The sequence below is a fragment of the Corylus avellana genome, chromosome 3 (genome assembly GCF_965113065.1).
Source record: "Corylus avellana chromosome 3, dhCorAvel1.hap1.2, whole genome shotgun sequence".
Taxonomy (NCBI): domain Eukaryota; kingdom Viridiplantae; phylum Streptophyta; class Magnoliopsida; order Fagales; family Betulaceae; genus Corylus; species Corylus avellana.
Window position 1 is genome coordinate 12737141 of NC_142492.1, and position 71794 is coordinate 12808934.

The 71794-nt window shown below is 35.5% G+C and overlaps 4 protein-coding genes, 1 non-coding gene and 1 pseudogene across 8 annotated transcripts; 2 read left to right on the plus strand and 4 right to left on the minus strand.

The window, feature by feature from the left end:
• The first annotated feature begins 7427 nt into the window (after nucleotides 1-7427).
• On the plus strand, nucleotides 7428-9966 carry LOC132175408 (reticulon-like protein B2). The gene is made up of 5 exons (XM_059587359.2): nucleotides 7428-7818; nucleotides 8531-8711; nucleotides 8800-8941; nucleotides 9377-9446; nucleotides 9541-9966. Exons 1-5 carry the CDS (start codon nucleotides 7596-7598, stop codon nucleotides 9705-9707), a joined length of 783 nt encoding a protein of 260 aa, XP_059443342.2. The 5' UTR covers nucleotides 7428-7595; the 3' UTR covers nucleotides 9708-9966.
• A 1684-nt stretch (nucleotides 9967-11650) lies between these two features.
• On the minus strand, nucleotides 11651-20925 carry DAA1 (P-loop containing nucleoside triphosphate hydrolases superfamily protein). 2 transcript variants are annotated; one of them, XM_059585604.2, is made up of 16 exons: nucleotides 20103-20925; nucleotides 18092-18213; nucleotides 17907-17995; nucleotides 17797-17832; nucleotides 17512-17605; nucleotides 15955-15997; nucleotides 15764-15864; nucleotides 15490-15554; nucleotides 14835-15331; nucleotides 14677-14764; nucleotides 14430-14570; nucleotides 13544-14106; nucleotides 13023-13161; nucleotides 12878-12946; nucleotides 12645-12788; nucleotides 11651-12388 (listed from the first exon to the last, which is right to left on the minus strand). In XM_059585604.2, exons 1-16 carry the CDS (start codon nucleotides 20318-20320, stop codon nucleotides 12275-12277), a joined length of 2523 nt encoding a protein of 840 aa, XP_059441587.2. In that variant the 5' UTR covers nucleotides 20321-20925; the 3' UTR covers nucleotides 11651-12274. The 2 variants fall into 2 exon arrangements, with proteins under 2 accessions (XP_059441587.2, XP_059441586.2); XM_059585603.2 differs by having other exon boundaries at nucleotides 15764-15870.
• An 8897-nt stretch (nucleotides 20926-29822) lies between these two features.
• On the plus strand, nucleotides 29823-29906 carry TRNAL-CAA (transfer RNA leucine (anticodon CAA)). Its single transcript has one exon. It is a non-coding gene; the product is annotated as a tRNA-Leu (tRNA).
• Nucleotides 29907-30317: 411 nt separating this feature from the next.
• LOC132176635 (CAAX amino terminal protease family protein) lies at nucleotides 30318-33532 on the minus strand. Of its 2 annotated transcripts, none has more exons than XM_059588899.2 (3): nucleotides 33205-33532; nucleotides 32243-32395; nucleotides 30318-31459 (listed from the first exon to the last, which is right to left on the minus strand). In XM_059588899.2, exons 1-3 carry the CDS (start codon nucleotides 33355-33357, stop codon nucleotides 30719-30721), a joined length of 1047 nt encoding a protein of 348 aa, XP_059444882.2. In that variant the 5' UTR covers nucleotides 33358-33532; the 3' UTR covers nucleotides 30318-30718. The 2 variants fall into 2 exon arrangements, with proteins under 2 accessions (XP_059444882.2, XP_059444881.2); XM_059588898.2 differs by having other exon boundaries at nucleotides 32243-32407.
• A 1855-nt stretch (nucleotides 33533-35387) lies between these two features.
• On the minus strand, nucleotides 35388-47492 carry TRH1 (Potassium transporter family protein). 2 transcript variants are annotated; one of them, XM_059585218.2, is made up of 9 exons: nucleotides 47299-47492; nucleotides 46539-46782; nucleotides 46202-46450; nucleotides 46016-46066; nucleotides 45270-45530; nucleotides 45138-45190; nucleotides 43098-43212; nucleotides 37562-37816; nucleotides 35388-36802 (listed from the first exon to the last, which is right to left on the minus strand). In XM_059585218.2, the coding sequence occupies exons 1-9, from the start codon at nucleotides 47299-47301 to the stop codon at nucleotides 35694-35696; spliced, it is 2340 nt and encodes a 779-aa protein (XP_059441201.1). In that variant the 5' UTR covers nucleotides 47302-47492; the 3' UTR covers nucleotides 35388-35693. The 2 variants fall into 2 exon arrangements, with proteins under 2 accessions (XP_059441201.1, XP_059441203.1); XM_059585220.2 differs by lacking the exon at nucleotides 47299-47492 and having other exon boundaries at nucleotides 46202-46460; nucleotides 46539-46628.
• Nucleotides 47493-50813: 3321 nt separating this feature from the next.
• LOC148586812 (zinc finger BED domain-containing protein RICESLEEPER 2-like) lies at nucleotides 50814-52541 on the minus strand (annotated as a pseudogene).
• Between the last annotated feature and the right edge of the window lie 19253 nt (nucleotides 52542-71794).

The window sequence follows — 71794 nt, forward strand, 5'->3', positions numbered from 1 at the left end:
CTGGTATAAAATACGTTATTTGTGCCTTCGAATAACAACTTGTCACATCATATTAAGGGTTGGTTTGGATTTGCAATTTCAAAAAGTGCAATTTTAAAATGTGAAAATGTTATTTTTAAAACACAGTAGAACGTTTAAAATTACAATTTAGCCTTTAAAATCCTGCGTTTTTTTTTTTTTAAAAAAAACACCACATTGCTTGAGATTTGAAAATATAGATTTTTATGTTTTCAAATCGCAATTTTTAAAAAATGTAACCCTAAACGAACAAGTTTTTTGCAATTTGATTTAAAATTGCACTTTTTGTCCATGAATGCCCCCTAAAACACCAAAACACTTTCAACTGAAAACGCCCCATCATATCAAACTCATCAACCAAAAACTTGAACCTACGGTGTTCACTGTTGGATCTGGATCCCTTATAATTGAGTTCTCATAAAAACCATGTTAAAGTGCATGCAGGTACACCCTGGACCACCTTCAATATGGATGTGTCCTAATTACATGCCATTGGTGCATACAATTATCAAAGTAATTCTCCTTCATAAATGAGACTTTATCTTTAGGGATCTAGAAAAATTGGGAATAGGATCCTCTCCGGTCCAAAATGGATTGGAGAATATCTAGTTTATAGCTAGAATTTTTAGAAATTCAAGATCCACAAATAAGACACCTGTTCTACTAACAAAAAATAATAATAAAATATTATTTTATATTAAAAAAATATAAAATAAAATAATAAAATAATAAGGGGTGGTTGGCTACCCTATTGGGAGTGGCCAGCCTCCAACCAATTTGTCACATTTAAGATTTCTAAAAAAAAATTCTAACCATAAATTGAATATTCTCTAATCCAAAATAGACTGGAGAAGATCCTGTTCCGAAAAATTGAGGTACAACTTTTAAATCTTCAATGGGGACGGTTCAACACCCATCACCAACCAATTTGTCATATCCAATTAAAGGGAGGTGGTGGGCTCAAATCTTTGACAAATATAGTGGGCTCAACTGTAAAAGCCCATTTGCTTACTTATTAGCCGAATGTCTCTTTAGAAGCAAGCACTACAACGCATGCAGTCTCGGATCCAGGCCTTTTCCATGTAGTCCGGGTTGACCCAGGCCTATCAGAAATTTAATGCATACAAAATAATTAGAAAAAAAAATTGCTTTAAAAATCTTTTAGGAAAGTTTTATAAATTTTTTTTTTTTAAAAAAAAATCCCAAGAACTACCATCCTCTAAATTGGTTAAAGAGAGTGGCCGAATCACTCACAAATTCAGTTGAGGAATTGTTGAACTACTCTCAAAAGGAAGGTGGTTTGGTCAATGGGCGGCTAAAATGACTTGGTGGTTTTATTATTATTTTATATATATATATATATATATATATATATATAATGATTTATTTTTAGGGTTTAATCCTTGTTTCACTTTAGTTTAACTTCTTTATTTTTTATTTTTTAAAGTTTACTTTTTATCACAGGAAGTACGTACTCTTGATTTGCCTAAAGACGAATGATACATCAGTCTAAATTTCATTCAAAATTTGACGCTATATCAGCACCAATAACAAATTAACACGTGCCCACAAGGAGAATAAAGTATTTAACCATTCTTTTTATTAAAAATAATACATGCCGTGGCCTTACCTTATGACTGTGTATGATGTGGCAACATTGTTAATAATTTAATGAAAAGGGAATGAAATGATTTATTTTAAAAAAGTGTATAGCTGATTTATTTATTTATTTTTAAAAGATAAATTGTAACCATATCTGAATGGACAAGTTTTTTTTCTACATTAGGTTGGAGGATTTTTTTTTTTTAATTTAGTTTATAAAAATGACATGTGTCCATTTTTTTTAATAACAAGTAAGGTGTACATGAATTTTTTATAAAATTTATTCTAACTTTGTCCATACTATATAAAAAAATATGTTCATCTCACGTATTTAAATGACATATGTTACTTTTATTCGGAAATTTCTCCACGCATATTCTGTGGCATTGGTACGGGGTACCCATCGCATATTCGCGGAAATGTTCTCAAACCAAACCATAGGCAATGGCCGCCTTAAGGTGAATGACTGAAATGGACGCGTTAATCGGAAACAGAAGCCTCAAAGTTGAGGTGATACAACAGGGTTATAGTGGTCAATACAGCAACGTAAGGAACTTTCATCATCGTCCTCGAGTCGTTTTTTTGTCGTTGAAGCAAATGCAAAGGTCTTAAACTAGAAGAGGTTCTCTATGGCCTATGCTTCGCATGATGACCATTTCTGCTTCTCTTTGAGCTCCAATAAGGTAATCCTAGTGCTATTCCACCACCTTAATCTCTTTCTCTCACGATCTTTACTGCACTTTGTTTTCTTGTTTTTTTTCCCCTTTAGTTTGTTCTTTCTCTCTGATTCATAGTTGATGATTTTACGTACGTTTTGTTTTAATTATGGAAAAAGAAGAAACCCAAAAGAAACTGTGTGATAATTTTTATTTATTTTTAAATATATTGACATATGTACTGGTAATTCTTATGTGTGAGGGGCAAATTTTGTGGCCATAAAATGGCTATCATATCAATGTTTGTGCAAGAAATGTTTGGATTATTGGATATGCACCAGAAAACAACAATTTACAATGTTTTCTGGCAAAAGGGCTACGCCCATTGAGGAAGAGGGATATGTTTAATGCAGAAATCTTATAACTACATAGTAATTGCAACAAGGAAGCAGCTGCACACTGGTATATGTCTTATCAAATGTAGTGCTCTTGTCTGGTGTAGTTTTTACAACCACTTTGTACGTTTCTTGGTAATGTCTTTATTGTAGTTCTATCTTCAACATCCATATATAAGAACCTTATGACATAAAATGCTGTACATGGTAGGAATTTAGACAAATTACATATATCCAGTTGACGATTTGGAAAAATGAGTACATGAACTGATGTGGGAATGGGACACAATATGACTTTATAAGTAGATATATAAAACATGTTTGGTCAGTTATGATCTTAAAAGTTAAGAGTTTAATCAAATCAATCTCAGGGCTTTCGATAAATGGCCCTAACAGTTGGTATTAGAACATGTACCATATCACGGGTTTGAGTCACAAGGGGCTGGACTAAATGTCTTGGTTTGAATCACATAGCATCGTGTTAAGTTATTGAATATTGGTAGGTGAGTGAAGTCGTAAAAAAAAAAAGGGAAAAGGCCACTGTTACCATTAGTATCAATAGAGTAGGCTGCCATTGACATTGGATTCTGAAGCGTGATGGAATGTTATGATCCTCTTAGGGCTTTTGGATTAATGGTTAGGCCCTTAACACAAATCTAAGCATTGAGTAAAGATAAGAGGCATATTTACCACTCATCCATCTGTTGCAGTGACATTTGAGGCTATTAGTTTTTCAATTTTTCTCTCATGATGCAGTTTTTTACTTCCTCTGCTTTCCGAGGATGAATGGTTTGCAATTCGTAATTTAAGGTGGAAGGGCAGAAACTATAGTATAAAAATGGTAGTTGGCATTTACCGGTTATGGTAGATTAAATCTTCCTTAGCTATTGCATATTAGGCATCTTATCCGTTCATTTTTTTCATATTCCAATGTTTAGTACTGTCTAAATCCTTTGAACCACTTGATCCTAGATCAATAAGGATGGTCTATAGTTGCCACTTGCTTATCCTATATTACACCATCCAGATTCCAGTGTTGTGCACCTTAAGCTGCTTTTAAAACAAAACAGAAAGCGATTTTATCAATTGTGAAGTCCTAAGGAAAATTCTAATACTCTAGTTTTCTTGTGCTTCACTTCTAAGGAACCACTGGCCAATGCCATAAGTCAAGCCTTCTGGCTTGGCATTGTCATGGTGGTTGAGTAGCAAAAACTGACATTCCAGCTAAATTTGGTCAAAAGTTATCCATACCCATTTCATTTGATAGAGAAAATGAGCTATTTAACCTTAACCTTCATCTTTTAATTTTTCCCATCATTCCTCTTCTTCTCCTAACTTCTCTCCCCCACCTTCTCTTTTCCTTGCCTACCTTCTTCTAGTTGAGGCAAATACTGTGGTAAGGTGAAAGGTGAAAGGTGAAAAGGTTACAAGGTGACTTGATCTCATGATTTGCTGCATAGGAGCAAAGTGTGGATACAAAGGGCAAATGAATTCCCCAAGTGTATGATATTGTTACTGTACATAAATTCTACCCCTCCCTTCTCCTCTAGGCTTATACTTTGCTTCCTCCCAATTTTATAATTGATTTCCCATCCTTTTGGTTCTGAGAACATAAAGTTGGTAATTTCTTCCTTCGCTTTCTGTGTGTTCAGGGTTACTTTCTGCATATTCTTTAATCCAATTAGCTGGCACCTATTTAGAGAGTAATTAAGCATTAGTCAATTCTTTCAACTGCATTTACTATATACTTATATCTGCCTTTTATGTTAAGTATGCACAGATCTCAAAATTTAAGGGGTTATAAAGTAGGTGTTTTGTACTTTTTGTTGCTCACTTTTATCTGGCAATGGGCTAATGTGAAAATCCTGTGGGGTTGTTTCCATACGCATGTGTATGCTTTTTGACTAGTGCTTTTCTCTCACAGAAACAGGATGTAGGTCCATCTAGATCATGCCCAAGTTTATGAATCTGCTTTTGAATTTAGGTCTGTTTTGTTGGTTAATGTTTAGAACTTTCAGAAATTTGTTCTCTTTGCTGGGCCATGAGAAGAACCCTCCTCTGGATCTTTGCATTCACAAAATGGATACTTTTTGGTGTTTGCATGTGCATGATTAGCAAATCTACAGTGATAGATGGGGCTATCCACACAGGCTTTTAGGCTGTTACAGTTGGGTGATTGGCACAGGCTGTTAAAGTGTGGTGCCTCTGTCTTTGAATTAGGCAGCATTCTACCTAATCACTATCAATTAGTCAAAAAAACCAGTACTTATTGGGCTCGGCAATGCTTTCTACGAACAAAATAATTAACAAATAATTTCAAACACAAAATATTGGTAAACTACTTTAAAAGAATACACTCATCTCCGCCATTTAACATCTTTCCCGGTCATGTTTAGAGTATTTTCAACGGTGTTTCTAAATTAGTTTTTTAGTTAAATTTAGTTATTTTGTTAACTTTTCTTGCTCAAACAGATACTGTAAAATAAAAGATTTTCCTACTATTGCTACAATGAACTTTCATATTTACAAGTTATTGTAGCAACTTGTAAGTAATATTTTATTATATTTTATCTTTTTTTCTATTTTTTTAATCTTTTCTCCCTCCTTCTCTCTCTCTCTTTTTATGGAGAAGACAAGAAAATGATAAAAAACTAATAAAATAATATTGAAAAAATAATATTTAATTAGAATAGATAGTTAAAATAGATATTTTGTTGGGAGTGTGTAGTGAAAAATTAATAGCTAAAATAAAAAAAAAAAAATTGTTTTTTTGAGTAGACTTCCTCAAAAGATCCTACTCATATATATATATATATATATATATATATAAACTTCTTTTTCTTTTTAATTTTTTTCCTTTGATTGTGGGGGGTTTGGGATCAATGCCTTCAAGTTAGTCAAGCGGGACCCAGTTCACACCGTGGAAGCAGCTGATATGAGGGTCCAGATTCTATTGATGAAGCGATAGTTGGGGTGGGTGGGATAAAAAGTTTAGGTGTGGGGCAAAATTAATATATTTTTTTTAAGATAAAAAATTAATTTTAAAAGATCTATTTTGTAAAAAAAAGAAAAAAGAAAGATTTTAGAGATATTTTTAAAATTTTTGTAACGACCAAACACTTGGGGGGATGGTTCTATCCCTAATCCCATAGATGCATGCCTTTCACATCATCTAGGTATTTCTATGCCTATCACACCATGTAGGTAGTATAGGTATGATATTTTTTTATACCCAGAGTGTTTGAATTTGAGAGAGTGTTTGAATTTGAGAGACTGTTTGGAATTGTGTTAGACAGTTTAAAAAGTATTTTTAAGACGTAAGAAGATGTACCAAACAAGAAGTTGACATTTTTAGTGAAAAATTTTAAAAATATTTATTTGATTTTTTTACTCTAAAAATTGCCAAAAAAATTATTTTTAACTTAAAAACTTTACTTTTTAAACACAATCCCAAACATATTCTAAGTGAAATTTGAGCGGTAGAAATGAGAGGGGTTACAGGATCCAATTATCCGAGATAGGTACGTCCTACTTCTTAAACCGTAGGAAACAAGTAAGGTTATTTATATATAACCTTCTCTTTGTAGGGTATTGAATTTTATTAATTTCAACGCCCTAATTATAAGGATCATAAATCCTAGTCTAATGGTGCCTAGTCGGTTTTACAAGGTTTTATAATTAGTCGGGATGAGGCTGACGTTTGACAATGACATTCTCTTGGATTATTATTAAAATGTAATTTAAATGTTATATGAGATTTAGAAGTTTCTCTATAGTTCTTAAGATATTTTTATATAAATATTTTAAATTTTTTTTAAAAAATTAAGATTAAGATTTTACCATATTAAAAATTATTTTTATTTTTAAAACACAATACAATATAATAAGTATTGAATTCATAATGCTGATAAAATGTTGATATAGTATAATTTTAAAATAAAATTTTACATAATAATACCCTAAAAGTCCCTTTTGCCCTTTTACACATAAATCTTTAGACTAGATAAACAGTAGTATTCAATTTGAGAAAACCATAGGCTAAATAATTGGTAGTATTAAGTTCAACAGAAAAAATTAAAAATTAAAAGTGGTATTATTGAATTCGATCACTGAAAAATCTTCTAGCCCTTGCTTCCTTTTGTAATGTTCTCATTATATTTTAATTACAAAATATTTTAATTTTTTTAATGTTCCACCAATTCATCATTGAGATTATTTTTTTTGCGATAAAAAAAAAAATTCCTTCATAAGATTAAAGATTAAAAAAAAAAAGTAAATTTTATTTTATGAAGGGTATTTTTGTCATTTGTGCATTGCGAAAGGAGAACATTGCTACTTTAATGATAGATTAAGAAAAATATTATATTGTAAAAATTAAAACATTGAAGAGAATATTAGAAAACCAATTTTAATTAGAGTAGTAAATGTATTTAAGACTTTCTTAATAGTTAAGGTAATTAAATGTAGTTAACTAAAAAATAAGTTATTTTCTTTTTTTTTTTTAAAAAAAGGTTTTATTTTCTTAACTACTAAGGCTCTGTCGGCCCAAGGTGTCCACGTGTCGGAAGATCAACGCGTCTTATTATGTCATTTCCCACTTGCCTTCACTATCACACAATGGGACTTTCCTCTTATCCGCTCTGCGGTTTCAAACGCACCGCTATCCTCCTCTCGACACGTGTACCGCTGGCGGATCTGTCAAATCTAACGGCCGTTAACCTCGGTCCTATAAAGATAGCTAACCTGCTCTCCGTTAATTTGGATCCACTGTTCGACTGTCCAGATTTAATCAATCACAAGCTCTCGGCCACTATATAGAGCCCCGCACAGAGGGAGTGAGAGTTTCTTGCAGTTTCGAGACGTTTCGAAACGACAGCGTTAGGGATTTTGGATCGTCGGTTAGGGTTTCGGTGAGAGAAAAGCTATGGCGGAGGAGCAGCATCTGCACGAGGAGCCAAAGGCTGAGTCGTTGATGGAGAAGATATCGGAGAAGATCCACGGCCACGGCGATGCGTCGTCGTCGTCTTCGTCGGATTCGGAGGACGAGAAGAAGAAGAGCCACTCTTCTCCGTCGCCGACGCAGCCCAAGGCTTACAAGCTCTTTGGGAGAGAAAAGCCAGTGCACAATGTTCTCGGTGGTGGCAAACGTAGGTTAAATTAATTTTTTATTTTATTTGTTGGAAATGGAATGGGAATTGTGCTTGAATACAAAATTTTTTTGTTTGTTTAATTTAATTTGTGGTGATGAAATTTGGTTGAATTTGCTTCAAATGTTTTTTTTTTGATTTGTTTAGATGCTGAGAAAGTGTTGCAGTAGTAGTAATATGCGATCTGAATCTGTCTTTATTAGCAATTTTTGGCTAATATTAGTGTGTTCGTCTAAGCAAACGTTACGTTTTAGAGTTAAAACTAAGCCTATTTTTTAATTTTTTGGAAAATTTTGCGCTGATTTATGCTTTTTTGGTGGCGATTGCCATTATTCTGCATCTATTGTTGTTGGTAGTTGCTGAGATTTCCTTTTGAGATTTTGATGCGATCATTCTGGATCTAGATCTGGTTTTATTTCGGAGTGGAGCTTGTGGTATCGATCAATCTATGCTGCTAAAAGTTAGAAAGGTTGTGAGGATTAGTTTGATTGGCTTTCAAATGTTGTTGATGTGATTGCTTCTCTCAGAGGGTTTCCTATTTTTAGCTTTGCAAACCCTTTTTGATGTTCATAAACTTTTTCAATAGTATTTTATGAATAATAATGATTGAAGGTTTTGTTTAAACTATGATTACCATGACTAGCTCTTATTGGAAATATGAAAATACCAATTTGAAGCTCGACGTTGATTTAATCAATCTTTTATGCGACAGCCGCTGATGTTTTCTTGTGGAGGAACAAGAAGATATCAGCAGGAGTGCTTGGTGGCGCAACTGCTTTATGGATTCTGTTTGAATTGCTTGAATACCACTTGCTGACTCTAGTTTGCCACATCTTCATTCTGGTTCTTGCGGTTCTTTTCTTGTGGTCCAATGCATCCACCTTCATCAATAAGTAAGGCTGCTGTGGTTGCAGTTGTTTGATTGTTTCAATTTTTTCTCCTTTTGTTCAGTTTGTTCTTACTTCCGTTTTGATCAATTAGGAGTCCACCACGTATTCCGGAATTTCATATCCCGGAGGACCCAGTTCTACAGATTGCTGCTGCAGTGAGGATAGAGATCAATCGTGCTTTCGGAGTTTTGCGTGATATTGCATCGGGAAGAGACTTGAAGAAGTTCCTATCAGTATGTTCATATCTGTATTTGTGATTGTACTTTGTTGATGATATTTGGCATTGTAGATCATTTCTGGGAGAACTTGAGAGTGACCAAATAGTTCCATGTATAATTGCATGATAATTGTTGTATGAGTAATGTTATTTAGTAAACTGTTATATGATTATCATACAACTAAGATGATGTGGTAGTAAAAATTAGTCTTTGAATCAACAAAGGGCTTGTAAAATGAAAAATTAAGGATTAATTTTTACTGTCACGTCTTTTCAGTCGTAGTATGACAGTTGTATCACAGTCTACTGAATAACATTTCTTTCGTTTTATTCAAGTATATGACTCTTGAGTTCCATAAACTGCAATCTTTGTTTGTATTGTAGTTTTGAGCTATGTTTCTTATACATGGTTAATGCTGACCCGCTATTTGGGAATGATGTGACGAATTAGGTGATTGCTGGCTTGTGGATTTTGTCTGTTGTGGGGAACTGGTGCAACTTCTTGACCTTGTTCTACATAGGTAATCTAATGGGGTTGATATATATATATGCATTAATTAGTTAAAACAAGAACAGATTAGCTCTTAACACAGTAGTTTCTTGATTTTATTGCAGCATTTGTTTTGCTACACACGGTGCCCGTGCTCTATGAGAAGTATGAGGGCCATGTGGACTCATTTGCTGAGAAGGCACATGGTGAGATCAAGAAGCAGTACGTAGTTTTTGATGCAAAGGTTCTGAGCAAGATTCCTAGGGGGCCATTGAATAGGAAGAAGGATTAGAGTGTCAAAGACTTCATGGCCATTTCATATAGCTCTGACAATGTTTTGTGAATGTGGTGCGAGTTTTTATCCATGATTGTCTAGAACCCTGTTATCTTTTTTATTGTTCTATGGTCTTCGGGTTCACAACGTGGATTGATATGGGTTTTTTTTAGTACTTGGTTTTGCAACATACATATGGCTCATTTTTAAATGGGTCTATTTGGTGACCTGGTGATATGTTACTTTTATATATTTGCATATTAATTAGTGCCATGTACATTCATTGTGTTCATTCTATTTCAAATTTATGTTGGATTTGGTGTTTTTCTGCATTAGGTTTGCCTAGCATTGGCCCTTTGGGTGCAGTGATCTTAACCGTAGATATAATTAGTCTGTCAATCTTTTCCTTTCCACCTATCAAAAAAAATCTTTTCCTTTCCAATTCTTCCTGCTGGACCGTGGATTTTTTTAGGTGAAGTAATTGGACTGTAGTACCCTGTTAAATTCCTAGGCTTTATTTGTTGTTGGGGGGATTTCAGTAGAAGTTTATTTCGTATTGTGTTTAGCATTATGAATTGATCCAAAAAGAGAACATTATGCTCGCATAATCTGGTCGTTTGACGTTCCGTCAAATTGTTGAATTATTTATTTTTTATTAAGAAAAACAAAGCATTTGCTTCATAGGGTATTTTCTTATACACTTGGTAGGGATTAAGATTTCCTTGAAAAATTCTGTAAAGGTGATGTGTAAAAAATTTTTGAGATAGAAGTCTGTCTTTTGATAGGTGGAAAAGAAGCATTTTAAGGTGATTTTTTTTCTCGTCTCGATGAACAGTTCACCTAATTTAGAATTTAGATCACCATCTCACTTGGGAGACCAACTTGTGCTTCACATCAAGGATTGGAACATGCGTGTGTAATTTTTTTTTTGTATAAAGGAAAATGTTTGGGTATTAAATAATAAAATTTGATAAATAAATATGATCGTTTAATGACCGACTTGGGTAGGTAATAGGTATCATACGATTATTATATGTTTTTTCTCTTGTAGTAAAATATATAGGTTTTTTTTTTTTTTTTCTGAAACTGTAGTAAAATATAGTTGGAACTTGGAAGTGTGTACGTTTAGCTCTGATCTAAATAACATATTTTCCGCTCATATATGGAGCTTCTTAAAATATGATATCTTGTAGATTACGGGTCAGACTGAAAAGAATCATACCGTTACTTCCACGGGTGAATATAAAAATTTCAAGATAATTTTTCTGGGCGTAGTCGGTATTCTTCCGAACGTGGAAAATCTTTCTTACAAATTGTTGTGTGGCAATTTTGAAAAGGTTCACGTGTCCTTTACGTTGGATTCCCATAGTTTTTTTTTTTTAAAAATTCAATGGATGGCAATCGTTCTCTTTGTTAAATCGGCCACTTTCTGTCCCATACTGAAAGAATAAGAAAAAAGAATAGAGCAAAGACTCGTTTGAATGAAACAAGCGGAAGGCCGTAAGAGACGGTTTCCTATATTCATATCAAGAAAAGAGACGGGTCTAAAAAGAATAAAAAAGCATTTACTAGAACAAATTTGAATTAATTCTTCTTGTTGACACGTATCAACCCGAGACTCAAGGCTACTAGAATTTTCTTTTAGCTGTTGAGTATCTAGAAGGGGTAAAATGGTCTTTCTATTTTTCTTTTTTGACCATTTTACCACTCCTAAATACCCTAGTTGTTCTCCATGATCCGTTTCCTCCTATCAGATACTGCCACTCGGTGTTGTAAAAAGGTTACTACTCAATTTATAAACCTCCGAGCAAAACCTTTAAAAATTAGAGATCTTTCGTTCATCTCTTTTTCAAATTTACCATGTAAATTCAATGATAGATTTGAAACAATATGGATGATGAAGATGGAAAAATAGCATCTCTCTTAAAACTATCAATTATTTTTACCTTTCAAGCAAATCATTCTAAAAGAAAAGTGCGGAAAGAGCGCCGCCAACCAGCCATATATAATTCTATTCACATGTTACACAATTTGAAAACAAAATTGACTCATTTGATTATCATAAACAAATAATCTAATACCACAAATACATTATTGGGAATCGATGTTACTTTGGATACTCGAATCCCATCTAAGTTCACAACATAGCACTATGTCCAAGCATGCCTAAGAGGCCCAAGGATCTCCTAATTGCTTTCACTATAATTCTCTCAACCTCTGAGGACTAAGAAATCTATTTCCTAACAACACTTCTTAACACAGCCGTGTGTCGGTTTTGTTGTCCGGGGGTGTGTGCTGTTCTTATTCTCAGAATCAAGCAGCGAAAAACGTAAAAAAGATCCATCTGAAGCATATTATACAAGCATAACCCTAGCAGAACTATAGTAACATTTTCCATATTTGTAATTACCTGCAGTAATTAGGGCTTGGTGGACTGGACAAGCATCTGCATTTTGTTTGTTGATTGCTTCAACTCCCTCTTACCAATGAGAGGAGCTTTCTGGTCCAAGGAAAAAAAAAGGGTTTGGCCAAAAAAGTGAACGGTGCTCGCTGTAGTAAAGATCGTTCTTCCGGCACTCGTATGATCATAAGAAATACGATAACTGCTGCTTCTTCCTCGAACCCCCTTCCCCATACAAATCGTTCCATTGATTCAACTCGCCCATTATAGATCCTTCAGAAGCAAAGCTTGCAGCAACCTTCATTCCAAACAGCAGATGGTATAGATCACAAAATCTTGTATTGGCTAGGGCATATATAAAATCAATCTCAATCCTATTCCACAGCATAAACATTAACCCTAAATCTATAATCCAGAACCATATCAAATTCAGGGCTATATAGCTAACACAATCAAGATAAGGACCCCGGGGGAAGATAACCAAAGTGGACCTTAGAAAATAAGTAACCGCAATGTGGAGAGAGAGAGAGAGAGAGAGAGAGAGAGAGAGATACCTGATTTTTTGCTAGCCTCAAGTCTTCCATATTCAATGGCCTAAGGGTAATTACTCTTTCCTCCTGACGTTCTTTTGTGTCTGAAGCACCTCCTGAATCTTTAGATTGGACTTCTTTCCCTTCTGCAGCTCTCTGCTTTTTCTCCTGCAAAAAAGAGTTCAGAAGTAGAATCTACATTGAAATTACTCTATGAAGCATTTAGGTAGTAGAATTAAAATGGATGCTACACTTACCAAATCCTTCAGTCTCTCTTGCTGTATTAGCTCTCTAACTGGCCGATAAGCAGCTGTCGTACACAAGTTCTGTTTCAAACAGTTGCACCTAGTTAACAACACCTGATTACAAATAAAAAAATCAAAGCTTTTATTAAATGCAAACCTTCAGATCACTTCCTGTATATCCGTCTGTCATAGATGCTAGCTCCTTAAAGTCTAGTCCTTCTTCCACCTTTTCCTTTGCCAAGAGAGTTCTCAATATCATTTCCCTATTCTCCACGGATGGCAATCCCACCAAAATTCTGTGCATTGAAGTAGACATCACTTTAGGCAGAAATGATTCTCAGAGAAATTGTAGATTCATTAGTATATCTGTTGGGTCCATATTCACCAGTAAAATCTTATGAAGATAAGTTGAAGTATTGTTTAAGTGGCTTGATAGCTACTTTCATTGGGAAATCAAATGTAGAGAAAATTGGCTTTCATGCCAATAACAGTAACATTATTCTACAAAAATGACCTATATTTAGCACTGCAATCTTCGGTGTAATGAGATTGTTCTCACAGCTGTAAAATAGCATTCTTAAAGCAAATTTAGAATGGTAATGCAAAAATGTGACTTTATATTGGCAGGTAAGGAGTCTAATGGCAAAACCATACAAGTCACCAAGTATGTAGATGTACCTCCGTTCAAAGCGCCTAATAATTGCTTCATCAAGGTCAAATGGCCTGTTTGTTGCAGCAAGAACAAGAATGCGCTCACCCGGTTTTGTCAAGAGCCCATCCCAGTGAGTCATGAACTCATTCTTTATCTTCCGCATGGCTTCATGCTCTCCAACTCTGGTCCGCTGCCCAAGCATGCTATCAACCTCATCCACAAATATAATAGTCGGAGAGACCTTGGCTGCCAGTGTGAATAAAGCTCGAACGTTCTTCTCATCTTCACCAAACCATTTAGAAGTGATAGTAGACATGGATACGTTTATGAAGCTTGCTCCGGCCTCCTTGGCAATGGCCTTAGCCATCATTGTCTTCCCGGTGCCAGGGGGCCCAAATAGCAATATTCCCCTGCAAGGTTTTAAAAGGCCTCCGGTGAAGAGTTCTGGTCTTCGAAGAGGGAGCATTACTAGTTCCTGAAGGGACTCTTTGATATCGTCTAAGGCACCAATATCAGCAAAGGTTACATCAATCTCATTTGCTGGTATAACCTCTGGCCTAATGCGTTTCTCAAATTCATTGTCAGGTTCCTGTTAGGAAGTGAATTTCAGAAAAACTTCAATATAAATATTCACAGAAAGTAGTCAATGAGAAAATTATACACAATGTAAAATTGATTACTATTATACAACTAAATGTATTCTCCGAATACCTTATGTTCTTAATACAAGTATTTGGGGTTTCACAATTTTGTCCTAGAGAGAGTTTGTTGTGTACACATGCGTGCAGGTGTGTAGGTTTTCTATAAATCAGCCACAATTTCTAAATATATATAAAGAAAAAAAAACACACACAGAAAAGGAAAAAATGGAAAAAAGAAAGAAAGAAAGAAAGAAAGAAAGAAAAGCCTTACTGGAGCTTTTGTTGATGGAACTGAATTATTGCCATCCGTCTTTGGCACTGAAGCTGATGCAACTTCACTTTTGTGTTCAGGACCTGTGCTTTCAGCCTTTGTTTCTGGCTTCATGCCTACAGCCGCTTCCCCTACTGCATTCTGTAATTAGTGCAAAAGAAGCAGAAACAGATCATACTGGTTAGTCTGGTTTTATACCACATCTGTTATTCCTAAACTTCACAAACAAACATGAAGTCCAACGGACCTTAGATGTTTCAGCTTGTGCTTCCAACTTTAACGTATCTTTGCCACTGGATTTCCCTTCGTGGAAGATACTCAATCCATGGGACAAACTGTTCCAGAGCAACGTGTAAGTACATAGAGCCTAAATCGTTGGGACACCATTAAAATTGCTAATCTTACCTATCAGATGATATAACAAGTTTTCCATTCCTGTAATCAGGATCTTTGTTATTCATTAAATGATAAGAAATTGCTGATACCACAATCTCTTCTATATAGTTACTAAGAACCATAGTGTCTGTCATACAGATTGTATCCAGATCTTCACAATCAAGATCATTTGATGTAAGTACTTCCATGATGTGGATTCTGTTATCCTGAACCTGGATCATCTTCATATCCTCCTCCAATTGAGATTTCCAGCTGACAAGATGGGATTCATCTTCCGGGGGTCTGATCTCAATATTGTAAGGGAAGAGAGCAGTAACCCTCTCATCCACATCTCCTAAGTCATTGTCATGATTCACAATTCGTGAACCAAGGATCAGCACTGATCCAGACAGTTTCTCCAACATTTTCTGGAACAAGTTACATGTCCTTCGTGATCTAAACAAGAAGTTATCAATATCCCTAAGATATAGCACAATGGGAGTGGTTTTTGACACAAAAACCAAAACCTGCAAAAGAATTCCACAATGGATTTCCACCTATCAATATCTTCATGAGGTAACGAGTCAGGATTCAAACCTACAGCCTAACTAAATAATCATAAGCAAGTACATGGTAGCAGGTGGTCCTTGACTTGCTGCTGTAATTCACAACAAAAAGACAGTACCTTGTAGAGAGACTGTATAAGAAGCTTCTCATCAAAGGACCAGCTGCTTGTGCGCTTGAGAGGAGCTAGAAAATTAAAGATTGCACATTGTTAAATGGACATTCTAGGATTAAAGTATGCATCACAAAGCATGACTTCGTATTAATGCATTGCATCAATAGTTCAATACAATGTTTGTTTCATACATGACAAACTACATTGTTCCTTTCACTTTCTTGTATAACCACATAATGATCTGCAATCTTTAATAAATAAATCTCTTTGTTCAGAAAACCTGGATTTGTAGGAGTGCTTTGCAAAGTGAGGTTGCTGATATTAGCTGAAGCAGAGGCATTCCTACGAAGTTTAGGAGGATAAGAAGAACCTTCTGTTGGCCTGCAACTAGTGAACAAAATAATAATTAAAAATACAAAGAAATACAAAGAGGGAACTTTGTCATCCATAAGGACATCTACCCTAGAATACCTTGATCTGATATCCGCCCCACTGCTTTGCCTCCGTAATGTACCTGATAATAAACTTCTTTGGTCAGAGCTACAACATAATATCAGAATCATAGAATATATGATATATATATCCTGATTGAGTCAAGCACGATAATATCAATATACATGTTATAGACTACCTAAATATGGTAACAAATATATCCTAGCAACTAAACTTATCAGATTTTGCAGTTCTGCATGTTTGCAGAAAATGAAATCAACACTACCAAACAATCATTTGTCATGCGTGGAACCCAAAACTTCTCGGGGAAAGTATGGCATTGTGATGTAATTGTCAAAATTGTACCAATGTGAGCCGCACACCGTGACGGAGCTAGAATTTTTCTACGGGGAAAGGGTCGAATTAATAAAATAATATTATATTTTTTCTTAGTAAATTGTTTTATCTCATGCAATTGATATTACTTATTCTTCCAGTAAATTGACATAAATATGTACACAAGTTAAAAAAAAATACAAACTTTGATGTCGGAATTTTTTCTTTGACAAAAAATTGATTAGGTAACCAATTCTTTGTTTTGTTTTGTTAAAAAAAAAAAAAAAAAAACCTGAAGAAGTAACCTATAAAAAGAAAAGAAAAGAAAAAACAAGAAGACCAATACAGCAACAATTAACATAATATGCTTCAAAAAAAATAAAAACCATCATGTTGTCCACAGAAAAAATAAACAATCAATATCATGAACGGGGCTTGGTAGTTGCTTTCACTTAATTATATGGCTACACCCAAATATTAAAGCACCTAGACAACCAAACAATTTAGCAAGTTTTGTATTGTGAGTCAATGTGGGTGTGACCTATATGGGGGCCTAGGGACATCTAAAGCAGTTAACTGTATCTATAACTCGGCCAAAATAACACAATACAATGAGATTAGCTAAGTGTCAAAAACAAGTCATGTTATGTTTTGAGAGGCCATTCTATGTAATTAATTTTTCAGGAGGCCGGGCCATCGTAAGGATTTTTTATTTTTATTTTTTGGAAATTTTGGTGGCTAGCTTAGGAGCTTTTAGGTTTGGGCTTAAAAAATCCATGAACTTTTTTATTTCAAGAATTAGGTTGTGAGAGGCCTTTTTCATATAACTGTTTTGGAGTTTTTGGGAGGGCTAGCTTGGGCTTGGACTTAAAAAGTCATGTACTTTTTTGGGGGTTTAGGGTAGACTTTTTTTAGTCTTTATTTATTTATTTTTGGTGTGGGGGGGGGGGGGGGGGGGGGGGGGGCGCATGTAAAATTATTATTATTATTATTTTTTTGGGGAGTGGGGGGGGAGGGGGGGAGAATATGCTGGGGCTACTCATGTTGCTGTACGGGTTGGATATGCATTACAGAATTAGGCACAAAAGTAATATGAAATATCACAGAAAATATAGCTTCATTGACAACTAATTTATATGTAACAGTGGTTCTATTGAACCAAATCTGTGAGGTACATAATGTTTAACATTAAATGATAAGAAATCATTCACCACCCTTGGTTTACCAGAATAAAAAGAAACACTTGTTCATTATATATACCTTTAGGTTCCTCCCTTGGTGGAAGGATTGAAAATGATCCAAATATGCCAGACAATCGCTCCAGTGTTGACTCTGAAGTAGACCTTTTAAAAGACTACAAACCAAGATCACCAATTGAAGAAAATAAAGACAAGGAAGTCAAATATTTAATTCATCATGCACACAAATCATATCAGAACAAATTGTCACAAAGTTCAATCGTAGAGGATCATGACAGTATTGAGAACTTAACACAATTCATACACCACACCAGAACACACTCAGAATCAATTAGGGAAATCTTACAGATTCTTTGTTGGCACTACCATATTTGCTCTGAATCTGTATAAACCCAACCATTAGAACTATTTGTAGAAAAGTTAAATTCAAACACAACTGCAACTGTAGATACTCACCTTCAAGGAAAAGTCAGTTACATCTAACAGTAGTAACTTTGCTTCAAAGAAATGGGCTAAAGCCTTGGCAAGCATTTGTTGGTAAAGCTCTTCAAAAAAAAAAAAAATTACTATTTGTCTGAAAATTTTAAATACATCATATATGGAAGCAAAATCAGGGAAATTTTATTGTCCAGATAACCAACCTGCAGGCCCTGAGAGCAAAATAGCCCGACTTGCAGGAGAAAGATTTCGTATGTACTTAGAAACATCAGCATGCTTCAAATGGACGTAGGCAGCACTTGTTAGCAAGACCCGTGTCTGCTCACTGTCATTGCAATTGGCCAAATAAGAACATAAGAATTTGCATAATTGATTAAAGGACGCCACTAAGCAAGTGCATTCCAGCATCAGACGCAGACATGAGACAACATTGTGGAGCTTCCCAGTTCAAACACTTGCCTACATGCAGCTGATGCTCTTATAATACATTCACTTTTATAATAACCATACAAGATTACATGATAATACTAAGCTTAGTGATCACTTTAGTAGGGTCATCTTACGATTAGATAATGGGCCAGAGCAAAGAAAAGTACTTGATGCATCTGATAATTACCATTCTATTTAATTTGTAAAACACTAAGAATATGAAATGCGATACCGAGGTTGGGAAACCGAGATGTTTGGTATCACCTATCGCATATCAGTGTATAAGTTAATGTTGACCCGACAAAATCTAAAACACTTGTTTAACAAAAATGATAAAGATTTTAAATAAGATCCTGGTATGCCATGTTATACATCCATCATGTTACTCACTTTAATATATATATATTTAAAAAAAAAATGAAGACTAACCATCAGTTTGAGGGAGAAGAATCCTTTCCCTTCCTTATGACTCACCTAATATCACAGTTACTTAAATCATATATCAACCAGTCATGCATGCTCCAAAAAAGTACAAAAATGTGACTAAAATTGTTAAATCATTACTTAATCTAAAAGCTTAAGCTGCTAAGAAATTATAAATTTAATTATTTTAATTAATATTATAATACTCTCCTTACGTATGGACTTAAATTCTACTTCAATAAGTGATATTTATTAATTGAGATGGTAGGTACATGACATAGACTTATAACTTTTTCACTAATATCATGTTAAATCACTACTTATTTTAATAGATTAAGCTATTAGGAAATGTCTTGTATATATAGAAGGTTTGGGCATAAATATAAAGTTAAAAAAAAAAAATCTCAATGGTAGAGACCACAACGACAGCTTCTAAAAATAGAATAATTCCTTGCTACCACACACCAATTTTGGCAGCAGGGCAATTATTATATTGGGAAGGTAAACTATCCAAGTTCCAAAGCCCAAACACAGTATAATAATAGAAGAATAAATATATGGAACAAAAGCAAGGCCAGCGCTGCACGTGACCGACAGATTCTGGATCAGACTTAAAAGTAAACAACGCTATAAAATTTTGATGCAAGAATGCCCCCACAAAATCCCTACAGGCCCGTTATTAATACTCCTTTTATTACATGGTGCTCCATATCCTGTACAGTCACTGAAAAAAGAAGGCAGGCACTAGAATGTGCAGTGATTTTTTTATTTAAATGATAATAAAAAATATTTGATGTGATGTAAAACATAAAAATATTAAAAGTTGATTTTAAGAGAAATAGTGTGAGTCCACTGCAAACGGAGTCACAATATTTCATTTACAAAATATTTTAAAAAATATCTACTCAATGATTTCACGGAAAAACACGTAGAAAAATATCCATAATATTTTATTCTTTATACCTTAGCCTAATACTCCTAATATACTAGCATTTGCATATAATTTGTGCATCAATTTATTTCCATCACTACGATGAAATTCTAAATATCACTTAGACTCGTTCCAAATTCAATTAATAAAATCAATGATAAATAAGATTAATATCTGAATAGTTCATTAATTTACATTAGCTCGAACATAATTATATAAGTGATCAGTGATCACGATAAAAATCGAATCTATGTACAAAATAACGCTATTAATTTCGTAACTAATTACTTGAATTAACCACTACAAGCAAAACCTTAACGTAGAAAAAGGAAAAAGCATTAAAAATCTTTAGGAAAAAAAAAAAAAAAAAAAAATCAAAGATGAAAATGGAAACAGAGAAAGTGGGAAATAAGGAGGAATATTAGAGTCACCTGAGGTAGTACGGAAACTGGTCGAAGGTGACCTTGCTTTCTCTGCCGTCAACTATCAGCCGGAGCATCTCCTGCTCCATTCTCTCCAGAGTAACGCCGCTAGAAACCGAACCGGCTCCGGTCCAGTTGCTCACGGTCTGACCGGAAGCCAACCCGAGCCCCAATCCCACTCCCACCCCTACACTCAACGCCGATAACCATACGCTTTTCTGCTCCATTTATGACCGAATTCCACAGCCAAATGACCAAAAAAAAAAAAAAAAAACCAGATCTTGTAACCAAACAGGATCTAACACAAAAACGCAAAGTTCTTACGACGATTATAATTAACCGCTACACACGAAGATTTGAGATTCCACGCTCATAACAATATGCTTTTCTGTTCCATTTAAACACCGAATTCACAGCCAGACGCAGGAAAACTTTTGAGATCATGTAACCAAAAACAGAGCACAAAAACGATCAAAAGAGAAAAATTAAAATAAAGCTCAGAAAGCAGAAATTTTGGTTTTCGTGTTATTGATTCGGACAAGGGATTGAAGTATCTCCGATCTAGCCGATTTTGCTCAACCTATTTTCTCTCTTTATCTGATTGAAATTCTTTGTTTGTATTTTCTCTTTTGGTCTTTTAAGTGGTGGAGTATTAATAGGGAGCGAAAGGAGCGGATCTTAGGGTATTTATAGGAGTCGTCGGCCTGCCAGCCGGCCGAAGAGTGGTTGAATGAGTGAGTGAGCGAGCGAGCGAGGGAGGGAGTGAAGCGGCAAGAGAGAAAGAGAGAGAGAGAGAGCCGGTGGTGGAGCGTGTTCCCGCTTTCTCAGGTGTCTCCTTCGGGGTTTGAGTTTTTAAAGACAAAATACGGAGAGATTCCAAAGTTTATTACGTGGCATGATTTTGAGGGGTTTTGTTCCGGTTTGACAGTTTACGGGATTGTAGCCTTGACGACTCGTTGAAGCTTTTATTATTATTATTATTATTATTATTATTATTTTTTACACTAATTGCAATCACCCCACTAAATTTTTTAAAAATAACAATATTCCTCCGAATTATCAGCACTTTCTATTTGTCTCATTTAGCATCTTCTCTTAATTTGGACAAAATTATAATGAAAATTTGTAAATATATTTAAAATCCAAGATAGAGAAGAAGGAATGAAGAGGGATTATCATTTAAAATAAATAGAAAGGAAAAAAATAATTATCATTTAAAATTGACGAAATGTTAACTAAAATTTTGGATTGAAAAAAGATTAAAAAACTTGATTTTTAAAATTAAAAAAAAAAAGTTAAAAACTTGGGTCTTGAAAAAAAAAAAAAAAAACAATAAATGTATACCTCTCTTTAATAAATATTGATATAATAAAATTTTTAATTAATTATTTAAAAATAATAACTAAACTTTGTTTATGTAATGATTTATTTATTTATTTTTAAATTGAACTATTCTGATTTTTATATTGTATTATATAAAAAACTCTTGCCTTATGTAGAGTGATGTAGATAAACACCTGCTGTTTTGAGTCAAAATTAAAATAAAAAATAAAAAATAAATCAAAAAGGGATTTTATATTAGAGAAGTGTAAATATTGAGTTGAATTGTTTAATTAAAATTTGTAAGAATTTTATTATTGAATAACATATTTGCAGACTGTCGTGAACAAAACAGTTGCCTGATGGCGCGGAAATGCGAATCGGATAAGCTTTAAGCCTTTAATACGCCTTTAGGATCCACCAGTGCAGAGTAACTGGACGTGCTCAGAAGTATCTGCACCGTCAATAATGGGACCCACAGAGCTGCTGACGTTGGGACGGCACAGATGCAAGTGGGATGGACAGCCGACAGTAAAAGCAGTCCCAGTTTTTTTGTTTTTGTTTTTATTTTTTGTTTTTTTTTCATGTTTGCCTTTTTATCGAAAATTAGAGTTAAATACTCCGTACTCCCTAGGGTTTTTTAACTTTATTTATTATTTTTTTTTTCTGTGATTTCATTTTTATCATAGAAAGTCCATATGGTTTTGATAAGTGACTAAGTTAGTCCATCCGTTAGTTGACCGTTAGGATTGACACGTGGACTAATTAGACGTCGACACGTGACACATATTTAATTTTTTTAAAAAAAATAAAAAAATGTATATTTTTTTTAAATTAAAAAAAAAAATTATTTATTTATTTTTTTTAAAAAAAAAAGAAAAAAGAAAAAAAGAAACGGAAAAAAAATTGGGTGTGGCTCTTGGCCATTTGGGGGTGGCCGAGCCACCCCCAAATGGCCAAGAGCCACCCCCAATTTTTTTCCTTTTTTTTTTTTTTTTTTTTTTTTTTTTTTTAAATACATTTTTTTAATTTAAAAAAAATACATTTTTAAATTTTTTTTTTTTAAAAAAATTAAATATGTGCCACGTGTCGACGTCTGATTGGTCCACGTGTCAGGCATAACGGTCAACTAACAGATGAACTAATTTGATCACTTATCAAAACCACAGAGACCTCCTGTGATAAAAATAAAACCACAGGGAGAAAAAAAATAAAGTTAAGAAACCCTAGAGGGGTATGGAGTATTTAACCCCGAAAATTAAAGAAGAAAGCCAACGTTGTGATCAAACCGTCTAAACAGGCCTTAAAAGATTTAAGTAAATAATTAAATTTATTGTTTTTTATCGACTTAAATTTTTTAGACATTAATTATTAAGTTAAAATATAAATAAAACAGAGATTCTAAATTTAAATTTATTATAAAAAAACATAATTTTCATAGGATAATCATATAATAATTTACTAAATAATATTACTCTTTATAACAAATATTAGTCAATAATAGCTATGCACATCGGGTTCAATCCCACAAAAGTGAAAGATATTAATACCAAATTCTGGTAAATTATAAAGGTGTTTATGGTTATTAATTTTCACGGTAGTTCCTTACTCTATTAGATTTGATTATATAACTAATTTTAACGAGTTTCAATAATTATAATTTGATTGGTCCTTTTAACATTGAGCGAACTAGAAATTCTTATTAAGGAGAGATGAGAAATATATTAAGATTTATTCAATTTTAACAACATATAAACAAATAAAAGACACAAAATAATTATTTCTTAATATATTTTAATTGTTAACTCAATCACTTATCAAAATGAACTTAGCATTCTTTTAAGTATCGAAAATCAACTATGATTAAATCTGGACTAAATCTCATAGCATTTTTTCTTTTGATGTAAGACATTATAGAATAGTCAATTAAAAACATATCTTTAAATTTTTTGTGAAGCCTAACTTTAATAATATTTATGTTTAAAAATGCTCATTTTTTTTTTTCTTATTATTTGTGTGTAGTCAAATGGGTTATGGGCTGTTCCCGTTTTGGGTATGGAGATTTTTTATTTTAATAGGGCCAAGTCAAACTTTTTGGCCCATATATATATATATATATATATATATATATATATATATATATCAATGAAAAATTCCAAAATCAAAAGGAGGCCATGGCCTCTCCTATTTTATTCTTATTTTATTTTATATTTTTTATTTTAAAAATAATAGTGCTAAAAAATCGTTATAGTGCATGCACCGGTGAATCTCTAGGCTGTTGCCCTGCCAAAAATGGCAGGCAGAGTTTGCCCAATTGCAAATCCTCTGTACAGCTGGATTGTGATTTGGAGACAGGGATCTACTTAAATTCTATTTCATTTGCTGAAATTTTAAATTTAGGTCATCCATTTTTCATTCAAGGGTCATTGTTTTGCCACGTGTTCCTACGTGGCATAACAATGACCATTGAATAGCAAATGGATAGCTTATATCTGAAATTTCAAAAACTGTAATTTTCCTAAGAGTTTCAATGAATCCAGATTACTCTCAACCCTTAACCCTCTGCCATGGAATAATGTGAGAAATTTTATATGATATTTATGATCTACTTAGATAAATTTTAAACCATTTAAGTTTTATATGGAATCTCTCATATTATCTGTTCAAATTACTAACCATTCAACAGATAATTGCTGTGAATCCTAATACATTAATCTGCCCTGTGGTTGATAATAGTCCAAACTTTGTGGCATCATCTCTCCAATGACAATTCATAAGAAACAATTGCTGGATATTGGCCAAAGTGGGGTTTGGTGCTTCTTCCCATCTCTTTCTTTTCTTAAAGCTTATGAGTGCAAATACAAGCAATTTTTGTTTTTCTTAGGCGTCTTGATCGATGTTGGTATTTTACACTATTTGATATTGCTTGTGCTTATCTCAAATAAGTAAAGCTACTTTGCGAAAGAAACCTACATTTGCAAAAGGCACTTTATTAACATACGAATAATTAAATATCATGGGAGTATTAAGATATTAATTAGTGGTGGCTGTTTAATTTCTTGGTGATGTTCTAGAGATGTTGAGCTTATGGAGAAATGGTTGGACCTAGTAGGAGTACTATGTTGTCAAATAATGAAACATTTTCCTTCTGATTTTGACATTTTGACATTATGGGATTATGTTGTTAATCACTTTGTATTTTGTCTTTTGTTTTATGTTATCAGGTTAAAGAAATTAACAAATAATTTAAAACACAAAATATTATATTTCTAGGCATTCTAAGTACGTAAGACATTCTACGTTATAGGTGGTTACAACGTGCAAAAGGTAATGTTATAAACCATATTTTTATCTTGTAATATTGTTGATGTGGCAGTATCAACCAACATTTGATTTTTTTTTTTAATAAGTATTGATCCGAGCGTTGATTGAGATCGTCAAACTAACATTATGAGGTAGTTGTGAGATAAGATTACTCACGTGGAAATGACATATTTCTGAATCATGTTATTGATGATTCCGTTTAAAATTCTGTAAGTTTAACATAACCGGCCTTGATGAAGTGATCACGAACTTGAAAAGCTAGAAGTGACACTTTAACTCGTGGGATATATGTTAAATTACCATTTATTTCAAAAGCTGAAACTAAAAGGAAATAACGAATTTAATTATTTAATTAATATTAAAATAAATTATGGAGTCAGAGTTTGAACTGTGTACCTCTACTATAAAGTCACGTTAAATCATCACTTATTTCAAAAATTTAAACTAATAAAAAATTATAAATTTAATAATTTAATTAATACTTTAGCAATATCTAAGTGCCATTTTAGTGCCGGCAAAACCCTAGCTTTTGCCAAATTGTGTATGTTTATCTTCTTTCCCAATATGTGTCACACATCAAATTGATATGTGGGATACACGCAGGGCCACAGTATCTTAGTGCATTACCAATGCATATAAAGGCATTTGAAAAATCTTTTCAAAAATCCTTTCGCACCAATAAAATTGAATAGGTGAGAGAGCAAAGGAATAAAGAGTTTAGGTATTTGTCTGGCCACCCTTTGTTCAAGAAATAGAAGTTAATATCTAATACAATGACTTTTTTTGGCTAAAGCTTACTTCTTGATGCAGTGGGAGAGAAAGTGGGCATATATAAGAAGATGTGGACAGAAACCAATTAATCTCACCAAATAAATCATGCCAGTCTTTACTATCACTTTAAGGATACCTACTCAGGTTTACAAAATTGCATCGTCACCTAACGATCCTGGAAAAACGTTACCTATATCTACACTTTACCTTGACAAGTGTACTAAAGCACGATATATATATATATATATATATATATATATATATATATATATATATATATATATATATATATATATATATATTACTTGGTAAATATTCATTGTAGAAACCACCAGTGGCGGTGGTCAGTGGTCTCAAAGCAATCCTCATGTGGTTAGGCACGCACTAGGGAACAAGTTCTCGCAATGAGAATCGCTCACTTTTGATTATTGTTAGCCACCTTAATTGGGATCTATTGATATCCTGGTGGGGCTGGATCAGATTATGATTCAATTGGTTTTGAAGGAGCACCTGCGATTTTTCACAGTCTAAGCCCCTCTTGAGCAATTTCGAGCGGGTGTGTACTACTTTGATAAGGCTCATGTAAAGCAGCCACAATTGGTAGTCCTCTCCTACCCTTTTAATTCAAAAAAAAAAAAAAAAAAAAATCAATGTGAAATGGCACATTGATGCATACTTTATAATTCACCCATTCAATATGACAGGAGCAATCCATCTTTCTAAAGTGAGATATTTCTGAGGTGTCATAGGAGAGCTAGCAAGTTGGACTGAGCTAGGACAATATCCTAGAGGCTAGAGCTTATGGTTTTTGGGAAAACATGAACGCAATGGAAGCAGAGATAGTTTTGGCTTGGGCAGCATATAAACAAAATTATCCCTGCAACTCCATCACCATCTAGGATGTCATAAAAAATGGTTTTTATTATCAATATATACTAAGAAAAATGAATGCAGATGCATTCATCATAAGAAAATTAGTTATGGAATTTTAATTGAAATCAAATTTTATTTCTTGATGAGAGAAATAAATAAGGTAATATTTTAATTAAGGGTCCGTGGCCGGAACCGAACTAGTAGCCCCCAAGCTTCGGTCCCCAAAGTTTATTTATTTATTATGAAATAGACCATCCAATATTAATTTTAATTTTTAATTTTTAATTTTTAATTTTTTGGTTTTGAAGCTGATCTCAATCCACTTGTCCATTGAAGCTGGTGATCATCCCAAACGAGGATTATTCAAAAGAAAAAAAAAAAAAAATCATTGAGTTTCAAGATATTAGAAAAAGGGTCTCGATCAGATTCTTTTGATATGATATCCCACAAAAAAGAAAGAAAGAGTGTGCTGCATAAGCTAACATGACTTTTCAGAGACAAGAGCAGCCTCACATGCACATGCACTCCTCGGTGACGGCAAATCCTCGACCTCAGGTGTGCCCAGTGCCCACAATGACACTAAAAAACAAAGGTGATGATAGTCTCTGAGAAATTGAGAAAATTGTGATCGCAGAAACTTGCCCACAGGGCTATGTAAAGAAGACAAAAACTCTTCAATTACATCAACTTGCCCACATTGGGTAGCCCAAAAGCTGCCCTTGCCAAATCAGAAAATTGTAGAGAATCTCCATGCATATATATTTCATGTCAGATCATGCTACATCCAGCTAACAAAGCCACAAATATGGGATGAAAATTCTATGAAAATTTGAGTAGTTTAAGACAAAGAGTTGGGAATTAGGGGTGCAAAGGCGGGCGGTTAAAAACCGCCCGTTAACCGCTAACCGCTATAACCGCCAACCGCCTAACCGCCTAACCGCCATAACCGCCTAGCGGTTATTGGGTCTACTAACCGTAACCGCTAACCGCTAACCGCCTTTTTATATAATATATTTTTATAATTATAATTATAAAAATATTTATACATATAACATAATCACTTGATCATTAAATCACAATTTTTTTTTAAAATAATTAAATCACAATTTGAGTATTAATATATTATCACTATAATTTATATGATTATATCATATAATCACTTGATCATTAAATCACAATCATTTGAGTATTAAGGTCACTTGATCATTATATCATATAATCACTTGATCAAGTGATTATATATCATATAATCACTTGATCATGTACAATGATAATCACAATTGATTCAATTGAATTAAACAATATATTACTTATAACTACAAGTCTACAATTTAATTAAAGCATTATTAGATACTTTAGGAATTTAGGATTTAGGAGTTTGAACATTACCATTTACCATTAGATATTAAGTTCAATTCAAAGAAAAAAGATTATAAGTAAATATGATAAGAATTTAAATAATTAATTATATGAATCATATGATATAATTTAATGAGATCTTGAGGAAGAGGATGATTTGGCATGTAAATCGGAGTTTGATCGGTATTCATTGGATGAGTGTGAAAAAACAATAAAAGATTTTGATATTTTAGGTTGGTGGAAGGTTAATGCGTCCAAATACCCTACCCTCGCAGAGATAGCTCGTGATGTATTTGCCATTCATATTTCCACAGTTGCTTCTGAATCCGCATTTAGCACCAGTGGACGTGTATTGGATTGCTTTAGGAGTTCATTGTCTCCACTTACCGCTGAAGCCTTGATTTGCACACACGACTGGATAAAGAACCGCCTAAGCAATGCCGAGTTGGAGGTGTTTTTGGCAGAATTTGATGAGTTAGGTAAATGTTTATAAATTAGTTATTTGCTACTTCATTTAGTTTTCATTATTTATTAATTTATTCTAATTATTTATTCATAGATGTGATTCAACCTTCAAGTTCAAGTGCTGCTTCATCTTTTGCCTAGAGGTTTGTTAGTAACGAAGGTTATTATTTTTTGAATTGTCATAGTATTTTAATTACAATACAATTATGTTAAGCACGTTTTGATATGTGTACATGCTTGTGCCTTAATATTATTATGTTTAATATTATAACTTTTCTTCTTTTGATGCCCACAGGATTTGCTAGAGGACCAAATGAGAGGATTGATGAAGTTTTAATGTTTTATTTGTATCATTTAATGTTTTATTTGAACTTATTTTATATGTTTTGTGTTGAACTTTTTTTATATATTTTTTTTTATATGTTGTGACAGTTATCTAAATTCTGAACTTTTTTTTGTATATTGTGTTGATTTTTTTTTTTTTTTTTTAAAAGTTAACGAGATTTAATATTTAAGGAAATTTTTTTTAAGTACAAGTAACTGTAAATTTTTGGTCAAATATTTTTGATTTTTCAATATGGGCTCTTTTTATAGCAATTGGGCCCAAGAAGATATTAAAAATACAAGAAAAAAAAATGAGGGTAAAAAAAAGCCAAAAAAAAAAGTCCAATTTTAAAAAAAGCGGTTAGCGGGCGGTTATCTATTTCACTAACCGTTAACCGGCCGCTAACCGCTAACCATTAACCGCTAAGCGGTTAGCGGTTGCGGTTAGTGAAATTTACTAACCGCTAGGGCGGTTACGGTTAGCGGTTATTGCCACTAACCGCTAACCGTAACCGCCTTTGCACCCCTAGGGAATTTCACTTGTCTTAAATAGGTGACTCTCACGTCTTAAGTTGTCTGGGACATGTATGCTGTATGCCCTTAGCCTTGAATTTGAATCTCCAACAATTTTTTTGTTTTTTTTTTTTGTCCAAATTGATAATTTAGGTAAAAATTGTGAAAAAATTATATAAAATGCAAAATAATGTACATCTGGATTACTTGGTTGTGGCATGTTCTTGTCAAATCATGCTACAACCAAGCTATCAAAACCACAAATATTGGGATGATGATTCTGTTATTAAGTTGTTTGAATTAGGGTTGTACATGCGGTAATAGCTAGAGGTTATTGCTTTTAACCGCATTGTCTTAGGCGATTAGCAGTTTTGAGTAAATGCTGGTTAGCGGTTATTTATGCCCAAACCACACCATGGTAACTGCATGTTAGGCATGAGTTTTTTGGACCTATTTTGGTGTTTTGAGCCTCTTAGATAGGCCTATGCTATCACGGCTAATAGCACCACCTTAGGCAGTTGAAAAAAGCCACCGTTGACTCCACTGTTTTAGGTTAATTTGACATGCACTTCTTTCAAAGCATATATATGTATTCGTTTCTTTGAGAGATTTGTGAGATAGTCTCTAAAGATATTTAAATACATGTTTTTCAATCATTGTTCACAAGGATCCTAATAAAGAGATCCCAAAAATCAAAAAAATGTTACTGAAAATGAATTCAAGTCGCTTTTGTCGATTTAAACAGTTTTCATTACTCATTAGTTTGCTAACAACAAACCAGTCAGGATGGCCGAGTGGTCTAAGGCGCCAGACTCAAGTTCTGGTCTTCGTGAGAGGGCGTGGGTTCAAATCCCACTTCTGACATTTTCCTTTAACAAACTGCATAATATTTAAGTTGATTTTTTTTTTTTTTTCGAGTGAGAGAGGATTCATATCTGGAGCTTGAGTAAATTAATCTGGCTCGACATTAATGTTCTGTGAGTGTACTAAAAACGCTGAGAACAGATTTTAAGAATATCGGTTGGGAAGTGAGAAATCAATTAATGGCTGGTGCCAATTGGGACTATCCATCAGATAATATTCTTTGTTGCAAAAATAGCGTTGTTTAGTTTTAGACAGTGTGTTGTTGATAGCAGATGCTTAATTGTAAAGTTGGTGAGTTTGTTGTTCGTAGCTGTGTTCCTCATCAGAATCCTATTTCGCCGGCACATTTTTATTTTTATTTTTTTTATTTTTAATTTAATTCCCAAAATGTAAACGACACACACAAGCACATAGCTCAAGCTCATCAGAGAAATTTACAACCAAGTTTCACATTGCTGGAAATGCACGATCCTTTGCGGAAAATGATTGTTCACATTCTCTGTTTTTGACCTTATAGCCTGTATGTCATCAGAGACATGAACAATGCAGTGAATTGATGCTCTCAAAATACAAGATTTGATGGAAAAGCTCGTCACCCCCAATACCTGATACTCTCTCTCTCTCTCTCTCTCTCTCTCTCTCTTGCATTCAGCTGGTGGAAGAATTGCATCCATCCATCCTTGTATGTATATGGGGGGCGTAATCTGGTCCTCGGAAGAATTGCAGCCCCTGGAATCAGCCTGAAGTTGTGCTTCCATTGATAATGGATTTGACCCATCACTCAACTATATATTAAGTACAACTTTGAGAAGCTATTTCATTAAATCTAAGAACACAAATCCGTTCCAAAGGCTATGCAAGAGCATTGATGGTAATAGATTCCTTGACCGTGTGAAAATAACACCCATTACCATCCCAAGAAAAATAAGCGGTAGCATCCTCTGTACATTAAAATGTGCTAGAGCAAAGACGACTGAGCTCACCAGTATTGCACACCATACAGGCATGTACTTGGTCAAGGAAGGAAGAAGGAAACCGCGGAACACTATTTCCTCCCAGACTGGAGCACAAATTGAAACTACTACCGCATATAACGCCATTGCCACAGGATCCCGAGCCATAATTGACTGCTCAACGCTTGAGAGGGTGCCAGGTGTAGAAGGCAAAAGAGGCAGTAGGTTAAGGTTGAATAGTGAGACCCGGTTGACCAACGGAAACATTAAGCATCCCAGAATGACATCAGCATGCCAGTTCCCTTTCAGACTAAACTTAAACCAATCAGGTGGAAGTGGCCGAAACCTAGACAGGCATCGATGAAGGATTGCAATTCCGGCAAGGCCTTCAGTTACATCGGTTATGAGGCTGAATAAAGCTTGTCCTCTATGAGTCAGAGATTCCTTGTTGAAACCTGCTACATGGGCCACAAATGGAATCATCCATGAGCCTATAAACCAAAACGCAGCAATCCAAAGAAGCATAACCTGCAGTATGGTCTCTGCCGTCCAAGGTACAGTCCACTGGCTCCCAATCACCCTAAACACTGCATTTGCAGCCTGCAAATTAATCAAGCCACTTAGTGAACTCCTTGGTGTATCCTAACAAATATGGCATATGTTTACAACTTCATAATCAGCAAAAATAGGTTATTGCAGCACAACCAAAACTATTTCCTAGTCAAAAAGTAAATTTTTATTCCCCTTTCCGGATATAAGGTCAAAGCTCACCATCAAATTACTTTGAAAGTGATGGCAAAAGGAAAAAAACATAAAAATTCATTTTAGCAACATCTTGGCGTTACAGTGGAAATATGAGAAACAACTTTTTCTTTTCATTTCCTTCAATTTCCAGGCAACCATATAAAGCATAGCTGTCATGCAAATCCACATAATAAATTTTGTATCAAAATTCCAATCCCATACACAACTATTTCCTGTAGCCTATGTCGCTGAATCCATTCAAGGTTTAGTATACCACATGAAAATATATTATTACCAAGCATGGTTGGTCAAGAAGTCAATTAACTTACAAACTGTAGGGAAAACTCTACAACTTCAGATCTAAGAGCAGCTTCAGTACAAACACCAACTGCCTCACAAATTCAGGGAACAATGAACCAAACCAACTTCTCAATACTAAGTTACAACAACATTGCTATAAAGCTAATAACTCTTAGATTTACTTTCTAATAAAGATCTCTTTGTCCAATTAGCCAGTGAATATTTAGTTCTTCTACATATCTCAAACACTAAACCATTCAAAGCACATACATAAGCCAGAAAATAAAGAATGACATCAGACAACCATAATATAGGATGAATCATAAAAGAAGGTATTACCTCCCGAAGACTCGATGTCCAATCTCTTTTACTGGCACTCGAATTATCATTTTCTGAATTCACCGACTCCTCAGGCAGATAATGTTCAACAAATTCAGTCTTTGGGGGTTCTGAAGCAAAATCTTCATGCCTAAAGCATGATATTTTCAATCTCTGCAAAATAATCTAGCAAAAAGAAAAGTCTAAGCAACCCAGCACTCTCAATAAATATAAACACAAAAAAGTTAACAAAAATGAACTCTGAGTTACTTAATTCATATCCAAAATATCAATAACAAGTAATCCCAATGTTTCAAAACAGTAACTAAAGCTTACCTCAACCAATCCATACAAAAGTCTTTGATAAGACTTAAAATTTAGCTTGTGTGTGTGTGTGTTTACTCAGCGACCAAATAGGGATAAACATGAATTAGACATTCATTCAACAAAAATTAAACAATAACTAACCCTAAACTCAACGAAGCCATATACAAGTCTATAGCAAAAATTGAAAGTTAGCATTTATTTTTGACCTTTTCCAGTATTTTCTGAGCAACCAAACAGCTAAACGGTAATCAGACATTCAATTCACCAAAAATAACACAGATATTGAAAAATATAAACAAAAGGGTATCTAATTTCATAGAAAAAAAAATACAACTTCACAATTGCTCTAATGTTTTTCGGGAGGGTCGAATGAGATTTAAAGCTCCGGAAAGTTTTGGTATTCGGGCATAGAGTTCAATTCACCAAAACTTAAACAATAACTAAACCTATGTTCAACCAAGCCATATACAAGTCTTTAGGAATACTTAAAATTTAGAATTTTTTTCATCTTCTTCATTTTCCAGTATTTTCTCAGCAGTCAAACAGAGCTAAACGCTAATCAGGCATTCAATTCACCAACCCAAACAGATATTGAAAAAATAAACAAAAGGGTACGCAAACTTATTACAAAAACTAACAACTTTACAATTGCTTACGTTCTTTGAGAGGGTCGAATGAGGTTGAAAGCTCCGAAGAGTTCGGGTATTCGGGCACAGAGTTCCGGGTCGGTTGGAAACCCTAATCCGAGAGAGAGGGGGGAGAAGGAAGGGGCGGTGGGTGAGAGAGTGAGAACAGGAAGAGCTCAACATAGTGAGTGCGGATCAAAGAGAAGCTCCCAACAGCTGCATAAAGAAGAAAGAGGGAGAAAAAGGAGAATGGGATTTGGGTTTTTCAAGGGGACAGCGGGATTTGAAATGCCGTTGTGAGATGGGAATGTGAAATATTTTTCTGGTGGAGAAATTTTTGGTTGCTTGGGAATTGGGGAATTTGGGAATTGGCGTTTAACTCGTGAATTATTGTTGTTGTTATGGCTTTTTTTTTTTATTTTTTTTTATTTTTTATTTTTTTTTATTTTTTTAAATAATAATAATTTTAGAATACGTAAGAACTGACCTCATTTTAATTGGTATTTACCATTCCTTCTATATCTAAGTAATATTTTATTCGAAAGCACATGGTTTTTAAGAAATACAATTGGAAAAAGGTGGGAAGTAAGAAAATTATTAGTGCTTTTTTTCTTTAGTAACGGATAAACATTTTAGAATAAAATGATAGGAATGATTACGTGGATTGGGATCCTTGCCAATTCGGATCCTTGAATGCAGATAATTGAGAGCGGTTTTCGATAGAGTTTTTGTGTTCGAGTGAATCTCATATAAGTAAATTTTATTAAAATATCTCATAATTAAAATTAGATAAACTGTAATTCAAACAGAAAATTGTAGTCGATCATCGTCTGTGAATCGTGATTATGCAAGGACAAAGAGAATACATAGCTTTATTTTTTATTTTCTTTTTTTCCTTTTCAACCTTTTTTTTTTTTTATATGTTTTTTTCCTTTTCAATCTTGGTAGGTGTAAATGCCCCTTTGTTTTGGCTAGTCAAAGCAAATATATTTTTGTTAGGTGTTAGCCTACTTGGTAATAATTAAATTAGCTCCCACGTCCGTATACGAGGAGAGTTTATTTTTGATAGACAAATTACACCGCACATTAATTACAAGAGGTATAAAGTGAGATGACCTTTACACCTTTTTTTTTTTTTTTTTTTTTTTTTTTTTTTTTATAACCTTCAATTATATGAATGTAATTTAATTAGGTATTGGAGCCATTGAAAACCATTGGTTATCTAATTTTAGATTATGTACTTTATAACCTAATATAAGTTGAATGGTACATTTTGCCCTTTCCTTATTATTAAAATGGTGTAAAATGGAGAATGGTAGCAGAAATTATAAAGAGACTTGCTATATATATATATATATATATATATATATATATATATATTTTATATTTGCAGTCAATCACTCTTGCAAATTAATCATTAGATTTGTAAGATCCTCACAAATTTCAATTGATGGACAACAATGTACAAAAGATGTAAAAAAAAAAAAAAAACATTTCTCAATTATAAAACTTAGCTAAACTCATGATTGAGTGCAAAACTTAGCGGTGGTTTGGCAACAAGTTTTTTCCCTCCTTTTTCATTTCTCTAAAAGTCAAATTCCTTTATTCACATTAACAAACAACTTTCTTTACTTTTTTCTTATAAAAAATTTAAAACGTGTTTCATCTTTATATCACATCAATCAATTCTTTTTATTATTAAAAAAAATAATAATAAAAAATAAAATAAAAAGCTTTGTGTTTCAACCAACTAAACTTCAGGGAAAATTCTCAAACTCTCTTCCAAATTGGGTTAAAGTTAACTCGGAAGGACAGTTTTCCTTGAACTCAATCAATTAAACTAACACGTGCCTAAAATGCATATATGGAAAATTTTCAGTTTACAGTTGTATATTATTTTCTCACAGCTTCGTTTTTAGAATTGGGTCCCATTCCCAGAGAAAGAGGAAGACAATGTTTAGTAGACTGCCTGAAAACCCGAGTCAAACTCTCATGAAAATGAATTCCTTAAGGTGAAGACCACTCTTGTAGCTGAAGCAAAATACTTTTTGAGTAAAGGCCATGCTTTGTGAGTTCACGGATCCAACAATGGCTCCTTGATTCTTGCCTTCTTATGCAAGGAAAAATCCACGCAGAATAAATTAATTCATTTAACATATTTTAACAAAAACAATCCAGAAAATTAAAAAAAAAAATGGTGTGAAGCTGGAGGATCATTCCATGATCTAAGATTTGAGCATATTTGACAAACCCAATTACCAGTAGTTCTACATTTAATACTACAAATGAAAAAAAGAAAAGAAAAGAATATCAATTTAACAAAATCTGGCATTCAACTGCAGCCTTACACCCTCTACCAATTTGCCATGTGAAGATTGCAGAGAGACAAGTCTGTCAAACACCACAATTATAACATACAGCAACTGCCCATGGTGTCGGGGAAAAAAAAAAACAAACAGAACTCCAAGCAACTTAGGCTACCAAAAAACACTCGAGGCATATAAAAACTGTAGATTCTGCTACACTTGGTAGGTCATACCAACCTCAATCAAACAAATGTGAGGGATGTTCAAGCCAACGGAAGGGGCGCGGCAGTTTTTACGCAAGAAAGAGTACATCATATTGACTGCAAACTTTTTCAAGAATGATGAATTCCATTTTGCTTTGATATGCGAGTGACCGACAACGTATGCTACCTCAGCATGCTTAGCTTCCACAAGCTCCAAGAGCTCTTTCTTGACATGTATATCCTTGTATTTTGTATTCAGTAACTCAAAACGAACCGTCGGCTTTCGGTTTAGATTGGTTGATTCCTGTCTATTCATAGACTTCAAATTCTGCAGTAAAGCTGACTTGCTGCTACTTACAGTCGTAGAGGCCACAGGACTTGAGCTGCTGCTGCTGCTTTCTCCAAAGAATGCAGATTCTGACCTTCGCAATCTAGTTCCAAACTTTTCAGATGTCCTCACAACTGCCATCCGGCCATCCACAGAGCCATCAAGAGTTCGGGGACCTTCAGCTTCCAGTTGGATGAATTCTGCTATGCTCATCACCAGATCATTTTCGAAATCATCTTCGCTGTTATTAACATCTTTGTAGCCATTTCGGACAATGCAGCGGTAGATCCGGTAAGATTTGGGACCAATCCGGCCGATGAGATACCGTTCTTTATGGGGTACATAGGGAACAGGAACAGTTTTAACACAGACGAAGACAACCACTTGATAAAAGGCTGGTAAGTTGGTTAAGAAATGACTGAACATGGATGGGATTCCAGTTGCCAATTCAGTATATATAATGCCAATCCCAGGAACCTTAATGATCCCAAGACTGGGACCCTGTGTTAGTATCCATTTCATGGAAACCTTGTTATGTGCATCATATAAATACTTCTTCCTGCACCCATAATGCCACACGTACATAATGAGCAAGAAGAGTGCAGCAATCACAAAAGGAACCCATCCACCTTTGGGGATTCTCATACAAGAAGACGAAAGGAAGATAATCTCAATAGATCCAAAGAATAGGATAAATAAAAGGGACAACACGAGAGTCTTATGCCATACAAGGTTGATGATCAGTGACATCAACCAGGTTGTCACGAATGTCGCAGTCAGATAAGCAATACCTGGAAATAACGTAGAAATTATTAGCTCTTGCAGAAGAAGGTGGGGAAGGAAAAGTCACAATGCAGAGCATATCATCAACAACAAATAATTAGTCATCCCACCTTTCAATGGATCAACCCACACCTCCAGCCAACTGGATAGTACCTACTGCATATAGGATAACACACACACATTGGTGTCTCCCAAGAACACGGATTCTAAAAGTCTAGGCACTTTTGGCAAAGTACAGGCATTATGGATGAAGGCACTGGTGACATAGGCTGATATCATAACCAAACGACTTTTCATTCATAAAGAAAATATTCACCTAATACCAACAATAATATTTTGGCTCATATCATGGATTTTAACAACTACCAAAAATAAAGGCAAGATCACATTAAAGTCGCCTAACTCCAAAGTCACCATATGTAACCATTCAGGTAACTTTGGACAGACAAAAACCCAAAATATTTTTAGAGAAAGCTCAAATATTCCTATCATGAATTATTTGTGTCATATAGTTACCACTACATGACACTATCCCATCATATGCACAAGAGCATGTATATAACTCAACTGGAAATATCTGATCTATACATATTTATCACAATATCCAGAGGAAAAGTCCAAAAGTCAAACACAAAATGAATGCAGACATTTGTTCGTTGATAGACTTACCAAGAATGATCACGTACATAAATAAACCCATGACAGAGGATAAATATATTAAAAAGAAGATTCTAACAAATGTGATGAGAAAAAAAAAAACAACTTACCGTAAGCATTTCCAATGCCATTCGCATCTCGGAAACCAACTGTGACAGCCAGATTGAGAATCATAAGGATCCAGTTTATCTCAGGGATGTATATCTGACCACGTATCCATCTCCTTGTCTGAACAACCTTTACACGAGGGAAACATCCTAATGCGTGGCATTGTTTGACAATTGAGATTGTTCCGGATATAACAGCCTGACTGGCAACTATTGCAGCAAAAACTGCTACCACAAATGTTGGCCAAAACAAAGGATCTACACGCATGGCAAGAACATTGCATAAACAACCTAATTAATATGGAATCCATTCTTGTTCAACACTGATTCAGTACAATAAAACTGAAATCAATTAAAAATTGCATCAGTCCCCTTCACCAATAACCATGCAGACTACTAGCATTATGATATCCCTTTTCGATAAAGAAATATTCTTCAGGCAATGAGAATATTTAATACAAAATAACTTGGATCTCATAAAATATTATAAGGTATTTAGGATGTTTTTTGACATTTGTAGGACTTCCCAAGTGATATCATGGTTGTGATGTGATGTGGTTGTGGTTGCCATGAATGCTTGTCATCTCTTGTTGGGTCGACCATGACAATATGATAGGATTGTTGTCCACGATAGGAAGAAGAACACTTATATCTTCATGTTTGACAACATGAAGATTGTACTCCTACCTAGGAAAGAGGTTGAGCCAAAACCCTCAAAGAGGGATGGTAAGAATCTCTTTGCGTGGACGGCAGCCCTTGGATAATCCAACGTGGAAGGATTCTCACGTTGGATAATCTTCGGAAGAGAGGTTTGACCGTGGTGGATGGTGTAGTATGTGTACGAGGAGTGGTGAGTCCATTGATCATCTCCTCCTCCACCGTGACGTGGCTCGTGCTCTTTGGAATGTTCTCTTTTCCATTTTTGATGTGAAGTGGGTCATGACTGGCAGGGTTATTGATCTCCTAGCTTGCTGGAAAGGCCAAAGAGGTAATAAAATGGTAATGGAGGTTTGGAGAATGGCCCCTTTGTGCCTTATGTGGACTATTTGGAGGGAGAGGAATGCTCGATGTTTCGAAGATAAGGAATTGACAAAGGCGAAGCTTAGCAATAGGTTTCTCAATTTGTTTTTCCATTGGGCGGGTGTTTTGAACATTCCTCAAGTTTCTTCGATGCATCAATTTGTAGATTTATGCTCTTCCTTTTATCTTTAAAGGGGTGTCTTTGTATACTTCCTGTGTACTTGGGTTGCGCTTTTCAATGATATTCTTATTTATTTATCAAAAAAATAAAAAGAATCTCCTAGCAAGGAAGGAATTTGTAGATAAGATACTAGCTTCCGGAGTTGTATTTGTGCTATTAGAAAAATAGATTGATAAGGGAGGAGAAGTGCTAAAGCCGGTGAAGGGATTGTTGGAAGATTTTGCTAACGTGTTTCCAAAGGAGTTACCAGAGGGATTACCACATTTGAGAGACAGTAACATCAAATTGATTTGGTGCCGAGATCTAATTTCCCAAATCGCCCGTGCATGAGTCCTAAGGAACATGAGGAGTTGAGGCAGCAATTGGAAGATCTATTGGTTAAAGCCCATATATGGGAAAACACCCATGTGCAGTTCCAACATTACTTACACCCAAGAAAGATGGGTCTTTGCGGATGTGTGTAGAAAGCTAGGCAATCAACAAGATCACCATGAGGGATAGGTTTCCTATTTCACGGCTGGATGATTTGTTGGACCAATAGAGTAGGGCTGTAGTGTTCACAAAGTTGGACTTGAAGAGTGGATATCATCACATCCGGATTCAATCGGGTGATTTGTGGAAGATCACGTTCAAGACGTGTGAGGGGTTGTATGAATGGTTGGTTATGCCATTGGGGTTATCTAATGCATTGAGTACATTTATGCAGGTGATGAACCAAATTGGTTATGCCATTGGGGTTATCTAATGCATTGAGTACATTTATGCGGGTGATGAACCAAATTTTTCGCAATTTCATAGGCAAGTTTGTTGTGGTGTATTTTGATGATATCCTTATTTATAGCTCTAATGTTGATGTGCATTTTCAGCACTTGGCGAGAGAGGTACTTGTGTTGCACAAAGAGAAGTTCTTTGTTGCCACAGCCAAGTGTTCATCCATGACGGATTCTATCCTTTTCCTTAGTTATGTGGTGTAAAAAAACATAGACTATCAATGGATGATTCAAAGGTTGCATCCGTAAGGCAATGACCGACCCCTACTACCTTGCATGAGGTATGGAGTTTCCATGAGTTGGTATCCTTTTATTGCCGCTTCATTATGGCGCCTATTGCAGATTGCACGAAGGCTGGAAAGTTTTCATGGAATGAAGGGGCATCTGCAGCATTTGAGGTGATTAAGGAGAAGCTTACTACAACTCCTGTTCTTGCATTTCCAGATTTCACAGAAGCCTTTGAGTTGCATTGTGATGCATCAAAGGTAGGCATTGGAGCCGTACTTAGTCAAAGAGGAAGATCGGTCGCATATTTTAGTGAGAAGTTGAGCAGGTCAAAGCTTAACTATAGCACCTATGACTTGGAGTTTTATGCACTTGTGCAAGCTTTAAAGCATTGGAGTTCTTATCTTGCTTACAATGACTTAGTCTTGTATTCTGATCATGATGCCTTGAAGATTCTTAATAGTTAAGACAAGCTTTTACCAAGACATGTTGGTTGGGCGGCATATGTGCAACAATTCTCCTTTGTAATAAAGCATAAATCCGAAGCATTGAACAAGGTGGCCAATGAACTCAGTCGGAAGGCGCTTCTATTGACTGCAGTTTGGACAAAGGTACTTGGATTCGATCTCTTAAAAGATTCTTTATTGACTGATTCGTTCTTTGGTCCTATTATTAGTAATGTGGCAGCAGGACAAAGGATGATTTCCTATTACCTGATGGGTTCCTTTTCAAAGGAGACTGGCTTTGTATTCCAGAGGGTAGCTTGAGATTGAAGATCATACAAGAGTTGCACAATGAAAGTCACATGTGGCATGACAAGACATTTAAATTGGTGGTGGATCCATTTTATTGGCCGAGCATGCATAAGGAGTTGCTAAGTTTGTGGAGGGTTGTTGGATTTGTCAAGTGTCAAAGGGTACAACGATAAATGCGGGTTTGTAAATGACACTTCCAATTCCAAAGCAACAATGGACAAATGTAAGCATGGATTTTGTGTTGGGCTTGCTGAGGACACAACGAGGTAATGATTTCATCTTTGTTGTGGTTGATTGGTTCTCTAAGATAGCTCATTTCATTGCTTGTAAGAAGACTTCTGATGCTGTAAATGTGGCACAAGTGTATTTCTGGGATGTTTATAGGCTACATGGGTTGCCATTGTCTATAGTTTCTAATCGGGACACACAATTCCTTAGTCACTTTTGAAGGTGCATGTGGAGATTGTCTAACACGAAGATCGAGTTTAGTAGTGCCTATCATCCTCAAACTGACGGACAAACGGAGGTGATCAATCAGTCTTTGGGAGGCTTGCTTTGAAGTTTGGTGGGTGATCATTTGAAGTCATGGGATCAGAAGCTATTTCAAGTGGAGTTTGCCTATGATAGTTCTACTAATTGGAGTATGGGGTTTAGTCCATTCTTCATTGTGTATGGAATTAATCCTCGAGCACCATTGGACCGACCTATCACTAGTTCATGATTTGAGGTGGGTGAATCCAAAGGCTGACGAAGATTAATTGCTCAACTTCAGGAGATTCACAAGGCAACAATTCAGAACTTGCAAGATTTAGTGGCAAAATACGAGGCAAGTGCAAATAAGAAGAGGCAAGTTGGTGCCTTTGTATGTGCTATCTTGACAAAAGATATGTTTCCAGTTGGGAAATATAACAAGCTAGCTGCTCGCAAGATTGAAACGGTTACAGTCATTGAGAAGATCAATTCAAATGCATACCGATTGAAGCTACTGAGCCACATCAAGACATCCAATATATTCAATGAGAAACATCTTGTTTCGCCCACAAAAGATACTTCTAATGAGAATGTGAATTCGAGGGAAAATTCTCTCTAGCTAGGGAGGATGATGTAGACCAAGCTACGTTTGAGTTTATGACGTAAGACTCGTTCAAACAAGCTTGTTAGGAAGGGTTTTGGAAGGGGTTAAGAGAGCCTTGTTTGGAACATGTCCGGATGAGCAGAGTTCAGAGCCTTGTTTGGAGTGATGTTCAGAATCGGATCCAGAGAGCTTTGTTCAATAGTTTGTTTGCTACGCATCTAGACAAGTACTCAACCAGTAGCAGTCTACGCTGGCTCAGGAGGAGCCCCGTTGACAGAAGATCGATTTTAAGGTTCCATTAGTTTTATGGCATTCTCATCCGAGCGAGTAAGTAAGGCCCGATCGGATGAGATCATGTCAGTTCGAAAAACCAACTTTATTTTAGTGTTTTAATAGGTTCAGGAATTTAGTTACTATCAATACTTGTTATATGTGATTACACGAAAGTTTTTATTATTCTTCATCAGTTTTCTCTAAGAAACACTATGAGTGGTTTTCTATCTATTTTACCTCAAATCCTTGATTTGTTCTTGGTTTTGGAAAGAATTGTTAATATCTAGTATTGTTTATTTTGCGATTCACTACACCTATGTTGCATCATCTACCCACCTCTCTCTCTCTTCCTGCCCCGACCCCACAAAAAAAAAAAAAAAAACTTGGGGAACTGCAGAACTACGAAGTAAAATGAGCAGTAGAAAAACGAGAACCACACAAATGACTCCATCAAAGCAAGGCGTAGAGAATCAAACATTTTTCAGAGAGCCAGACCGTCAGAAATAGAAATATGCAGACAACCATGCAAACACGTGTCCAACTGTTAGCAAATCTATCCCACAACAGAAACACTTTTTGCCCTTTTTTTTGTTTTGTTTTGTTTTTTGTTTTTTGTTTTTTTTTTTCAAATATAAGTAACTTTGGTTATGCTATTTGTTTATGCAAGCTAATAAACTGTCATGATTTCAACATGTCAGCATGACCGACAAAATTAAAAACAAAATTATATACATTTGCAGATGACTTCAAATCATTTTGTTGTATCCCCGTTCACTAGCCCAACTGCAACTGCCCAACCATGTCAAGCCTGGTGTTCCTCACACTTAGCTGATCTAGCAACAGAAATCCAGCTCAAGCTCTAGCTCACTTCTGTAGGCCACAAAATAACTTGCGATGGATAGTTCACAACCAGTTTGGTTTATCTACTAGCAATTTCTTTCGATTTTTGGAAAAAAAAAAATTAAGGCCAACTGAAAAAAAAGAAAAAGGTAAGAGAAAAGAAAGTGTACTTTCTATTTTGAATGCTCAGCTGTTTTGGTGACCAAGACTATAGATGTACTGAATCCGGTCAGGAACCTAACTAACTATTATTGATGTGTAAACGAAAGAGAGAGGATGAACAATCAGGAATTAACTTTCCATGGTGTAGCCTAAAGGATTCACTAAGTCACATTCAACAGGGAAAATATCTCTTTGCCTGAATGTGTTGAACTCTAATTTACTCCTTCAATAAACTAACCTGGAATGGAAGCATAAAAGCTCGTAGAGACAGAAGAAAGATTCTTTGTAAGAAAAGCAGCCTGGCCCATGTATTGAAGTATTAGACATGGGTAAATAACACTAGAAAATGCACCCTGCACAAAGTGAAAGCTCCTTAGAGTTTTACCTGTAGCAATGTTAACAAATTAAAGAGAAAAATGATGAAATAGATTTAAACAAAAAAAAACCAGAAATTCTGGCCTAATCCACAACAATAACAAGCGCAACCTTAAAAGAGCATGAGGCAGGTAAAGCAGTAACATAAAATTTAAGCATAAGCTACATTCATATTGTTAAGTCACTATTTATTACAAAAGCTTAAGTTGATAGAAAATTGTGAATTTATTAATATACTTTAATACTTCCCATCACATGTGGGTTCAAACTCCCTCTCAACAAATAAGGCTCAACACTTGGAATATTTAACTGAAATGGGAGGTAAGTTGTAGACCTAGGGTTCGAACTCAAGATTTTGTTTTGATACTATGTTAATTCAATACTTATCCTAAGAGCTTAAGTTGACAGGCAATGATGAAATTAATTATTTAATTAATATTTTAACAAATATAATTATCACAAAGTAGGAACCGGTCAACTCCAGGTTATGGGAAAAGAGGAAACCTATCTCATTTGACCACACAGAAAACAAAGCAGAATCTGGATTCAGCAGATCAAAATTTCCCAGAGATTTTATAACTTTTGGACTATCGACACTCTATGGCTGGATTAGGATCATCAATTCAAAATATAGGACAACTTTTCTGATACCTTCCACCATTCCATTGCAAAATCTTTTGAGGCATCCATCATTCATTGACTGTTGAAAAATAATGAGAGAAATGGAAGGCAGAAATCCTGACTGCTGGAGATACTCTTGCCAGTTAAGACTGCTCCTCAGAGAAAATTACTAGGTGATTGTCTCAACATTTTGGTGCCCCAAAATGGGAACCAGAAGTGGGCGCCTAGTACACATACTTGTATTCCCGCCCCAACATCAACCCCATGAACAAAGCCAGCCATGATACCTCCAGATAGGTGAAACATTATCAAAGTAATAAACCACCAGACCCCATGCCCACCTTCCACCCTCCCCTATCAAAAAAAAGAAGGAAAAAATGACAATCTGAAACACTCATTAAACCCATTACTTGATCTCCCATACCCGTGAGTAGACTGAGAAAAATAATGAAATGGGATATATTTCAAATAAATAGAAAAAGGTGGGGTAGACCAACTCAAGGTATCTTCTATAACTTCAATGATATTCTACCATGACTTAAATCAACAAACTCTTTCCATTTTGATCTGAATTACCAAGACTGTAAGTAACACTTTGAGAGTCATATATGCTTAATCTTGTGCTGAATTATTGTAAAGTCCATGGTCCTAATGATTGAGTGATATGCGCTATCATTTCCCTTGGCCCTTAAGTACTTAAGAGGCAAATGGATGAGGCAAAAAAAAAAAAAAAGACTGGTAAGCTAGCTAGAAAAATTTATTATCTAAGAGAAAGTAAACGCATACATGCAAGTATAAGTCGCATGTTTGGATCAACTGGTACTCCTAAAAGTACAGGGAACCGATAACAACTAAAACTCCTGAATACAAGTTTTAAGTAATTGCTCAATTAAATCAAGCAGTATAATTGACGTCACTATAATTTTTTGCATCAGGCTCCTAATTTTCTATCATTATCAATTATTGCCCAAACAAATAAGTCCATCAAAACACTTAAAGAGGAGCAATGCCTTCTAAGCTAGAGGCTAAGTAGTTTAAATGTTTAATGACAGTACATTTCCATACTGGAAATGAATTGTTCCAAAATGTTTTCTTTTAGCCAAAACTGGAAAACCCAGAGCCTCAATCAGAACTAAGCTTCAAAAGCTCTTAACAAAATTATCCATTTAGCACTGAAATGCATAAATGGTCATAAGTTCTTTCTCATGTCTTCAACAATGTCACCTAAAAAGGTTAAGCATGGAAAACAGAACCCTATTCTGCAATCAATCATATTGCATACCCTTATTGATCCTGCAGTGAAGTAGCCAAGGTCTGCAAACATAGCTTCCGTTCCTGCAGTTGACAATAAGCCTAGATGAATTAACAAGTTCAAAGCTTAAAGAACCAGAACAGATTCCAAATGCCATTTTACCAGTAATGCATAGTATTATTCCTCCAAGAGAAATCCAACCATCTTTTCCTGTGTCCTTAAAGAATTTGTAGATATAATATGGAGAAAGAGCCTGGTATATCCTTGGATTCCACTTAATCACATTGTAGATGCCAATAACAGTGATCAATAGTAACCACAGAATTATAATGGGAGAAAACATAAATGCCACCTTGTGGCCACCCCGGTGTTGCAAGACAGAAAGGCCAACCAATAAGACACAGGCAATAACAATCACCACACCTGTGCAATTATGTAACTGTTAGTAAATTGAAAGGAAGTTTAAAATAATAATAAAAAAAAAATACAGTAAATTGAAAGGAAATAAATTAATGCAAAGATGGAAAAATGTTATATATTCATAACATAAAGCATTTTTTTATGCATCAAATGCATTATATTGGGAGCTTGAAATATTGGGGCTCCAACAAGTTTATAGCTCTCACTTATAGTCCTCTTTGGTTCTAATCATAACATTTGTCATTTCTTGTATTATTTTCCTCAGAAATTTTGAATACAATATTTCTTGTAATAGATGAGCTCAGTACTTATAATAAGACCATACCATTACTGAAGTTAATGACCCCCCCCCCCCCCCCCCCCCCCTTTAAATAAACATTAAGTTTAAAAATTTATTGAGAAAATACTAGCATATTGAAAATCTATGCAGACATTTACGCGTGTGGGTGTGTGTATTATTTCTTTCTTTTCTGAGAGTCAATACTCACTATTATTCATATCTGTCACTCGAACTTTCAGCCCTTCAACAGATGAAAGAACTGCCAAAACCAGATATCTATTAGCACAGGTATCTAATAAAAGGTATGCAACCATGTAGTTATTGCAAACTCATCCAGTAAAAGTCCCAGTGGAAAACTCTAAGAGAAAAATGAGGAGAAAGAAAGGGTGTTTACCAGAAATTGCAGGTGTAAGGACACCAATGCTAATTACCATGCAAGCACCAAATAAAGCAACAAGCAGTAAGCTCGTTTTTGCTTTTTTATGCTTGTCAATAAATCTTTTGATTGGAGAGGAAGGTATATTCCTATTTGAGTAACCCAGGTTATGATACGCAAAAAGCTCCTCATCGGCTGCTTGATAATTAGGTAGCAAAGAGCATTTTGTGTTTCGGCAAAGGAGCGAGTATAGCGCCATAATTCCTCCTGCAAATGACTAAGCATTCATAGATAATAAAAATGGAAAACAATGAAAACAACTTGTAGCATTTTTGAAAAAGCTATAAGCTTTTACCTTCACCATTATCATTTGCACTTAACATGATAATCACATACTTCAACAACGAAAGAAGAGTGAAAGTCCAAAAAATCAAGGAAAACACCCCGAATACTGCATCCTCTGTTTGATAATGGCTCAAACCCCCAGAAAATGTACTCTTATAAACATAAAGTGGGGAAATGGTCAAGTCACCAAACACTAGACCAAAACTACGATATACCAGAACGAGAGCTTGTATATGTCGACCTCTACCATCAACCTGTTTGAGCATAAAAAACCAAAAAAGAAAAAAGTTGAGCATAAATTATTATGTGATTATTATATCATTTCTAGCAATGCCATAACCAATAAGATCAACAAAAATCACCAGTTTCCAGTATTATCCTTTTGACATGAGTAACTTATCCTATCATACTGCAAGATTCCATGAATCCCTAACAGCATACTAAATATTTATTTTCCGAATTCAAAAATACTAGATAAACACCGAATCAATCTTTGTTTCATGGTTCTCAATCACCATTTCTTGAAGGAATACCTAAAAGATCGTCATCTAACCCAAATTTCGCAACATTATTTATCAATAGCCTCATCAACCTCCAAGCAACAATTGTGCTTGAATCTCATTCCAAATTGCTCAGGCTCAAAAAGAAAATCGATCAATTGGTTTGAACTCATTAGATATAATAAAAACTTAATTAGACGATAAATACGACACTAAGCAAAGAAAATGGCAAACAACGAATTGGTTTTGAAGCGAAAGTCGAACACGTACCATGGCTGCTTTGCTCTTCCAGTCTTCCTCAAGTCCTTTCTCCGTCTCTGAAAAGCTGAAAGCGAATAGCTCGAAACGAAGGCGTTTTGGGTGTCATATGATATATAAATATCTGCGTAGAAAATTTCTGCAACGTACAGATCGGAATCTCCCGGGTTAAAAAGGACTTCGTTTGTTTTTATTTGCCCAGGCTTGACGTGGGAGGTTTATGAAAGACGATCTTCTCCGGTCCATTTTGGATAGTGGATTGGAGAATATTTAGTTAATGAGCAAAATTTTTTTAAAGAGGTTCTAAGGTCATAAATAGGACATCTGTCTCATTAATAAAAAAATAATAAAATCTTATATATTTTTTTAAAAAAATTATAAAAAATTAAGGGGTGGCTGGTCATTCCATTGGAGGTGGCCGGACCACCATAGTTGGGGCTAGGGGTGGCTTCGGCCACCCCCAAGGGTCAGAGCTAAAAAAAAAAAAAAACAAAAAAAAAAATTCATTTGGCCAGACCACCCCTAAGGGCCAAATATATATATATTTTTTAGTTTGGGTTTAGGGGGTGGCCAGCCACTCCTTATTTTTTTTTATTAAATTATTATTATTTTTTTAATCTGAAATATTATTTTTTTTTTTTGTGTAGGATATGTGTCCTATTTGTGGCTCTAGAATTTCTAAAAAGAAATTCCAGCCATGAACTGAATATTCTCCAGTCTATTATGGACTGGAGAGGATCCTATTCCGAGGTTTATGCCGTTGCTGTGAAAACGATCTGCCGTTTAATAGAGGCTTGCGGTCTACACCCCTCCTGTGGAGCTCCCAACAGGTAAGTGTTATTATGGTTACACTCAGGTAAGATAGCCACAATTAGTTTCCTTAGCCTACTTTTTTTTTTTTTTTTTTTTTTTTTTTTTTTTTTAAAGAAGGAAAAAAAAAAACACCTCCGTGAAAACGGTGTGACGTTATGAGGACGTAGGATTTGGGGTGTGAGCCAATGACTTTTTTTGTTTTTTTCAAAGCAAATTGGGAAAAGTGTTACAAAGAATTAATATATGGAAACAATATAGAAATACAAACAAGTAGTAGGAAATAGGTCAAACAAATGGTCTGGTCCTCTCTAAAGGACCGCCTAAAGCGTTTACTAAAATAAAATGGACATAAAAAGGAGCACGTACCCCTTTTGAACCCACACTAGGAGATTGTAATAACCACCAAAGGTAGCTAAAATAGGAAATGCAATATCAAAATCTGAAGCAGGAACCGATGAAGGAGTACTATTTCTGGTAGTAAAAATCTCCACTACAAATACAAAATACAACAACATAAAGAGACTAAGGGTGCATTTGAGATTGCGATTTTGTAAAAATAATCTGTGTTTTTAAAAGGAGTGCCCCTTCATGTGTGTGGATGGTGCACAAAAGGTGGCTTTTGTGCCCACCATTAAATGAATGCCAAATTAGATTAGAGCAAATTAGAAAAAAGTCTTGAATGTATCAGATTATACTCATCTATTGTGAAACCCAACGTATGAAACCCATTTTTTCCCCTTTCTCACTCTGCTTTTCTCACACAAACATCAAACCCATTCTTTCTCCTTTCTCATTCTTTCTCCAACACACCAACCCACTGCCATGGCTAGAACACGCTGCCACCGCCCATTGACAACCCCACCCGCACCGCATTGCCCAGCCCACCACCCAAAATTGGACCACATCGCCTTGCCCAAGCCGTTCCCCACTGTTGCGCCACCACCCAGGCAAATGTTGTCTCCGATTCGCTGCTCCAGTTGAGGGACTCATAAAAACCCACCGCAAGGACTCTAAGAAAAACCCATTGTGTAATGCCCCAAAAATTAATTAACTGGTAATTAACTCCACGGTTCGTCTCCGAGCCTTATTCCACTCCGAACAAGACTCAGGGACCTCTGCTCCTCGAAAACAGAGGATACTAAACAACGGAAAATATAAGGTTCTATAAACATTAATCATAAGAACCAGAGCATGTACCAAGGATCATCAAAGTAGCTAAAATACTATACATACCATCATCTTTACAAGGGATTCATGCTACACCTTAATATATAGACATGCATAAAAGTAGGGGTGGCAATTCGGGTAATCGGGTAGACCCGATTAAGACATGTTAAGACCCGTGACCCGATTACCCAAGACACAAACACGACCCGTTTAGCTAATCGGGTTAACGGGTTTGACACGATTATGACACGGAAAATACCTGGGTAACCCGACACGACCCGTTTAACATTACCGGGTAAGATCGGGTAAGCACGACCCGACACGACCCATGCGTTAAACAGGTAATTCGACCCGACCTGACCCGACCCGAAAAAATATGTAGAAAACTAAGAAAAGCCATTTGAGCAACCGACATGCTTCTTTTGTTGAGCTGCTTGAGCATTAGATCTACAAGGAATTAAATAGAATAAAAAATTAAATGGAAAAAAATGTGCAGGAAAGACCAAAATACAGAAAAGCATGGATGTTTTCCACCCTTAGGCATTCTTTCCATCTCCCTTCTCTAAGATTTTAAGTGTTTTTGTTATATTAATGTAAAAGTTTTATTACTGCAACAATTTTCCTCCTTTTTCTTTAATAAATTCCCCCTTGAAAAAAAAAAAAAAGGAAAAAAAAGGAAAATGAAAAGAACTACAAAGGGGAACATTCACTTTCACTGCCAGCATAACAGCAAGGACAAGAAGAAGAGAGTAGGATTAAACATATAAGCACAATTATTTTCAAGTCATTTATGTTTTCAATTATATATTGTATACAAATAATTAAAGTAAGTAAATTGACTATATCATTTGTTTGGTTGATCTGAAATCTAAATAATCTGCATGCATAATTATATACTAAAACCCTGGGTTTGCAACACGGAAAAAGGATTTATATGTTAAGTATAAAAAAATTTATTACTACAAAGTAAATATAATCTAGAAGGAACATAACAATGATATACATCCATACATATATGTATTGGTTTTTAGTGAAATTACAAAGTGCATGTCTAAGTATTTTAGAGGTCATCCAATAATCAATCAATCACAATATATTATCTCTATTGTGTATCAACCTGTGCTCAATCAAGGCCAAATAGACCCTTATCTTGAGAAACTTAAGGCAAGGGATATCAAATACTTTCATTGAATTTCACAAGTTAACTCCCCAAAAATACAAGACCCAAAACACATCAAGACCAAATAAGCTCCAAAGTCCAAACAAATACTCAAATAATTTCAGAACTTTAAGCATCCTTAACAAACATCAGTAATGAAGATTAAAAGTGCTGCTCCCACTGGGAATCCTAACAAAACCCATTACAGTTCCATCAAACTACTATACTACTGAACTTTTACAAATTACAAGTTCCTTTGCATATAGACAATAGTTAACATAGTCCATCATCATTAGATTCTAAACAAAATAACTAAATAAAGTTTTCATGACTATGAGCCATCATCATTAGAGTCATTACAAAATATGAACTAAATAAGGTTAATATTTTAAGAAATATTAGCAGACTGTGCTCCAGATGAATTTGGAATGTCACAAGAATTAATATCAGTTGTCAAAATTTCCTCTTCTATGCTATCCAACTTCATTTGTGCTATATCAAAAAAAAAGAAAAAAAAGAAGAGGAATTAGTATTATTATAGTGTAGTTAAAAAAATAATACAAGTAAATGAAGAAATTAAATATGCAAATAAATAATATTATCTTGATCTCCATACAACCAATCTCTACTGCAAATTAATGCTTCAACAATATCAGGCTTGAGTGAGCTCCTATATTGATTAATCACACGTCCACCAATACTAAAAGTGGATTCTGAAGCAACCGTGGAAACAGGAATACTCAAAACATCACGAGCCATTGCAGCTACTTCAGGATATCGAAATTCATTTCCATTCCAAAATGAAAGGATGTCAAATGAATCATTCACAGCCACAGACCTAGGCTCCTCCAAATAAATTTCCAATTGACTCTTTTGTGAATTAACATCGACTCCACCAAATGCCAAATATTCCTACATGAAAAAGAGAGAATATAAACATAAATAATTAAGAGTATTAAAAAGATTATATACTAAGTTACTAAATTACTAAAAAGATTATATACTAAGTTACTAAAAAGATAAGAAATCAATGATATTATAATATTATTTACCCGTTCCCAAGGTAGTGTTGCTCGAGTTACTTGGGGCTGCTGAACAGTTATGGAGCTTGAACTTGAAGGTATAGAAGAAGCACTATACTCCATAAAAAGACTCTTTAATTTATCACTAAGTTCATAACTCCATAGATCTTCGAATAGTAATAATTTACAAGATGAAGCTTGTAACGAGAATCTAAGATAACTGCAACAGCCAACACTTCACTGAAGTCCAACCAATACTTCTCAAATTTAGAGAGCATTTGAGTTGCCATTAAACTCTTATGCTCATCTTCACTCACAACGTCTTCCTTCAAGCTCACATAAATCATGGCAATCACAGGAAAATATAAGTTGGCAGTGGGATACTTAGTACCAGAAAAAGTACATGTAGCTTGGTAAAAGCAAGCTAAGAAACTTTTGATATTATCCACCTTTTCCCACTCAACTGCAGTAGGACAATGCTTATAGTTTTTAGCAGTCATCTCCAAATAACTAAAAGCACGCCTATAATGAACTGCACTCTCAAGCATCAGATATGTAGAATTCCATCTGGTTGGCACTTCTTGTTTTAACCCTTTATGACTATCCAATGACATTTGATTCACTACTTGAAGAAAACTTTGCTTTCGCACTTGTGATCCCCTAACATACTTGACGCTATCTCGAACCTTTTGGATAGCATCATTGATCTCTTTCAATCCATCTTGCACTATCAAATTAAGAATGTGAGCACAACAACACATATGAAAGAAATCACCATCACAAGGAAGGGCTTTTTTCATGTTCAATTTATCTTTTAAGAACCCAACACAACTATCATTAGAAGAAGCATTATCCAATGTTATACTGAAAATTTTGTTCTCAATCCCCCACTCTTGTAGCAAGTTATAAATAACATCAGACAAAGAGATACCATTGTGTGGTGGGGGCATAAATGAAAAGTTTAACACCCACTTGGTTAAGACCCAGTATTTGTTAATAAAATGTGCAGTAAGGCAGATATACCCATTAGTTGCCAAAGAAGTCCACAAATCCGATGTTAAACAAATCCTCACAGGACAAGCATTCAACATAGATTTAACCCTTTGTTTCTCCCTTAAATACATCTTAACCAAATCAGCTTTACCAGTATTTCTAGAGATAAAAGGTACATCAGCACGCAAATATTGATGTACTGCTCTTACACCATCATATTCAACATAAGAAAAGGGCAAATCATGCTTAATAACAGCCGCAACCAACAATTCTCTATGTTTTTTAGGATCAAATTTAGAGTCACTTACCCCTAGAGATCCTGCTTTTCCAACTAAAAGCATTTGCCCAACATCACGACTGTTTCTCCCCCCACAATTTTTACTATGCTTTATTAAATTTTCAATTCCATATGAACTTCAAGCCCTATATTTATTAGCACACGTCTTGCATTTTGCCCATACCTTCGGGTCATTTGGATCAGCATTAGGAACGATGTCATAATATTGCCAAACATCTGAGGTCTTCCTACGCTTCTTTCCCTTTTTCTTATTCCCCATAGAAACAGAGTCATCTCCCAGTGAATTTACTTCAACAACATCGTCTTCAATTTCAAATGACTCAAATGCATCTTGAACAATTTTTTCATTAGTCCTCTACACACATAACAATTAGTTAAAGTATATGATATCCAGTAGTTTAATAAGATTCAATAACTATATAACAATTACTTGTCAAAAATTTGGTACATATTAAATGGAAAGCCTTATTTTGCCATTGATGCACTTTACATCATTCAAACACTTCCTCCATAGATCATCTTCCTTTAATTTGTATGTACTATATTTTAAAGACAACATCCAAAATTCCAAATGGATAAATACTAATTTTAAAAAATTAATTAAAAAATGTTAGACCATTCACTCTCTCTCTATTATTCGAAATTTCCAAGGCTTTCAAGTTTCAAATTTAGCAATATTTCACTTTGATTATCTACACAAAATGTTTATCAAATTCTAGCCACATCTAAGCATGTTCTGAGCACAATATAATCAACAAAGTAGAGGCAGATTAATAATTTAATACTTACTAGTCTACTAGTCTAAAAACAAGCATACCAAATCAATGAAATCATGCCTATATCTCTCTAGTCTCTACCCAGCCAACAAACAGTCTAAAGATAACCAAAAAATGCATTATACATTTTAAAAAACATACATTATCATTTATCAGTATTTACAACCAGTAAAATCTAAAAATCATACATTATCAGTACACACAAAAAATGCAAAAAAAAATGACAACCAGTAAAATCTAAAAAAATAGTAATAATAATAAAAATCAAAGCAAGAGATAGAGAGAATCAGAGACATACCGCCATACTGGAGAGTCGGAGACAAAGTGGAGTCGGAGACAGAGAGGTGCGGCTGAGTCGGGCTAAGTGCTAACGGAGAAAGACTGAAACTGAAAGAGTGACCGTGAGAGAGGGAGATAGAGCTGAGAGGGAGAGGGACAGCTGGAGAGGGAGAGAGGAGAGACAGTCCGGTGAGTGGTGACCGATCGCCGGTTTGGGTGGGGGAAGCTGGCGGATGCAGGGGAGATAGAGTCGAGAGGGAGAGCCGAAAGGGAGAGCCGGTCCATCGGAGAGGGAGAGAGGAGAGAAAGGCGTCACCGGTTGGGGGGGGCTGGTGGTTGGCGATTGGTGGGGTAGTGGGCTGAGCTCGTGAGGCCGTGACCGTGAGGGACGAGGGTGAGCGACTGAGCGTGAGTGTCTGAGAGGGAGGGAGTTCGGGTTTAGGCTGTTTAGCCGTTTAAGGAATTAGGAAATTTTTATTTTAGGGTTTCACTTTCACTGTTTCACACTTTCACTTTTTATTTGTTATTCACTGAATCACTTATTCTTACTTTCTTACCGGGTTGCAGTGTTGCACTTGCGGGTTGGGAACTTGGGCTTATGCTTGGGGTGGGTTTCTTTTTTATTTTTTATTTTTATTTTTAATTTAAATAAGTTAACGGGTCTAGCGGGTCACCCGAGACCCGCCAGACCCGTTAACTTAAACGTGTCTGGAGGGTCGACCCGCCAGACACGATTTTATCTGGGTCTTAATCGGGTAGACCCGAACCCGATAACCCCATACCCATTACCTGCTAACTTTGTGTCGTGTTCGTGTTGGATTCGCGGGTCGTGTCCAAATTGCCGGCCCTACATAAAAGCTTTAAGTCTACAACACAACTCATAAGTACTAGTTACCATGAGCGCTCGCCTAAGCTCGCAATAAGCCCTCAAGCATCTCCCGGGTCGAATCCTCTAAGGTAACTGGATGTTTCGCGGTATCCATCTCTTCTAACTATCCATAACAGCATAGTTGTACATATTGAGAAAAAAAGGAAAATAATACAAGGATAAGTCCGACGACTTAGTGAGTATAAATGCACATGATGTACCCGTCATTAAATAGTAAACTCAGTTGTTTATAAAGCACATGCAACATTATGAGATAAAAGTTTATCATGAATGTGATATACATATAATATATGCTTATAATCATGAGTAACAATAATAGTTCAATTGTATGGTCTACTCGAGATATTACCCATTCTCAGCAGGGTTGGCGCTGTCCTGAAGGACCTATAATACAACACCGATGCCCCGGATATTGTACGTTACCATATATAACATTAGTGGCACGACCGAGTCCGACCTCGGGTGGCCTACACCACTAATGATGTCCGTCCTATAGTGACCACCCATTAGGGAATGGCTGTGCCTTGGTCACGAAACCATTGGATCCAAAGCCCACACACAAACATTTGACCATAAAGTTAACCTGTATGGTAAGCCCATGGCCATTATCCCTCACATACCGGTGTACCATGTCATACGATGTAATTAATCTTATCAGTCTTTTACATGCATAGTTTTACAAGCCTCATCATTATCTTATTAATCAACATACGTTTTCACAAAAGAGAGTTCACAGTGCAAAATGTATTTCATGAGAGTTGCAAAATATGCATGTTTGATATATATAAAATTGACGTGCAATGCGGGAAAAGTAACAACAAGCATCCATGTGAGTTTGTACTCACCTGGGTCATAAGGTTCCTCCGTAAAATTCCCTTGAGGTTCCATAATCTCAAATACTGAGAAAAGACCTATCATAAGTTCTAAATACAACTAAAACGAACCTAGAACATGAAAATAGAGGTTATTGAGAGACTGGCCAAAGTGGCATTCCCTAGAACACTCTTGATCGTATGTCTGGGTTTGTGGCCGTACGTCCGCTTAGAGAGTTTTAGGTAGAACCTCATTTGGTTCAACCGTCCTCTTATGTGTTAAGTGCCAAAATATTCATATTTTAGCCCTTAACTTATATTTGTTAATTCCTTAGTTTTGTTAGTTTATGCTATTTTATTTTCTTTTTGTATTTTCTTTGTTTTATAGGTTTTTGGAAGAAAAGAAAGCATTCATGGAAGTATAGCGCTTAAGGGACAAAATTGGGAAAAAGCTAGAAGGTTTGAAGCAAGAAAAAGCATTATGGTAGTGTGATGGATCGCAGGGGACCTGCGATTGAGCGCACTTCGAGAGAGGTCTAGCCATGAAGAGCAAGGCGTGCGCTCGTGCGCACAAGAGAAGACTCGATCACATCTGCGATCAAACACAGAGGATACACGATCGATCGCAACCGTGCGATCGAGCGCACCTGTGCACTGGAGAATTCCAGAAGCTCCAGCTAGACTTATATTGCTTTCCATATTAGGGTTTTTCTAGTCCGAGTTGCACTAGGACTAAACCCTACGATTTTACTAGGGTTTCTAGGTTTTCTAGAATATTCCTAAGCCTATAAATAAACCTCTAAGCCTCTTAGAAAGATCATCTTGAGACACGACTTTGGAGAGGAGAATTTAGAGGCTACTACTAGGAGCGATTTTCGGTTCTTTCTTTTCCCTTTATTTTAATTATGTATAACTAATACTTTAGTAGGGCTAGATTGAAGCCCTAATTATGTTTATTTAATATTTCAATATTGGCGCCTTTGTGATAATTATATTGTGATGCTTAACTTGATTAATTCCTGTTTTATTGAATTCCTCATATGTGTGTGTTTGACCATTATATGCATGTGGTATGGATTATTTATTTAAATCAATTTGGATGATTGAATCCTAGGTTTAATAGAGTAACAAAAGAATCTCACTTCAAGTTCTTGGGTTAATCAACATGGGAAACAGGGAGTAGACACCCATGCCCTATGCCTCATGTATTTGTCGATTTCCACAGATTTATACTTTCTTAAATAACAACTTAATAGGCACCCATGCTAAATCCTTTAAGAAAGAAAAGAATTAGAGTAGACACCCATACCTAATTCGTTGTTTAGGAAAATCAATAGCTTAAGAAGTAGACACCCATATCCTTAGGTTGGCAAACATTATGTATTCATAATATGATTAGAGTATTGACATATTGTTATATTATTTGAGCATGATTAGTGGTGGATATCAAAGCTCTACCTTTATCTTTATTTATTTTCATAGTATCAATTTTGTGACAAAGTTGATATTTTAATCAATTCTAAATAAAATCAACAATTTTCGTGGGATCGATCTCGTACTTGCTGCACTAAACTATTGTTTTGATCTTGTGCACTTGTGAGTTAAAACGTACTAAATATTATCTATTAATTTAGGTAGTATTTGGTACAACAAGTTTTTGGAGCCGTTGCCGGGGATTGTTTGATTTTGTTTGGAATTTTTTTCTCTTGGTTTATTTTTGTTTTAATTTTTAATTTTTTTTCTAGTTTTTCTACAGTTCTTGTTTTGCTTCCGGAGGTGCGCTCGAGCGCCTATTCCAGGGTGATCGAGCGCACCAGTGCGATCGAGCGCACTAGCAGGTGTGATCGATCGCACATCCGGATAGCAGCATAGAAACTGTTATAATTACATATCTGATTTTTTTATTTTATTTTTTATTTTTTCATGCAGGGTCAGTTGAGTCTGCATCTTCGTAAGTTTTGTTTTTAATTTTGTTTTTATTTTTCCTTTTAATTTTAATTTTTTGTTATTTTATTTTTGATTTCACACTTGTGGGGAGGCATTCCGACTCCCCATGGACTATGTTCATTTTGCCATAACCCTTATCACCATGTTAGAGAATGTCTTTCAATAAAACAAATTTCTAACAATTCTTTTAGACATATGAACACATCGTTCTCTAGACCGGGGAACGACAACTATTTTTATTCTTATAACCCGTCATGGAGCCAACAATCTAATCTATCGTGGCAAGCTCAAGCTCTTGGAAATCATGCTCCACAATTTCATGGACTGCAACATCAACCATATCCGCAATTCTATAATCATTTATATTCCTCTCAATAAGCTCCACAACAGCAAAATTAGGCTGAACCACCTCCTCCGAAGAGTTCTACATTAGATGAAACAATGTGAGCTTTTCTTAGCCATAGTAAGGCCTATAATCAAAGGTTGCTATCCGCCATAGCCAGGACGGAAGCCCATTGCACACAAAGAACAGATTTTCTCAAAGAGGAAGAGCCCCAAAGTTAGTTGGTTACCACTCTTCATGGACATTATATGGTGGAAGAGAGTATTTGCTATCATGAAGAGGAGCCATCTCCATAGTTCTATGGTAAATCATATTCATGTCTTAGTCCCAGTCTGTTGCAATCCATTTTCAAGATATTAGCTTAGGAAGAAGGACAATCCCCCATATATGATCATTCATATCAACAATATCAAGAAGAACCACCTCCTCCTGCGGTTTCTAAAGAGTTGTTAGATGTGAGGGAGGAAAGGAAGCGATCATTTGAAAGGATGGAGAACTCTTGCATGAAATCATTTGAAAGGATGGAGGCTCATCTCAAGCAAATATCAGATATCCTCAAAGAAGAAGGGTGTCAAGGTCAGTTGGTGGCAAATCCTAATGGACAATACATGGAGAAAGAGTGCATCTACTATCATGAGTAAGCTGTCACATTGAGGAGTGAAGAAGTGATTGAAAATCAAGTGGATGAGAGGAAGGGGGAGCAAACCGAAGTTCTACAGGAACTACATGAGGAAAAGGAAGAGAGCACTGAGACTTCTTCAACATTAGCTTTTATTCCTGAAACACCAAGAGGCCATGAGAGAAGTCTACTAGAGCTACTAAATGAGCAAATTGAGGACATCAAGATAGAAAAGCTCCTTGAGTTTTCTTCTTATTTTATTTGTCTATTTCTTTTTTTTTTTTTTTTTTTTTTTTTTTTTTTTTTAAATTGCTTTGTTCTTGTTAAGTTTGAGTTAAACTGTAACTGTGATTTGCACTTCATTTTGGCTTGGTTAAATTGTTGAACACACGATCATTTCATTAGGAATCTGAGTCCTTTGACTTATTTTTAGGCAAAAGAGACTTCACTTGTTTTGAGTTGAATGATCACGAGCTAATTAGCATATAATCTGTGATGTTTGATGTTTGAGCTTAGTCATGTTTATTTTCAGATTTGTTGGATGACCTATTAATGAATAACCAAGGCTTGCAATAAGTGGAAAAAAAATAATAATAAGAGAAAGATCATTTTGAGTTTCTCACTAAGTAACCGGACCTCTTGCCTCATTAAGCATTGAGTGTTTGCGTAAAAAGGTGTGAAGTTCAAGTTGATATGGCTAGCTTGGTTTCGTAGCCTTTTTGACTTGAGTGAATAAGCCCTTAAGAATGTTAACATCTAGTGACATAAAGCCATCTGGTTTGGGAGTCATTGGACTAACACTTGTTACATGGGTCAATTAGAAAGCTTAAGGGAGCTAAGTATTGCATAGCCTACAAAAAAAAAAAAAAAAAAAAAAAAAAAAAGGAAAAAAATGGAAATCTTGCCTTGGTTGTTTCATCTGATAGGGATTCCTATGAATTTTGAGGTTCTGAACCATTTGTCTTGAGATTAAATTGAAGCCTCGTGTATGCTAATTTCACTTTCCACCTATCGGAACATATGATGTCTCAATTGTCCATTTATGAGTGATTTGATTTTGGATGCCCTAATGATTGTGATGATGGTGTTTGTCTTTATTAGTTTGCTCATGAATAAGAAACATTGTTTGTGTGAAACTTCATTCTTTTCAATAACATAGTGCTACAATGTTTGTGGGTATCATTTTTGTTAAACCCTCACGAGACTTCATTCGTACATTAAGATGCCTAGGGGTTTAAAGGCTTGTTGCATATGCTAAATGCAATCGTCTCTCCCACGAAAGAGGATTTATGTTTCATGCTTTCATTTTATTTTTAGTTTTGTTTTGCTAAGGGACTAGCAAACTGTAAGTTTTGGGGTGTTTGACGAGTGCCAAATATTGCATATTTGAGCCCCTTAATTTACATTTGTTAATCCTTTAGCCGTATTATAATCTAATATTTTGGGTTAGTTTTGTGTTTTTAGTGTTTTGTAGGTTGCTAAAAGAAAACTGCGCCTTTAAAGTGAAAAATACAAAGTTTGGAAGAAAGCTGAAAAAGGAGCCATCCGAGGAAGTAGGATCGAGCACACCTGCACCCATTGACAAACCATCAGCGCGCGAGCGCTGTGTCACAGGAGGAACATTGTATGCATGAGTGGATCAAGCACACTAACCATGTGATCGAGCGCACTCGTCTGCCAGCTAAGCCCCCAACGCCGTTTTTAAGGTTTAAAGCCCTAGAAACCTCTATAAATAGACTGCTAAGCTTTAAGAACAAGGGGTTGGAGACCAAGTCCAAAATTCTGTAACTTTCTTCTCTTTTAACTTAGTTTTTCTTTAGGTATAGGTTTTATTTTTCATAATCATGTGTAGCTAAATTATCAACTAAGGTTGAGGATGAAGCCTCACCAATGAAGAACAATGTTGTGCAAAAATCTACTTAAATTAATAGGTAAATAATTGTACATTTTACCTGCAAGTGCACAAGGTCAACATGGTAGTATAGGGTGCAAGTACAGGATCATTCCCACGAGGATTGGTAAATTATGTTTAGAAGTAGATTCCTATTTAATTAAAAGATAAAATTCAATTGTCACGATTGAATTCAATAAAATAAAAGATAAACAAAAACTAAAAAGGATTAGGGTTTTGATATCCATCACTAATTATATTAAGCTAATATAACAATTTGCTAATGCTTTGATCATGTTATGCATATCAAATGTTTTCCAACCTAGGGCATGGGTGTATACTCCTTAAGCTATAGATTTTCCTAAGCAACGAGTTAGGTATGGGTGTATACTCTAACTCTTTTCTTTCCTAAAAGATTTAGCATGGTATAGACTAAGTTGTTCTTTAGAAAAGCATATGTTCTATGAAAATCGACAAACACACAAGGCCTAGGACTTGGGTGTATACTCCCAGTTCCCCATGTTGATTAACCCAAGAATCGCAGTGTGGATTCTTTTGTTACTTAAGTTAACCCCAGGACTCGGTCATCCAAAGTGATCCAACTAACTAGTCCATACTACATGCACATGTTGATGAGGCACACATATATGAGGAATTCATGCAAGCAGGTATTAATCAAGTTAAATAGCACAACAAGATCATCACAAAGCGCCAATATTGAAATATTAATTTAACATAACTAGGGCTTCAATCTAGCCCTACTAAGTAAATTAGCTACACATAGAGTTGATGTTAAACATCTTCATAAAAGAAAAGAAAAGAAAGGAAAGAATAAACCTGAGACTTGACTTGAGAGCTCCTATTCTTCTCCCTTCTCCAAGCCTGTCTATTCTAAAGGCTTAGGAGTCTATTTATAGGCTTTAGAAGTCTTTGGAAAAGTAGTAAACCCTAGGGATTTCGTAGGGTTTCAATCCTATTACAATTTGGAGTTTGAAAAACCCTAATATGGAAATAGGGACATTATAGCCGCCACTTAGGATGCCTCCTGCGCATGGGTGCGCTCGATCGCAACCCGTGTGCGCTCGATCGCAGGTCTGCGATCGATCCTTCTTTTGGCTTGCGCTCGATCGCTCCTGGCCTGGCTCGTGCAGTATCTTCTCTGGTATTACGCTCGATCGCAGGTACCCTGCGATTGATCGCAGTACCAAGGAGCTCCAATTTTTCCATCTTCTCTGTTTTTTTTGAGCCTAAATCACCTAGTTTTACTTCACTTTCTTCCAAAAGCCTGTAAAAACATTAAAAACACAAAAACGAATTAAAATGACCTAATTAACTACAACCAAAGGATTAAAACACGTAAGATAAGTGCTGAAAATATGAATATTTTAGCACTTATCAAACAACAATACTTTCATGTAAGTTAATTTTATCCGATTTTATGGGTTTTAATGTTTCAATTGTTTTACTTCAATTCAATTATTGAGATGATTCTCAAATATCTATTGTGATTTACGAATACATGTGATGATTTGAGATAGTTTTATTTAATTGATTGCTTTTATTTTTATTTATAAAAAAAATTGGATATCTTTTGTGATTTGTTCTTTGGATACATTTGATGATTTTGTTTAAACCGGATATCTTTTGTGATTTGTGCAATGGATGGATACATTTGATAGTTTAGTTAATTTGTGAAGCATAGTAAGACATACATAAGATTTTTATTGTGAGAACTTCGGATAATGTTGATGAACATGGAATATGTTACTCTGACTTGGTGAGTGTAGATTACAAAACCTTAGTACTTTCTTAGTTGATTATTTTTATCTTATTTAGTTTATTTTTGTTTATTTTAAAAAATCAAATCTCTTCCAGAACTAGGTTATGATTAAATTAGTTTGGATATAAATTTTGTTTTCATAAACACAATTCCCTGTGGGATTGACCTCTTAGTTGCAACCCTTTATTGCAAACGATTTGTGTACCTACGAGTTCATTAAAAATTTCACAACAAGTTTTTGGCGCCGTTGCCAGGGAATTGATTTATTTTTGAAAACAAATTTATGTCTAAATTGGTTTTATCTTTCTACTAGTTATAGCTAGGATTCTAAATTTTGCAATTTGTTTTTTTTATTCTTGTAGCTAATATAGAAACAAAAAAAAAAAAAAAAAAAACAAACAAACAAAATTTATTTTTTATGTTTTTTTTGTTGGCTTATTTTGCAGCTTCTACCTATCATCGTCCGAACACTGACTCGAGTGCGATCGAATGCAGTCTCGCACAAGGCAACACCTGGTTCCTTTGTGTGCACCTGTGCACGACCAGCTCCCGCGGCAGCTTGAGCACACCAGCGCTGTAGGTAGCATCACTGAAGGATCAGCGCGCCTGCGCTCGATCCCACCCAGCCTGCGCTCGAGTGTACCAACACAAAGGGGAGCACCAACAGACTGGCAGTAGCTGCAGATTTTTGCCAAATTTATTTTTGGTTACTTCTTGGTACGTGCCTGGAGTTTGTGGAGAACTTTCTGTTAGAATTAAACAAAAAATCATATGTTCGTATATAAAAATAAACCATGGCGAGCTAGCTAGCTCTCTATAGATTACCCTTTTGAGTTTGTGTGTTTTTCTGCAAGTGTCAATGGCTGTTCACCTCCCTAGGCACGTCCAAAGTGACATAGACAAAGTACATGATTTCAACGAAAAAAACAAAAGAAAATCCAGCGCTTAGAAACAAAAGCTATTCAGCTCACCAACTTGTATTTTGTGTTCCAAGTAGTCATCCTCTCATCAATATCCTCGACCTCACCTGTGAAATGTCATAAGTGGTGGATTCCCTTTCGCCTCTTCCTAATTGCCGCCCTCCTCAACTTGGTCTGTTTACGGTACCATCACTTATTTGTTGAAATGTAGAGAAGAATTAGACCAAAACTATGAAGATGTTCAAACGATGAGAATTCGTCGGATGACCAGAGCTGAATTGAATGCAGTAGAGCCCAGAAGTTCTCCAAGCAATGAAGAAGGCGTCACACGGCCAAGGGCAGACCCTTTTGAACAAGGGAAGCGAAAGTTTTTTTGTTATGCAACCATTGGGTTGCTTTCAGGACACTACTCCCGACAATAAATGCATTTGATGCTGCTGTTTCCATGCATGCACACGTCTTTGTATTTTTTTGAGTGGTGATGCATGTTTTAATTATCAATTAAAATAATAAGCAAATTTCAGTTTGCAATAAGGTTTTTGAGGTTCTGAAACTGAGATGATCTGATCATTTTTTCTTTTGGAATGTTTTTCTTCCTGCATACTTGGAATTATACGTACCTCTCTGATCTTGTGGTTTTGATTGAATAAGTCACAATGTCCAACGAATTAGTTAGTCAATAAGTATTTTTTATGTCTGCTTCAGTTTAATACCTTTAACTCGAAATATGTAGCTGAAGTCCAGCAATTCTTTATGTTTTTTTGCCTTAAATTATTGTCCATATTAAAAGTCATTTTATGAGGCCTTCAAATAACATTCAATAATGTTAGCTCGCGATCGGCCTCCTCCGGCTGCCGTGACCCGCTTTGAGTGTTTTTCGCATTTATTTTCCTGTTTTGTATTTCCTTTGAGTTCCCCTGTATTTGGTTTTATTTGCTATGATTTCTTTTCCTGCATTAGTTTTATTGTTCCCTTTATTTCCCTGTATGGTTTTATTTATGCTTGTAATAAGGCTTTCTCCTCCTGCTTTGTTGCGCCCGGTTGCTGCCCGATATTACTGGTCCAAACCTTTGGGTTGTAGATGTGAAATTTATCCTGGCTTTCGAGTCAAGGAGGATGAGTATCGGCTTGGGGGTTTTGCTCTCAAGGCCGAGGAATAAGCGCTACCTATGCATTAGATGGTGTCTGTTTGATGCAGATCTGAGTTTTCAACCTAATATTTAGTCATAGGTTAGCGGATGCTGTGTTTTGGTTAATTTGGTCTGTTGTTGATGACTGTATTTTTAGCTTCGGCTATGATTTACTTCAGAGCTTTTTGCTCTGTTTGTAAGAGCTTTAGGCTCGCAACTTTTATCAATGAATGAGTATGATATGTTTCAAAAAAAAATAATGTTAGTTCCTTCATATATGGTCTGCAATAATTGGTATCTTAATAAACTTTCTATACATAACATAAATACTAGCGAAAAGACATATATACCTAATAGACTTTCTATAAGCACGATGTAAGAAAACAAGCCAATAAGTGGGTCATAATTAGATTAGCAATACGATTGAATGTCTCTAATTGTTGTATGCTTGATTTTCTTGTGCTTCATCATTCCCTATGGCTTTCAGTGGACTACAAATCCTCATCATCATCATATGGTTGAAAATTAGAATATGATATTTTTCATATTTGCCTCCATATAATTTTCCTTGTAGGTGTGTACCGTAATTGTTTGGATATAATTAATTAATCTTTAGCATTTTCTTACCTCACTTACCACATTTTCCCTGTAACATAATTCTATAGTCACATACTCATCATAAGCATAATATATAAATGTAGCTTAGCCAAGACAGTATATTAGATGTATAAACAAATTAATACATAAACATTTTAACTAATTTTCCTTTCATTTTTTTGAGTGACATGTTGGAAAATTATTTTGATGGTGCAAAAGTTTTTGTTGATGCTAAATAATATTGAACATAATTAACAATACAATAAATAGAATATAAAAGAATAAAATTAGAATAATGAAAGATCTCACAATGCTATAGAATCACGGAAGAATGTTGGGTTTAAAGGTTGAGTATTTAACTCGGCGCGATTCGGTCTCTTGACATGCAACCTCTCAATATTAGAAATGTTTACCTTCATTAAGAATGCACTTCCAAATACGAAGGTCAAATGAACAATCATTTGATCCTCTTGATAAAAAGCCGCATAGAGAAACCTCAAAGAGTAAAAACACTAGCTAGCTAGGTAGATCGACCTTTAGTTTTTTGCAACTAGAATTTATGCAAAAACTCAATAAGTGATTCCCATTAACGCTCTAGTGAGATTGGGTCAGGCTATGGCTCTGTTGAACTTGAGCTAGTGAGCACTTGTGGTTCCCACCCAACGGGTCATAGTTGGTCTCCCCCGCTGATGCAGCTCGACTTGGTGAGTTGCAGCGAAGAACAAAAATAAGAGAACGGATAGGTAATTCTAGATCTTGAGTCTATCAATGATCTAAGAATTCTTCTTAAAAAGCTAGATACTCTCTAGGTTTTGAAGGAAAAGGTGAATAAATTCAACTCTGAGTATTCTCATTAATCAAAACAACAACCAATTTTCTAGAGGCCATAAGCATATATTTATAGCCTCCAAGACTCCTAATACTAATAAAACATAGAATATTGACTCCCAAAACCCTAATCCTACTAAAACAATTAAATAAAGTCAGTTTACGTAATAAAAATGCGGAAAATTAACATAAGTGCCCTGTGTGCGCTTGATCGCAGGCATAAGGGCGATCGATCGTAGTACTAGAGAAGGGTGCGCTCGATCGCAGTCATAGGTAACGAGCGTAGTACTAGACTGGTTCGAACGGGGGCTACTGTTCGGCTATCTGATCTGCATCATTCTCCCCACGTTGGAGAGAATTTGTCCTCGAATTGGGCTGGTTCTTCCCACGGTCCCTTCGGATGTCCAATTAACTCATTTTACTCGCCGTTCCTCAAGGTTAAGACAACACAACACCCCACAATAAATGTGAAACTCTTCATCATCGACATACCTCGATGTTTGTCTGGAAAGCCCAACATACCACTTCATACTTCTTCGGATTTGCCGTACTTCTCTCATTCATTTTCCCTTCCACATGCCATGAAAATACTCAAGAATGGATCAGCCATTGTTTCCCTTGTGAATATATAATTTTCCTCGTCCGCATAAAACTCACTGTAATCATTGTTAGGAGAATTTAAAATATCTTAAACACCAAGGAAATCAACATAATCACCCTTTTCACCATTAGAATTAGGCACTTCACTTGAAAAGTCTTCATCAACCTCTTCATAATCGGCGATGTTATCCTCTTCATAATCGGCAATGTCATCTGTGGGCCCTTCCTCTTCCAATTGGTCACCTTCTTCAGGGTAGAAGCCGCCAAACATTGGAGAAAACTCATCTTCTTCGTACTCTTCCTCTTCCAATTGGTCATCATGCCGTCAAACATAGGAGAAGACCCTTCTTCTTCGTACTCTTCCTCTAGGTCAGATGGCAAAGGTCTTTTAATGGGATCTTCCTCATCAACATCGTCATCATAGGTTGGTGGGGAATCCCAATCCACGAACCCTTGTGAAGGATCTTCAACATCATCATACTCAAACTCTTCATTAAGGATCTTAGATTCTAGGAACTCCTCATCAACGGACTCACCTTGCCCCTTCACATATAGATTGGATAGATGGATTTGAGGTTGGCGAGTAAAGGTCAAATTGGCCTGTCGTGGACTCTCCACCTCATCCCATGTTTCCCCAAACACCTTTTTTTTGTAGGAATTTTCTATTTTTCTTGTCACAGCCATATACCATTTTCTCTAATTCTGTGATTTTTGGCCCATGGTATACTTATGGGGCAAGAAGGCGACTCGCATGTATTTCAATAGTGTCTCCCAACTATTGATCTTCAATTTGCCTTGCCGCACCCTATTTTGCTTCAGTTGTTACTACCACGCAGTAACTTTTCCTCGGAATGTGCGTACTACCAAAGAGACTCGTCGTTCATCGGGCACCCCTTTGAAGTCAAAGAACCTCTTCAACAGCCAACACACAATCCATAAATTCTTCGGGTTGTAGATCCCTGTAGAATTCTGAAATATTGAGTTTGAACCCGTTCACCCACGTATTGGCATGAGCTTGTGCAAGGTGCTGACGTCCGTACATTCTGCGCTTTGCAAAAGGGTTTCTGGATCCATTCCCAAGTTGACCACACCAGTCGGATACTTGGGTAGTGAGGCCTTCAATTTGATCCCTCATAGCCTTGAGTTGATCCTCCTTGTGTTGCCAATGTTCAGCGATAGATTTGCCTTCCGCCTCTGCGAATTGCAGCTGTTAAGTGCTCAAATATTCATATTTTAGCCCTTAACTTACATGTGTTAATCCTTTAGTTTTGGTTAATTTATGCCATTTTAGTTCTTTTATGTGTTTTCCTTATTTTTGTAGGTCCTTGGAAGAAAAAGAAGCAATCTTAGAAGTTTTGGACCCAAAAGAGCTATTTTGGAAAAATTGGAGGCTCTGGTAGTGCGATCGATCGCAGGGGAGCTACAATTGAGTGCACTACAGGCGAAGACCACAAGCGCAAGGCATATGCAATCGAGCGTCCAGCACAACAGGATCAATCGCAGTCCTACGATCGATCCCACACGGGCTGCGACGAGCACACCCGTGCGTGATGAGTAAGTCAGCCGCCAGCCTTGATATGGAAAGTGCAATTTCTAGGGTTTTGTAACTTTGTGCAAACTAGGGCTCAAACCCTACAATTTTTAGGGTTTCTAGAGTATTCCTAAGGCTTATAAATAGACCCTTAAATCTCTAAAATAGACACACAATTTCGAAGGAGAACAATTGGAGCTGCTCAAGTTCAAGATTCGGGTTTATTCTTTTCCTTTCTTTTTATTTTATGAAGATGTTTAACATCAAACTTATGTGTAACTAATTTATTTAGTAGGGCTAGATTGAAGCCCTCGTTATGTTTAGTTAATATTCAATATTGGGGCCTCTGTGATGATCATGTTGTGATATTTAACTTGTTTAATTCCTACTTTCATGAATTTCTCGTATGTGTGTGCCTGATCAACATATGCATGTAGTATGGACTAGTTAGTTAAATCAATTTGGATGACCGAGTCCCAGGTTTAATAAAAGTAACAAAAGAAATTTATACCTGGTTCTTGGGTTAATCAACATGGGGAACTGGGAGTATACACCCATGCCCTAGGTCTCATGTGTTTGTCGATTTCCACAGAATTATGCTTTCTTAAAGAACAACTTAGTATACACCATGCTAAATCCTTTAAGAAATAAAAGAGTTAGAGTATACACCAATGCCTAACTTGTTGCTTAGGAAAATCTATAGCTTAAGGAGTATACACCCATGCCCTTAGGTTGACAAACATTAGATATACAAAACATGATCAAAACATTGGCATATTGTTATATTATCTAAATATAATTAGTGGTCGATATCAAAGCCCTACCTTTTTATTATTATCAAATCGAAATTCAATATTTGTTTTGTTTTACTTAGGGAATTTATTTTAAGTAGCAATCATCGTGGGAATGACCCCGTACTTGCATCATATACTACTATGTTGACCTTGTGCACTTGTTGGTAAAACATACAATTATTTGCCTATTAATTGGCGTAAATATTTGTAACAACAAGTTTTTGGCGCCGTTGCCGGGGATTGTTTGATTTTGTTTGGAATTATTTTCCTTAGTTCATTTTTGGTTTAAATTGTTCTATTTTTCTACTTTTTCTCGGAGTTCCTGTTCTGCCTCTGGAGGTTGGGCACTCAGGGTGATCAAGCGCACATCTAAAGAGCAGCATAGTTACTGCACTAATTATAGATTTGATTTTTTTTTTTCTTTTGTTTCATACTAGGTCATTCGAGTCTGTATATTAGTAAGTTTTTATTTTTAATTTTGTTTTTATTTCCCTTTTAATTTTAACTTCTTTTTGTTTTTTTCTTCTTTTTTTTTGTTTTCACACATGTGGGGTGGCATTCCGACACCTCGTAGACTATGTTCATGTTGCCACGACCCTTGTCACCATGTTAGAGAATGTTCTACAGTGAGACAAACTTCTAACCAATCTTATGGGTACATGAACACATCATTCTCTAGATCGGGGAAAGATCTCTATTTTGATTCCTGTTACCCATCATGGAGCCAACAATCCAATCTCTCATGGCAAGCTCAAGCTCCCAGAATTCATGCTCCACAAGCTCATGGACTTTAACATCACTCATATCAGCAATTCTATGATCATGCATACTCCTCTCAATCTACTCCGCAACAGCAATATCAGGCTAAACCACCTCCCCTTGAGTTTTCTGAAGATACATTAGCTCTAATCAGTTCAGCAATTGAGGAGATGAAGAACTCTCATTTGAAATCAGTTGAAAGGACGAAGGCCCATTGTACACAAAGAACAAATTTTCTAAAAAATGAAGAGCACCAAAGTCAGTCAGTTACCACTCCTCATGGACACTATATGGAGGAAGAGAGTATCTGCTATTATGAAGAAGAGTCATCTCCACAATTCTATGATCATTCATATTCCTATCTTAGCCCCAGTCTGTGGCAATCCATTTTCAAGATAGAAGCTCATGAAGAAGAGCCATCTCCCATCGATTGGCCTCAACAATACCAAGAATAACCACCTCCTCCAAAAAGGTCTGCCTTAGAAGAAGTGAGTCTTGCCTTAGAAGAAGCGCATGCCAGCTTAGAATAAATAATCTCTACTTATCTTAGCCAAATGGAGGAAAGAAATCGATCATTTGAAAGAAGGGAGAACTCCCACATGCAATCATTTGAAAGGATGGAGGCTCATCTCAAGCAAATATCAGACATCCTCAAAGAAGAAGAGTGTCAAAGTCAGTTGGTGGCCAATCCTAATGAGCACTACATGGAGGAAGAGTGCACCTACTATCATGAGCATGTTGTCACATTGAGGAGTGAAGAGGTGGCTGAAAATCAAGTGGAAGAGGGGAAGGAGGAGCAAATCGAAGTTCTACAGGAGCCACATCAGGAAAAAGAAGAAAGCACTAAGATTTTTTCACCATTAGCTCTTATTCCTGAAACACCAAGAGGCCAAGAGAGAAGTCTAATAGAGCTATCACATGAGCAAATTGAGGACATCAAGATAGAGAAGCTCCCTGAGTTTTCTTCCTACTTTATTCCAGTTCATGATTCCCTCCCAGATGAGAAATTGTTCGAGAAAACGCAAAGTGGCCCTCCCCGATCTATAGACATTCGGAAGCACCTTGCAACAGAAAAGATTCATTCCCTTTGGTGCAAGAGACGGAAAAATTGGTGCTTTAAGTTTAAAATGCCATAGTCTGGCTGAAGATGTTACACTTAGCGCTCATGGGAGACACCCCACAGCATATCCATTTTATTTTGTTTGTTTGTTTTATTTTTATTATATTTTGTTTTATTTTTATTTTTTATTTTGTTTTTGTTTTCCTTTGTTACTTTAGTGTGTTGCAGGGACAAATGTGCTTCAATTCCAAACAGTTCATCCATCTCCTAGGTAAATTCTTTCCTTGTTTTAGACACATTGGGGACAATGTGTCATTTAAGTTTAGGGGTATGGGAACACATGTTGTCTACACACACTTTGTCCCAGTTTCATGTTATTTGTTTTGTTATTTGAAAAAAAAAAAAAAAAAAATTGCATGTTCATGTTTGCCTTCAAATTGTGGCTAATCTAAAAAAAAATGTGATTTGATTTCATTGGTGAGCTTAAAATTTTGAACACATCATCTGATGAGAGAATTTGTTAGTTTGGTTACTTGCTTAGGACAATTGAGAAATCACATATTTGATCTGATCACACAAGCACATTAGCACACAATTTGTGGGGTATGACAAGAAAATTTGATGCGAGTGTTTCTAAGTCTTGGGTGAAATTGGATGATTTATTAGATGAATACTTTGGCATATATATATGTGATAAAAAAAAAAATGATCATTGATAAGCTTTTCACTAAGTAACTGGACCTCTTACCTCAAAGCATTGAGTGTTCACGTTAAAAGGTAAAGAATTTTGATTTGATTAATGTCATGGTTAGTTTTGTTTCGTAGCCTTTTTGACTCGAGTTAGGAGGTCCTTAGGGGTATTTTACACCTAATGCCCTAAAACCATCTGGTTTGGGAGTCATTGACTTAACACTTGTTACATGGGTCAATTAGAAAGCTTAAGGGAACCAAACATTGCACAACCTGATGAAAAAGAAAAAGAAAAAAAAAAGAAAAAGAAATATGCCATTGTTGTTCATTCTAATAGGGATTTCAGTGAACTTTGAGATGTGGAGACATTGCACATTGGAAATACTTGGAAGCCTCATAATTTTGTGCTAGTTCATTTTACACTATTTTCAAACTTGTGATGTTTTAGCATGTCCTTTGTAAGTAATTGAACTTTGAGATTCCAATTCATTAAGAAGATGGAGTTAATCTTTTTAAGTTTGCTAATGAATGAAAATCATGATCTTGAAATGATACTTTAATTTTTGGAATAACATGAACTGTGCATGATGTTTGTGGGTAACATTTTTGGAAAACCCTCACGAGACTTCACTCGTCCTCTAAGGAAATCCTAGTGGTTTAAAAGGCTTGTTGCATACGCAAAATGCAATCGTACATCCCACGAAAGATGGATTTATCTTTTTGTTTTTTTTTGTTTCCATTTTGTCTTTAGTTTTGTATTGCTAAAGGACTAGCAATATGTAAGTTTGAGGGTATGTTAAGTGCTGAAATA

Bases quoted from the DNA above. Each gene is read 5' to 3' on its own strand.
- LOC132175408 (XM_059587359.2), top strand. From the start codon at position 7,596: ATGGCGGAGGAGCAGCATCTGCACGAGGAGCCAAAGGCTGAGTCGTTG. The intron at 7,819-8,530 runs GTAGGTTAAATT...TTTATGCGACAG, and splicing joins TGTTCTCGGTGGTGGCAAAC to CCGCTGATGTTTTCTTGTGG. The intron at 8,712-8,799 runs GTAAGGCTGCTG...TTGATCAATTAG, and splicing joins GCATCCACCTTCATCAATAA to GAGTCCACCACGTATTCCGG.
- DAA1 (XM_059585603.2), bottom strand. From the start codon at position 20,320: ATGGAGCAGAAAAGCGTATGGTTATCGGCGTTGAGTGTAGGGGTGGGA. The intron at 18,214-20,102 runs GTGACTCTAATA...TTGCAATGACAG, and splicing joins CAGTTTCCGTACTACCTCAG to TGAGCAGACACGGGTCTTGC. The intron at 15,998-17,511 runs GTATATATAATG...GTTTATTATCAG, and splicing joins ACCAAGGGAGGAACCTAAAG to GTACATTACGGAGGCAAAGC.
- LOC132176635 (XM_059588898.2), bottom strand. From the start codon at position 33,357: ATGTTGAGCTCTTCCTGTTCTCACTCTCTCACCCACCGCCCCTTCCTT. The intron at 32,408-33,204 runs GTAAGCAATTGT...TCTTTTTGCTAG, and splicing joins ATTCGACCCTCTCAAAGAAC to ATTATTTTGCAGAGATTGAA. The intron at 31,460-32,242 runs GTAATACCTTCT...ATTAATTTGCAG, and splicing joins GGACATCGAGTCTTCGGGAG to GCTGCAAATGCAGTGTTTAG.
- TRH1 (XM_059585218.2), bottom strand. The intron at 46,451-46,538 runs GTAAAAGCTTAT...AGTCATTTGCAG, and splicing joins TGCAAATGATAATGGTGAAG to GAGGAATTATGGCGCTATAC. The intron at 45,191-45,269 runs GTAAAATGGCAT...TGTCAACTGCAG, and splicing joins AATAATACTATGCATTACTG to GAACGGAAGCTATGTTTGCA.